Source organism: Anastrepha obliqua, chromosome 3 (genome assembly GCF_027943255.1).
Source record: "Anastrepha obliqua isolate idAnaObli1 chromosome 3, idAnaObli1_1.0, whole genome shotgun sequence".
Lineage (NCBI taxonomy): Eukaryota > Metazoa > Arthropoda > Insecta > Diptera > Tephritidae > Anastrepha > Anastrepha obliqua.
This window is the reverse complement of record NC_072894.1, coordinates 102,438,631-102,510,719: the sequence shown is the minus strand read 5'-3', so window position 1 is coordinate 102,510,719 and position 72,089 is coordinate 102,438,631. Positions and strand designations below refer to the sequence as shown.

Here is a 72,089-nt window from a genome sequence, read left to right as displayed (position 1 = left end):
TGGCCAGCGGCCGCTTACTTCAAACTTTCATCGAGTTTGTTGCTTAAGTCTTTCGTTTTGATTGCATGCCAGCCATTTAGTGAGGTGTAACATAGCAAAGGAAAACATTTTTGCGCTCAAATTGCTCGATGCTTGGCATAACAAATTAAATTAAGCCATAAATTGTCACCTGCCGCTCTACGGCGGCAACTAAAACAACTTAACAACAACAACAACAGCAGCAGCAGCAGCAACAATAATCACAAAACGTTGGTAGACAGCCCACAGACGAACAACTAGCAAAACATTTTTCGAAACATATCTACATACAAATGTCCGTTTTCTGGTGTATTCCTGCTGCTTGCCATCTTCTCACTTAACATGCAACATTCTGTTACATACTGGTGTGCTTGTTGTTGTTGCAATTCACTTGCCATTTGTTGGCTTGCATTTTTATGTGTCTCGCGTATTTAACACCTGATTCAGTTGTAAGTTGCAAATCAGCGGCAACAAAAAACACCTACAGTTGACAGGCGAACGCGCAGAAAGGTAGTGAAAGAGTTGCTAGCCCAAAAAGCGCAACAAAAACAACACTATCAGCAGGACATCCTACAAGTGCGGCGCGCAAAGTGTTGTCGCGTGTCCTTTGCGCATAACTTTAAATGGAAAATTTGTGTCTCAACACGGCAGCGACATTTGCTGTTATGCAGCCGACAAAATGCATGCGCATGTGTATACATACATATGCCTACACACATATTCTCATGCATACATACATACACAAACACTTTGTTTTAACTTTTGGAACTATGTAGCCCGCCAGTCAGCGACGACAGTTGCCGCTTTTGTTGCGCTACATTAAATTCTCCTCGTTTTTGTGACTCTTTTTCGTTGTTGCAGTTGTTGTTTGGGGAATTGAGATTTGTTGCTGCCACTGTTGACACATGTTGCTGCGGACTTTCGGCAGCATTGCTGTTGACATGTAAAAGTGGTTGCATTTATTGCTTCCTCTTCTTGTTTGCATAAGTGGCAAGAATTTGGTCAAAGTATTTTTCGTCTTATCCAGTGAGCTGCAAGAGAAGACCGGCCAACAAGCCAGCAATTGTTAACGCTAGACAGTTTGTTGTTGTTGTAGCAGGCTTGTAGCTTCTTTAAGTTCTGCCGAGATCGGTTTGTCCATCAGTTTTCATCGTCGATGACGTCTCATGGTAGTCACCACAAATGTAGCCTTAGGACGAAGTCGGCGCAGGGGAAAAGCGATGTTGGATAAGTAAGGCCGGGCATATTTTTTGTTACGTAGAATTACCTCTGAATACCTACTTATATATTGAATCAAATACTTTTTTCGGAATGAAGAGGGTAGGTCGTAGTTGTAGCAGCAAAAACATTTCCTGGAATGACAGTTCTCGGCCGGATATACAGTAAATCCGACTGTGTGGGGAAGAAGGTAGAAAATTGTGTTTGCCTTCGTTCTACTACTGAAGGATGGCCCACCTAGGCTCAGTGAGTGCATTGCGGCACATTTACTTAGATTCGTGATGCGATTTTTCGTATCTCTAATAAAAAAGCAGTTGGTAGATGTGATTAATCTTAAAACTGCATATAAGTCCGCTGAACTTAGGTCCGTTCGGCACCCAAAGGAGCCAAAGAAGTAGTGCTGGAAGCAAAGCGGAACAATAACAGAAATAATGTTCGACGTATTCGATTTCTTCCACCTTCCAAATCGCGCGACCTAAGCAATACTCTTTTACGTACCTATTAGGCAGCAATCACTCGACCACTTGAGGGAGAGAGCGCTCAAGAGCGTGAGAGCGCCAAACACTTCTTGACGACTTTAAGCCAAACTAGCAGAACTTTCCTGCTAATCGGTTCTACTGATCATCTTTTGTATGTTCGTGGAAGTCATTTCTAAGCCGGTATTCCCAATAACCTAGCAACACGACCTGACGTTTTATGTATAGCGAGATTCCCTGTTTTGTCTATTTGTCTACTACTCAGTTACCAGATAAGCCCCTCTAAGTGGACTTCGATCCACACTCATTCAGAGCTTGTCTACACTAATCACTGTTCTCGATGAGACTACGCAAAAATCAAATACTTTAGGGGCCATCCAATTATTGACGTCAGGGTACAGAACGAGTACACTTTTTATTCAAATACTAAATTCGAAAATAGTATGATTTTTTTATAAAAAAAAATCTTAACTCTCCAATAACACTAGCTAGTATAGTAGGTTGTTGTTGTTGCAGCAGTTCATAGTTCAGCATCATCGAACTCATCTAACGGTATGCCCAGGAGGTGTGCTGTTTCGACAGGTTGGGTCCAGAGTGATAGGGGTGTTAGGTGAGTGGGTTTGAATGGCCATGCGAATAGGTGGTTAGAATCATGTGCGGGTACCTTTAGATGCCGGACATATATTGAGTATGTCAGGGGCGATTTGGATAAGTAGGAGTTTAATCTGTTACAATATCCAGACCATAATTGAGCCAATGTTACACAGGTCTTACGAGGTAGTTTCTTTTTTTTTTTGTTTTTGGAAGGAGGTTTAGATCGCACCAGTGGTATGTGGGGAATGCTCCCACTAATATTATAACAATCCTCCACCTAGGCTAAATTCCACTCCGGGACCTAAAGATATTTCATCAGAGTGGAGCCACGTTTATCTCTGCTGACACAACACGTACCTGCGTCCAGGTTCCTCTCCTGTAGGCGTATGGAGACTCTACACCTTCGATAATATCCATTTCATCGGAACACGTTTTTGAAGTAAATGGCACATTGGAAATTTTGAGATAGTGTGAAACTTACAAGCTATCGTCTTGTCATCTATCTAATACTGTAAGGAGTGCTTATCTCAAATACCTGCTTGGCTGTTTGTTTGTCTAGCGGAATTCGTTTCCGGTGGTATCCTGCTGCTATTGTCGCCACTGAGTTTTTCTTTTCCAATCAATTTGATGCAGCTTCGTCATGATTGATATCACAGCCACTCTTACTGCGACCGTTTTCACGCTAGATGAACACATGCCCTGCACAAGTCCGATCCCCGTCGACGGGTATTCTAAAATCCTCGCAAGCAAAACCCGATCTCCGCTAAAGCGAATGCCGTGGAAAGCCACATGGTCTGCGCTCTCTTATGAATTGGCGCAGTAGCGGCTGTCCGTAAGTTGGAAGCAATATAGTTATTTTTACAAGGTAGCTAAAGCTCTTCGCATGCACTGGGTGGTGATCGGATTCGGAATTCAGGGATCGAGAATTTTGGAAGGTGGTGCGAGCCTCCCAACGAATATCGTTCAATGACTGTCTATGTACTGTTCGATCCAGTAGTTGCAGGCGTGTTTGGTTCTTGATATCGTCGACATAATCGAAAAGATGCCTCCTGACTCGCCTGTGAGGTGACTCAGACTCTAGCAAATGTCTGCAGGGGTGATTCTTGCGGTAAAACCCAAGCAGAAATGCCTTACTCAGCATTTTATTGTGATCCATTGTGTGGTGTGTTGCAGAGGAAACATCTGGAATCATCCCTGGCCCTCTTAATAGCGGAAGAGTATGCGTAGTAAAGATACTCAGTTTTACCTGTTAATAAATCCTAAAATTGATGTAGACTTAATTTCTACCAGGAGGTTTGGATCTACAGCCCTATTTCCCAGGTAATTTCGTCTACGTCGTGCCACTGCTGGGCAGTCGCATGGAATATCTTCTGCTGTTTCTTGTGCCTCTTTGCAGAGTCTACAGAAATCGTTTTCTATCGCACCTATCTTTTTATCTAATCGATTAGGCCTCGTTGTTCCTGCTCACGCAGAAAAACACTTTTGAAGCTGTTATTTACCCCGCAGAAAGGCTTAGGACCTATGAAGGGAGTACTTGCCCCTTTTTCGCTAGTGTCCGCAATTCCATTTCCTTCGTGCCCTCATGTCGGGATAGGGATTGTTTACTGTCGGAATTGGGGAGTCATCGACTTTTACCGTGAGAGACAGATTGACCTCATTTGCCCAGGTGGAATGGCTGACAGTGTCGAAAGCTTTCTTCAAGTCCAATGCTACTAGGACGGTCCTCTCGCAGAGAGTTTTGGTTGAGCCCTCGGTTTATCTGGGCATTTATGACGAGGAGTGCTGTGATGGTGCTATACACTCTTCGGAAACCATGCTGATGTGAGGCTTGGGACAAGTGTTTCGAGAAGAGTGGGAGTAAGAGGGTTCCAAAGGTCTTCACTACTGAAGAAAAGAGAGTTATCGGCTGATAAGATTCCCCTTGGTTGGCGGGTTTCCCAGGTTTCAGTAGGGGGACTACTCTCCCCGCTTTCCGCTTGTCAGGGATAATGAGAATGGCCAAGAATAGATTGAAGACCCTTGTGAGGAATCCTACTCCCAATGGTCCGAGGTGCTTCAGCATCAGTGTGTTCAGTCCGTCAGGGCCAAAGGTTTATTTTCGTCTCTCTGTTTAGCTTTCGGTATAATGGGAAATCACTCTGTGCACTGTCCTTGCTTTCTATCTATGCTTTCACTACTTAAAACGAATATTTAAAATAACAATTAATACTTTAAAATTAAATTGAACAAAGGAATTAAAAAAAAAATGAACTGTAAATAAACTCGAATGTTTCCAGCAGCTTTAAAAGTAGCATCACAAAGCAACATAGTATGAACGAGTCATTAAGCTGCAGAGTAACTAGTGGGAGGGTATACAAATAAACCGTTCCGTTATTATTCTCTCTTTTTTTCAAACACAAATACTTCAAAAGGCGCTAAAACAAATTTCTGCAACACAAATGGAACATATAAACAATGAAATGGACATAAAAGCATAATTGTAAAAAAATTCATAGTACTACAAAATCTCAAAAAACCGTATCCAATCAATATCTCTCATATTTCGGTTTGTGCATGGCGCTCACAACACCACCACTATTAGCACCCACACCGCCAGCATTGCCACCGCCACCAACGTTTGACGACATATTAGCGCTACTGTTGTTGTTGTTGCCACTGCTATTATAAGATGTACTATTGCTGTTGTTACTGTTATTGCCATTATTGCCTGAGACACTATTATTGTTACTATTATTGCTGCCATTACCAGTGCCACCGCCGCCTACCACTCCTACGCTTCCGCCGCCGCCGCCACCAGCCGTTGTGGACAAAGTATAAACCTCATAGTCGACAACCGTAAAATTGTAATCACCAAAGAGTGTCATGTAAGCGGCGTTTGGACCGTCATATGAATGCGGTAAATTTGAATAGGAATCCATATTCGTATTGGAATTATTGGCGATGAGCAGATCAGCGCCAGCACCAAAAATCGGGCCGCAACTGTTAGATGGGATGAGAGAAAATCAATAAACATAAAACACAATACTTTCTTTGTTCAAGTAAATAATGCAATTTGGCGTCAATCTTTTGATTGTGTACGCCACCACTCACTCTGGGTGATAGCAGATGGCATAAGGCTTCTTGATTATATCAAACTTTACGGGTGGATCACCGCTGTCGGGATTGAGCGCAAAAAGGAAAGCACGCTCAGAATGAATGTAGCCGCCTTTGCGACTTGTTTTTGCCCATGCAACATCCGTGTAGCCACCGCTTAGCTCACCACGCGAACCCTACAATGAGTGGTAGAGATGATTAATTTTTGTATATACATTTTATATTTTCATGTACTTACAATACCAATAACAAAGCAAGGTGCCACACCATCACAATAGCGATGAAAAGCACTCGATGAGTAGCCATGTGTTGATGCGCGATAGACCAAACGCCAAGATTGTTTTGGCATGCCGTACCTAAGAGGAGTATACAGCAATTATAATATACATACATTTTTAATAGATTTCAGTGTTTGCTTAAAAAATCAATTATTCAAATTTTAAGACCTAGTATAATTCTCTTTCTTACCATCCATTTAGCACGCTCTGCAAATGCAACTTATCATTGCGCAACAGCTGGGAGCCTGGAAACATATTGACAGTTAAGCGCGGCTGCAAACGCTTGTCGTCTTCAGTCATGCCCGGTATAGATGGCAACATTTGCCCACCGCTTACACCAGCTCCACTGCCACCTCCTTTATTCGAATGCAATGCTGCATAGCGGTAACGTTCCAATGACAATTCCATAGGCACAGCACCGGTAGGTTCCACTTCCTCTGCGAACACTTGACTATCGATTAACAGCAAACGCACATGGCACATTACACCAGACAAATGTTGACAAACGCGTGCACGTTCTTCTTCAGTCCAATGTGCGGTGGGTTGGGTGACACCAGCTTGATTCTTAGCCCAGGCAAGCACACAACGCCAGACATCCTCCTCTTCGAGGCAAAACTAATAAGAGAAACAAATTATAAAAGCCTTGAAATGCATTAGTGCAATAAATCAATTAGTTTACTCACGTAATCTGACGAGATAAGTTTAACCAATGCATCCTTGGTCAAATTCAGAAAGGCATTGGTCTTAGCACACTCGCTGGCGTTTTCGCCTATGTAAATTATGCACCGCTCCATAAACGAAGCGGCGCATTTGGCACCTGGAAAATAATTTAGCCATTTCATTAGCGAGTGTTTTTATAAAAAAGTGTATATCACTGTCTTTTTTTTGTCATTTGTACAAAAACTTCCTACTATTTCGAAGCCAATGCTGTAACCACAAACTTCCATGAACCCCGCTCTTTAATTAACACTGGTTTATTTGCTTTTTAAAATATTTCACATTTATTTTTCACTTTCATTGGAATTAGAGCGAACTTAAAATTCAATTACAATTCGTTTTTTAAACTAACTTAATTTCTAGTATGATAGAAATACATGCATTTGCTTCGCACCACGCAGCCACCTGAGTTATGATTCGTGCATGATAAAAAATAAACAATTCGTATAGAGTTAAAGTTATTATAGTAATGAATTTGTGTTTTTTTTTCATTAATTCAATGTTTGTTTAAAATGTAGTCGTTCCTCAAGTCGTCTGCGCCTAGAAATCGCGCCATTTCAGTTGCAGTAGCACATAACCTCACTTTTATGTTTTGCTCTTCTACATCGCCCACTTAGTCCTTTGACGGGCTCACGTTCTGTATCAATGTTATGTTATCGCCTTTGAGCATGATGCGTCCTAGATTTTTGCGTGTACGTGTTTTCACCCACACTTCTTCGGCATCGTCCAACACCAAATTCATGTATTCATCGAAGCCAACAATGTGTCCCTCGATGCGCAAAGAAACATTTTCATACAGCCAAACTTGTACCCGCGATCGATTTTGTAGATAACGAAAGATCAGATTGATGGGCTGCACCATCACCTTCTGCACCTTCGTATTGCCTTTAAAAGACATTTTGAAGATGATTTTTATGCACTCTATTTAAATTTTTAACACAAAATTGAAAACGTTCACTGCCGAAACGTTTGCCGGCGTTGGTTGCTTGCAAAATTTTTGACAGCACCACGCATAAATGTCAAATTGGGAAAAAGTGTTGTAGTTCCAATGAGAAGTGAAGAAGCACAATAACAGGGTTGCATGAAAGGCACTTGCGCAACGAAAAACTCGCTAGAAGAGCATACAATTTTCAGTGATTAAAAGTACGTTCACATATGCATTAAATACCAATAAATCCACAAAATTAATCTTTCCTTTCACATATGGCAGATTACCTGCAATATTGCAAACAGCTGTCAATACAGTTGGGAAAGGTTTTCCTTCGTAGAAAATATTTTCGTGGAATATTTCGGTGTTTTTGGTTTGTTTAATTGTTATGAATGATAGCTAATTTAGAAGGAGAAGGAAAAGCTAATTTAATTGCGCAATTGGTTGCTAATAATGTACATTTGGAGTACATGCGTAAATGACGTTTACTGAAGTTTCAAGAAATAATGGCAAAAATTCGTATTCGAAATTCGACATTACATTTTATAATAAGTTATAATAGGGCAAAGCGTTTATGGACATACGCTTTTTTCTGTTATATAAATACATAGTTACTAATACCTAACAGGCGGCCGCCGTAGCCGAATAGGTTGGTGCGTGACTACTATTCGGAATTCACAGAGATAACGTAAAATCTCGGTGAAATACCAAATTAAGAAAAACATTTTTCTAATAGCGGTCGCCTCTCGACAGGCAATGGCAAACCTCCGAGTGCATTTCTGCTATGAAAAAGCTCCTTATAAAAATATCTGCCGTTCGGCGTCGGTTTGAAACTGTAGGTCCCTCCACTTGTGGAACAACATCAAGACGCACACCAAACACCCAAACGGTGTACGCGCCAATTATATATATATATAATATATAATACCTAACAAAAATTGTATTAGAATTATGTCTACAAACCTGTTTTCTTTGATGGATCTATTTTTGAAGTGAAACTTCTAAGGCGTCGATGCACGAGCGAGAGTGGAGAGTAAAATTTCAAGGCCATGCAACGTTATGGGCATTTTCGTTCCGCGAGAGAGAAAAAAAATATAACGTAGAGGAAAAGAAGAGAGAGAGAGCATTACCTTATATATATCTTAGATACATCTTAGGCTATTTTTCCTGAGTTTATCCTTGTAGTTGCTAATTTCTAGCGAGAAATAACACTGCCTACTTTTTGGCGCTTGTTTGTTGGTACAAACTTGTAAGAAATATGTTTTTGGTGCCTACTTTTTGGCGTTATATTTCCTTGGTGCCAACTTTTTTGGCGTTTTTTGTGGTGCCAACTTTTTTGGCGTTTTTTTTGGTGCGTACTTTATGGCGCTTATTTCCGTTCCCTGGCAGGGTTGTATGTCCAAAAGTATGGTAATAATCTAGGATTAATTTATAATCTCAGATTTTGGGAGAGAAAGTTTGTATGGGAAATCTCGCTTTTTAATTACGGATTGGGAGTTAAGCACGAAAAAGTAGATCATCTACTTATATGTGGAACGTATTATAAGGGAAGCTTTAACTGGAATTTTTAATTTAAACTAAAAAAACATGTTTTGATAATTACTATGCGTGCTGGAATATTTGTTTTGGTGCTAATTTTTATGGCAAATGAGCTAGAAAAACTAATTTATTTATTCTGCTGCTTTGTCCAACGAAATTATTTATATGCAATATTTTTGTCACCCTGTGTAAATATTCAAGTGATGTTACACTCCCTAACCTAAAACAGTACCAATAAAATTCACACGGCAGATGACGCTCAGAAGGAGACGAAAGATGTGACATATATAAAATACCTTAGCTATGACTTCAACCAGCCGATATGTTGCCGCGCTAAATTCATTTGAGTATTTTAAAAGTATTAAATTTAAATATCTAAATATAAGCAATCATATATAATTTTTTCATGTATTATTTAATGTTCTGTAATAAAAGATTTTTTATAACTTAAAAATGTATACTTCAACTTTAAGTACAATCAATTCTGCTGCATAGATAAGTTGTGATAAAAATAATTTTTGAGCTGATGGGGGTTGAGTAAAATTGTGGTAGCAGAAAAAAAAGTGTATTCTCAAAAGATTTTATGGTTATTATAACGGCATTATTATATCTTTTTTCCGCTAATGAAAGATTAAGGAAATATCGATGGTCAAAGACACATTTTCTTCTTCATTTTAATAACTGTAATATCTCAAAAATTACTTCACTGCTAACAAAATGAAGTACATCATTGAAAAAGTAGTTGAGGTATTTCTTTTAATGCAATGGTAATAGTAATAGGTGTACGGGTTAGGCTTGAAAAATGTGCCCGATCAACATAAGGTAAATATCATAGACCTTTGATATCTCTTTCAATCTTAATTGATCGAAAAAACTCTTACAAAGTTATCGGTATAAAAACCGCATACAATTTCTTATGGTTGGTTTTTTTTCTAACGAAAAGCTTTGTATTCCTCACTGATATAAAAACCGTTTCGAATGCCTCTAAAAGTTGCCTCCTACAAGTTAAGTATGGTAGAGCACATTAATTGCATAGATTGAAGTGAGAAAAAGAGCGTAACTATACCGTGTGGAAAGTGTAAATGAAATGTACAGTGGAGAGAATATAGAAGATGGCGACACTCGCGAACCGCTATCCTGCTCTCAGTGACCTCAACAGAATCATCTTATTTGCTGACATAGTAATTAAATATTTGTATTAATTTTATTGCTTTACTGGATTTAACTGTTATTGTTTCTCAAGAGCAAATTTCCCCACTTACTACTCAGGTTCAGACTCATTTGGTGTATGAATTGAATCGAAAAACATGAAGATTGAAAGGAAATACTTTCGTTGCGGCTTATTCCTCAAAGCGGCCATATACTACAGGGTGAACGATATGAAGTGTTACCTATTCAAAACACCATAACTTTTTTGTGTGAAATTAGTTTTTATTGATTTCAAAGACAAAATAGTTCAAAAATGATTACAATTGAGGTATTTTGATCCATTCTCAGCGCATCCATACCGGCATATTTTTTAGTTCTCACCTTCCTCTCCAAAATGGACCAGATGGAATAGTCCATCATCGGATTTGCGTCTGGCGAATTCGAAAGCCATTGTGTGGACGAAATGAAGTGTGGAACATGATTTTTTAACCATTCTTGGTTCACACGAGCTTTATGAGACGGTGCCGAGTCCTGTTGGAACGTCCATGGTCTACGACCGAAATGTTTGCGTGTCCACGGCTCTAAAGCAGCTTCTAAAACATTTTCCCGATAATAAGTCGTATTCACTTTGACACCAGGCTCGATAAAAACGATTGGAGAGCGTCCATCAGCGGTCACTGCGGCCCAAACCATTACTTGCGATGGGAAATTGCTTCGAGTGGCCATACGTAGGCTCAAATTCTCGTATGAGCGTTTGGTCAAGTAAACATGATCGTTTTGAGTGTTTATGAACTGCTCAATTGGGCATTTTTTTCATCAGAAAACACAATGTAAGGAAATTCGCCACGTTCGTGCAAGCGCAACAACCCCTTTGCTCTTTCGCACCGAACTTTTTTTTGTTGGGGTGAAAGATCGTGTGTTTTTTGAAACTTGTAAGCCTTGACCTTGAGCTTATTTTTCAATATGCGTCGAATGCTGTTAGGCATTATTTTCAGTTCTTTGGCCATTTTTCTTCCCCTTCGACGTGGATTTCGTTCAAGTCGAGCTTTCACTTTCCGAACCATTTCTGGCGTTGTTGCGGTTTTTTTTTTGGTCCACCTCCATAGCTTTTGCAATACTACCAGTATCATTGTAACGTTTTATAGTGCGATATACACACATTTTGTTCACTTCGAGGTGACTGAGCTCACGAACAATGGCTGGTTGCGATTCCAGCCAAATATAACGCAATCACACTATTACGTTTGAATTCCATCACAGAAAAAAAAAAATTCAACAAAACTGAGACGCAAGTGCTTTTGATGGCTTATAAACAATAATTTAACTGTCATTAGAACAATTTTGACGTTGATGTCAAGAGCTGTTTTACAGATACAAGCAGTATTCATATCGTTCACCCTGTACTAAAAACAAAGCTTCATATGTGCCTCTCCAAGGAGTCGTATGCACGTATGAGGTCAGTCAGAGTCATATATGACCGATACTCAGACTCATTTGGTTTATCAATTGAAGCTAATATAAGTGGACTTCATTAAGAGGGATCCTCAATGACTTTCCATATTCTTGTTCATACGTACATATTTCTATACCTACTTAAATATTTGAATCGCACCATCACCTTTTTCGTTTTACATAAGAACAAGTGAAGCTAAAGATTCATTGTCATACCTGCTTTCTCGTGTATTTCCATGACAGATGTGAGAAACGTGCACGCATTGTCCACTGATAGAGTTGAGATCACATGATCCTCACAGGCCGCACGCAGCTCCTCAACACCCATGTCTTGCGCTAGAGTCATCATTTCGAAAACACGCGAATCTTGCAGCATAATCTGAAAGCAAAAACGGCACAGCGCAAGTTGAAAGAGAAATCTGCTGATACGAGTAGTTGAAGTTGCCACAACAGAGTCAAATGCTTTATTAATAACAGCAAAACATTCATTTTTGCATCGATTGCATTGTAGCTCTTGCCTTTATTTAGATGCCAATAAAAAAATATTTCATTACCTTCGCTGTGTAGACGTAAACGATGAATTGGCGAAAGACATCCGGATTTATGTGCGGCAGTCGTACCGGTGTGGGTGTACCTGGCGCTGCAGGCGACACTGAGCAGCCGGGGATGCGACAGATTTCACCACGCTTTGCCATCTTAAAGCTCTTGCAGCTGTAATGGGAAAAAACAACAACAATTTAATGCAGCAATAATTTAATACAGGCATTCAAAAGACCATAAATCGATTTCGCGATTTTCTCATAAATTTATTGCAAGCGTAATTATAATATTTGTCAATTTTGCGACACCACGCCGAGTGCCACTTTCGCATGTAAAAACATTTGTAATTATTTACACATAAGCAAGTTTTAAATGAAGCGGCAAGCGAGTGCATATTAAAATATTGTAATAACAAAAGGGGGAAAGAACTAAATGTAAAATAATGTATAATAAAAATTTTTTTTTTTTAAATTAATTACACTAGTTTGCAATGATTTTGAGCTGTGACATTTAACTAATATTTCTAGTATAAAATGTGGCGCCGAAAACGAATATGAAGTCAGATATTATAAATGGCCATGTGGGGAACTTGTAACCCCTACGGAGCGCGTCCCCAGGTGGCGGATAGGGTATCCCTCTTTGATATTGCCAGGTGGGTAGAGGGAAATGAAATACTTCTCGCGAACCAACAAGTCCACCAGACAAAGTCGCTAAAAAATTAAAACTCGTATTACTACCTGCAGCGCACGGGTTGAAAGTAGACTTCATACGATTCCTAATCAGTCGTTAGGCTAGCTGGTGGCGACACCAGTAAATTGGTGCGCCCTTTGGGGTAATGCGGCTATCAGTAGGACCGATAGCCCCTTTTCAGTACGGTCATGTCTCTGCTGGTTTTTTAGTTGCCGATAGACGGGCGTGGGAGAAGAAACTCCCTGGGGTGGATTTTGCCTCCGCATCTCATTTTCAAGGCCCAGTTTTTAGAGCGAGGGGCGGAGTCAAAATCACTACACCTTAAAAAAAGAACAAAAAAAAATCCCTAAACTCGCGGTGGAACAGCTATGCCGGTGAGCTTGCTTGACGGGGTAGAGTCAAGCTTAATAGCGAACTCCGTACAAGATCTGGCGAACCTACGGTTTGAATTAGCCTTCCCATGGGGTGACCAAACGGCAATGTTAAATTCAAAAACAAATTATATGGATAGTTTTGAAAAAAAAAAAACCGGACTGCACACCATCAAATGTGCATATTTTAGCCACTACTGGCGAACAACAATCACTGGCTGAGGAGGCAGTTGGTCTCATCTCCAGTAAGAAAATGGGCATCGACTTGCGGGGAGGAGCACTTGGACCCTCTACCGAAGAGCTGGAGGAGATAGACACTCTGTTTAGGCAGGAGTGGGCCGGTATGTCCATCTCCTCGGAACAGGAGAGAACTCTCCTAGCAACTGGTTCAGAAAAAAATGTGGATAAAACTAAAAAGACTCATGGAAACAGGGTGAACTGTCCGGAGCTGGACGCAGGAGACTAAAAGCCTTAGTCGTCGAGGGCATACCGCTAAAAACAGCCCACTTCATGGCGATGAGGCCGTCGAATGCACCTGCCACCGAACAGACAACCTCTAAAAGATCCCGTTCTGATGGCTCCACACCCACATCGAGTTCTAGGCCAACGAAGCGATTTGTACCAGCTGGCAACGAAAACGTTGGCGACTCGTCCACAGTGCCCGCAACCTCTCCGTCGGCTTGCAACTTGATGGAAGGAGTGGAGATCTCGGCCAAGGGCAATCCTGGTCCTGGAGAGCAGGCTACACAGTGCACTGCCACGGAAGTTCTTTGCTTAGTGCCTACTCTGGCAGGGGCAGTCAAAAAATTTGGGATCATACCGCATCATTTCCCGGAGGGCATTTGGTGCACGGAGGAAACAACATAGGTACAGAGATGCATCCTCGATAGGATGTATGAAAATCGGAAAGTGCAGGAACCACGAGACCTAATCGAGTACTGGAGAGCCCAATCGGGATTGCGGCAATCGAAAAGACTCATAGATCCCGAACGGATAAAGGCAGAAGCAATCGTTAACCTAAGCTGAAAGGACATACAACTGTACACTGAACTACTAACAGGGCATTCTAAACTTAATCATCACATGAAAAAGAGAGGTGCGATAGAAAACCATTCCTGTAGACTCTGTAAAGAGGAACAAGAAACAGAGGAACACGTCCTATGCGACCGCCCAGCGGTGGCACGACGTAGACAAAATTATCTGGGAAATAGAGCTATAGATCCAAACCTCCTGTTAAACAAGTTATAAACGCTTAAGCAGAAATGCAGAAATTAAATGTTTATGATTTATTTACCATGTTTTTTAGCTACATCGGTATCGATAATTATGATTTGACAGGTGAGTATGGCAAACTGACATTTCTGTTCAGTGAGTTTGGGTAATTCGTGATGAATCGTTTAACGCCAGAACAACGTTTTCAAATTGTGGAAATTTACTTCGAAAAAAAAATTTTGATCTCGAATGAGGATAAAGCTACTATTATGGTGAAAGATGAGCGCTATTGAGTTTTTGTTTCCAAAAATTAATCAGCTGAATAACGAGGACATTTGGCTCCCACAAGACGGCGGAGCTTGTCATACAGCGAACTCAACAATCGAGTTATTGCAATATTCGAGCCTCCATGGACACCATAGGGCCAGATTTGCTATAAAAGGTATTAAAAAAGAGCACTGATCGAATGGACCATGCAACTCGTAGCAGCGGCGGAGATATGTCGGTGTCGAATTAAAAAAAAAATTAGAAAAATCCATGAAGTTATCAACCAGATTATTAGAATTATCTATTTTGTATTGTCATTTTAAGTTCTCAAGCTCTTAAAAAAACACCCGATATATACATATATATATAGTTTAAAGTTAAATTAAAATTTCCATATCAAGTTCAATCATCAATTTTTTCTGACTTTTATTATTTATTTGTATATTTCTGAAGTAAGAATCCATCATCATAAAGTTTTCATAATTTGTTTAAACTAAGACTTAATACAAAAAATAAGAAATATCGATCCTCCCTAATACTCAGAGTTGCATGTGTTTGCAATGTAAAGGGTGTTTTTTTTAGAGGTTAGGTTTTCAAGTTGGCACTACTTTTTTCGTAGATGGTCTTTTTGACAGCTGTCACTTGATTTATGCTCAGTTTGGTTTGCCATTTCATAATGAATAGACTTACACCTGAACAACGTTTGCAAATCGTGCAAATTTATTACGAAAATAATGGTTCGGTTCGCGCGACGCATCGAAGAAAATTTTGTTCAGCGATGAAGCTCACTTTTGGTTGAATGGGTATGTCAATAAGCAAAATTGTCGCATTTGGAGTGAACATAATCCACAAGGCATTGCTGAGACGCCGTTACATCCTCAAAAAGTCACTGTTTGGTGTGCTCTATGGGCAGAGGGAATCATTGGTCCATATTTCTTTAAAAATGAAGCCGGCCATAATGTTACAGTCAATGGAGAGCGCTATAGAGCCATGATTAATGACTTTATCGTGCCTGAATTGGACGATGTTGATGTGGACGACCTTTGGTTCCAACAAGACGGCGCTACATGCCATACAGCCAACGCAACAATCGATTTATTGAAGGAAACTTTTGGTGAGCGCATTATCTCGCGCCGTGCACCTGTGGCGTGGCCTCCAGGATCGTGCGATATAACACCGCTGGACTATTTCTTGTGGGGCTATGTGAAGTCGCTTGTCTACGCAGATAAGCCCGAGACGATTGACGTCTTGGAAGAGAATATTCGGCGCGTTATTGCTGACATACGGCCCCAATTGCTGCAAAAAGTGGTCGAAAATTGGGCCTCTCGGCTGGAATTTATTCGAGCCAGCCGCGGCGGCCACTTGCCCGAAATCATTTTTAAAACATAATGGCAAACCCTTATCTTTATAATAAAGCTAAATTCTTGGCCATAACATTAAATTATATACGTTTTATTTCATCTTGAAAACCTAACCTCTAAAAAAAACACCCTTTACATCCGTTGGAAAATACTTAAGCACGTTGCGTTGGCAACCACATACATGCATCTTTTAGCGAGTACGGTGCCGTTTTTTTTTACGAGGTGTAAAAGCAATCGAAAGCCTTAGTCAATGTGAGACTTTAACGCCACTAAAACACCTCAAGTTTGACGGTTCATCCTACAGGTATACCGATTTGATAATTAAGTGCGGAGGTCCGCGTGAGCAATAAGCTCAATCGTCAGTTACAATGGTCTGCTATTCGTCTTGCTGCATTTTATTCATGATGGAAAGAATAATGAGATGGCGCCCATCGTGATACCGTTACTTTGCTCTCAGCGAATTTGGCAATGAGTTACGTGGTTTTAGCACCAGTATGGCCAGACTACCATTTTCGTAACTTGTTTTAGCATTTTTTTTTGTTATTTAGTCTCGGAGTTTTAGTTCTTTCTTCATGACATTTTTCTAGCCTGTTGTAATTAAAAGTAATGTTTATAATTTTGTAAAATATACATTTTTTTTAAAATTAGGTCAATAATTCACTCAATTTTATTTAGCTTTACTATTTTAACATCTGGTCGCATTGCCCGCAATTGCTTTTGTTGTTGGTGTTCTTCTGCTTTCAGCAGTCAAACCTCTCTCTCACTACTGCAGCGTTGCCTAACTTTGGATATAAAAACGCACTCAAATGCCAACTTAAAGAAAATAAAATACCAAATTTTTATTGAATTACTTAAAGAACTTTGTATGCGTGACAAATTATCTTGAAAATGTGCGTCAAACAAATGTGTTATGGATATTTACAATTTAATTTATCAGTTTTTTGTTGAAAGAAACTCTTTTGTTAAGGGAACGACTTATTTGCTATATTTCAGGTTATGTAACAGGATAAGGTACTTTTTTGTAAAAATGTCATTATGGTTTCTTTAGTATTTTCTGGTATTTTTTTGCTTATTTTTACTATGAATACACCTCTTGATGCCCTATGTCCCACTAAGGATTGAAGTCCGGAAGAACCGAATATATCTCTATGGTTTTAATTCGCATTCAGTAAATTCGCTGTTTAATATGTGTAAAAAGGTTTTCTATTATCTTGTATTAACTCAAAAGGAGCAAAAAATGAAATTTGCACTTTCAAAATATCAAACTTTATAAGAACCGGCAAATTTGCATTAGCACTAAAATCTTCTCAGAGTGACCTTTTTTAACTTTCATTTGTTTAATAATACAGTTTTTTTATAACTTACAGTTTCGCTACCTTTGAATTAAAAAAAAAGAAACAAACACGAAACTTAAAAATGTTCACATTTTGGGTATAAAAAAGCACTAAATTTATTGCGAAGAGCAAATGGTTGGCAACACTGGCCAACTCGGCAAACGTGACGTCACACACTCTCTGATGGGCGCAATCTTGTTTCTATCATTATTGCATTTTATCAATACGGCAGTTGTTCTGCGTTCTTCTAACATCATCCCTTCGCCTCCAATCAATGTTGCGCAGTTCCAGAATAATTCGTGTTGCAAAGGCTTGCACCGCCCTTTGCTCTTCATCCGACTGAAGCATTTATAGGACTAGTGGTGTGGGTGTTACAAACACACAAGTTTTGTTTGCTAGGTCGTCGCGTTCTTTATCGAACCTACTGCAGTAAAGGCCATATGTTCGGCAGTCTCCTCTTCGTCCAAGCATTCTGGGCAATAAAAACTAGTAGTCAAGTTAAGGCGATGCAGATGTCTCCGTATTTTCGACAGATCTACTCGTTAATCCGTGGGATCAACCTATGGGACCACCGGCCTTTTGATGACTGGTCCCTTTAATTATTTACTTTTTTTAAGACGCTATGCAGCAGTAACAAAGCAAAAAGGATTTTCAACAAAATATTAATGCATATTTTTTCCCTTCGCTTGCTTTTTTTATGATTTTAATATTATTTTGTTTCGTTCTTAAGTATTTTTCTCGAAGAATTTTCGATTTATATCAACTTTTGTAAACGAAGTAAAAAAATTTATGTTTTTCTTACGTAAAAAAACTGCTACAGTTTGAAAACATTTTAAATATATTTAATATTTTATAAAATAAAACCTAATATGCAAAACATTTAAGTGATTTTATTCAAAAAAGTCTTAAATGGAGGGAATTGGGAATCGTTCTTAAGTATTTTTCAGCGGCTGTATCTATACCAAAAGTATAGAAACTAGCTTGGACAGAGCTTCCTTGCGGGCTCTCCTTCAGTGACCCCCGAATTCTTTGCCTTCAGTGACCCCCAATAGAATTGTCTGCTTAAAATTCTGTGGAACAATTTAACCCTCTAACTGCCTTGCTTAATGAACTTTCATTATACTTGTTTTGAGCAAGTGTCAAAAATGCGTATTCAGGTATAAGGTAGAGGTTTAAATTGTATTGTACTACAAAAAAATCCGTTTGCGAACAGAAATTATATTTTTAGTCATTTTAAAAGTAAAATTTTCACTAAACTATTTGCATTTTCGCTTAAGATTATAAAATCTTAAACCTCTCTTTTGAAGAAACTATGACCTTCTAGACCAGCACTGTCATCGGCAACCATGATTTTCGAGATATTCTTTTTCATTCTTATTCGAGCTTGGAGCGGTTGAAAGCTAAGTCGCGATACAAAGTAGCGGTCAAGATCTGCGACCGACTTGGTGGCATGGCCAATCTGACGCAAACGGAAGCGGAAAGACTGGCATGGGCTAGGGAGGAAGTAGAAAAGGACCGCGCTTATTTTGCAACACGTGCTGGATGTGCCGTATCGAACTCAAAATTCGTCAACAAGGTAGAGCAGCAAATGGCCGTAAAGAGGCAGCGATCTACAGAAAGCGAAGGGAAGATGTACAACACAAAGAGAAAGTGTAAAGGCGACGCTGTAAAGCCAATCGCGAAGCACTCAATCAGAGTAGGTGAAAAGCCATGAACATCTAAAGTAGCGGCGGCAGTCAGTGAGGTGAGCCAAGAAGCAATTGACCGTGGCGCAGTAACCCGTTGGGACAGATAACACAGGAGCAATGGAAGGTAGTTGAGATAAAACTACTGGAGGCTCTGTTCGCAAAAATTGACGCTGATCCGAGCGCAACAATGCGTACATTTGATGGAGCCGGTTGGTTCAGCGGGGTCAAGATAATAAAATGTAAAGACGATCCCACGCTCATATGGGTTAAGGAAGCGGTGAAAAATTTTCAAGGCCTATGGGTAGGGGCATCTCTTGAAATCGGGAATCGGAGTTGTATACCAACGATACGGACAGCTAAGGTGCTGATACCGCGCACGGTAAATCCTGAGTATGTCTGAATACTCCTGCAACGACAAAATACGGATGTTGCTACCGATGATTGGAAGGTGACTAAATCAGCAAATGTAGATGGATGCCAAAACTACATCATCCAAATTAAGAAAACAGCGGATAACATCTTATATGCAAGGTTAGGGAAAATGGCGTGGGGTGTTAGTAGCATGTAGAATCAAAACACGCTGGAAAGTGGGGAGTTGGAGAAGGATCTCGACATAGAAGACATCGTCGAAACCGCTCTTAATCTACAATAAGTGAAGGAGGGTGAGCTGGAGCAGGTATGCAACCCCTGGAAAGGAACCGAAACCTGATGGTCCTTCAAATAAATCTTCACAAAAGTACGGAAGCCTCAGTTGAGCTCCTACAGAATCTAGAAGAGGCCAACTACGATGTGGCTCTGGTCCAGAAACCATGGATTCGTTCGGGAAATCTGGAGTCTGGACTATACTCACTAAACTAATATACTATACATTAGGGCGGTTCGATTTAAAAATTGCTCATTTCTCTGAAAATCATATTATAGGGATCAAAATAAGAAACTTTGCCGAAGGAACCATACCTCTAAAGCGAATTCTGATGTCCCCCAATTTGGGTCGAACGAAAAATCCCACTTTGACCCATTTAGAGTGCTCCAATCGAGTCCAAATGTATGACTGACCCCCACTAACTTTGGACGGCGATCCACCCATGCCAGTGGCACACCCCCTGGAACTTCCCTGGGGGGTTCCCCATACAATCATTTCCAAATATCACCATTTTTGGCCTTTACATGAGAAAAGAAACTAAAAAGTTCGACCCAAATTGGGGGACATCAGAATTCGTTTTAGAGGTATGGTTCCTTCGGCAAAGTTTCTTATTTTGATCCTTAGAATGTGATTTTCACAGAGCAATGGGCGATTTTTTTGCCTCCCCACAAATCGACCCGGCCTACTATACATACTTCCCTATCGCTACAAACACGGTAAGAGCAGTGATACTCGTTATACTAATCTCTCCACAGATGACCTGACAGTAGTGACAATCTAGGACTGCAAGAATGAAACATTACTTCTTGGGTCCTGCTAAATGTCACACGAAAAGGATACGCCGCCAGACGAGCTTCACAGACTGGTCAAGGAAGCCGAGTGAAGGAAGCTAGCGCTTGTCGTAGGCTCCGATGGAAACTCACATTATACCATCTGGGGCAGCTCTGACATAAACGATAGAGGTGAGTCCCTATTCAATTTTATTTTACAAAGTAGCCTAGAAGTAGCAAACCGTGGTGAGGAACCACCATATATTGGGCCTACCTCGAGAAATGTTCTAAAGACCAATAGGTCTATGTGATGGCCAGATCAACCTAACCCAACCTATTCGAGTTTGTTCGTGTTGCATAACCAATGTTGAATAGTGTAATTGCCAATCAGCAAAGAAAACAAGCATAAATGCAAATGAGTAAAACATTCACCGCATTGCCTAAAGGCAACAACAAAAATTACGCAAAAATTGAAATTTATAAATGGTATACAACAACAACAATACATTAGTTGGCGAATAATTAAACAATTACATCACGCATTGGAGTTATAGCAAAAAAACAACAACAACAAAACGAAAAAACCACAAGCATGCAACAGATCGTATTACAGCATTTTGCAACGGAAGCCGCAGATGCACAAGCGCATACGTATTTAACACATCACCCACCCCTCGCAACCGGCTTCCGTTGCACCACCGTAAAACGCCTACTTACCGCGCCATCAACAAAATGCGATGGGCATAGATCCGCTCCTCTTCGCGTCCACAAATGAATACCAAATCGGCGCTCTCCTGATCCTCGGACAGACGTTGCAAGTCGGTGATGAGTTGTGGCAGGCCAGCCATGGCGGCCTGATCGAAATGCAGTGGTGTGGGGCAAGGTGGGGGAACACGTGTGCCCATTGTAGTAACACCGCACTGAGTGACAAACTGAGAGCGAGTCTTCTCAGTTTGTTGTTTCTGTTGTTGCTGTTTCTGCTGTCGGTTGATTGTTGTTGTTAATTTATGCCAGTTAATTAATGTTGCAACCAAGTAGCGACGTGCCTTGTCCGCTTATATACTCGACAACGACACACTCACTGGTCTGGCTGTTTTAACAGCTTTTTGTTTTTGTTTTGTTTTTCTCTCTGCGCGTTAGTCGCTTAAGTCTTTCGTTTGTGTTTCTGGTTTACTTTGTTATTTCTTTTTGTTTTGGTTTTCTGGTGCGTTTTTTTGCCTGATGGCTTGTCAACAGCGACGGCCGCCAATCATTTGTTGTACGATCGCGTTTGTCACTTGAGTCTTTTTCATGCAACTATGCAGTTGAAAGCACGTGCTGCGTATAATTGTTGTTGGTAGTGTTGTTAGTGTTTTTATTTTGTATTGCACTTCGCTTTTAATTGAATGCACTTTTTCTATTATATTTCTTCTGCATTAGCAATTTACTGGACGACTTGATATCCAGCAGGATCAATTAAATTCCTAAGGCGACAAATAATTTTTTATGCACTCAAAACTTTTTTAATTTGTGACTATATTTTGAGATAATTATGTTTTTTTAGTTTAAACCCTTTCGAATTAGGCAGCTAACCAATTTCAATGAAAATAAATTTAATTATTTTTTTTTGTATTAATTTACTGATGTAAAGCAAGCTAATCTTATTTTGTGATTCGGCTTAAAAAAAATATTTCGCAATTATTTTTTTAATTCATAAAATACTCACTTTAATTTATTTATATTAAATTTACACATTTATATATGCATGCCTGTATGTGAGTTCATCCAAATTTAGTACCCTTAGTAATATTTTCCTCTTCAAGGACGAATCACCTGTTAGGATGCTCTCGACCAAACATTTCGCGCATCACTGCAGCTCTTACAGGTCATTGGAAGATAGGGGATCATGCAGCCAAACTCAACCTCCCCTTCAATCCCATCTGCAGAAGCTGTCAAGCGGAAGGGGTGAAGGAAAGTCTTTTCCACTACTTATGTGAATGTCCAGGGCTAGCTGGGACAGGACTTCGTTCCTTTGGTAAGCCTTTCTTACAGCAAATTAATGAGATCTCTAACATCGAGATAAAGAATTTGCTGCTATACTTGGACCTCACAAAATGGATCTTACTTAGAAGGAACAAAAAAAAAAGACATCATCACACGAGGACGGTGGCAGTAAAACGGTGCTGGTCGCTAATTAGGATTATTTCAGTAGAAATACTCAACCACTTCAACAACAACAACACTTCGGTCGCCGTAGCCGAATGGCTTGGTGTTATTGCCATATTCGGGTAGAATAAGTTTTTTTCTAATGGCGGTTGCCCCTCGGCAGGCAATGGAAAACCTCTGAGGTAACGACTCGTCGCTCGAAGTCGGTACTTTCTAAAAATTATTGTGTTACGCTGTAATGATAAAAAGATGGCATATATCAGATGGCAATGCCACGCGTTTCACGTAGTACGCAGACTTCGAAGCTATACAGAATCTTTTTTTCTTCATTCAACTTCCTTCTTCAGAAGATATTTTCAAAAATGACAATAAGGAAATGTGCGTAGATAAAAGTTTTCTGGCACACTTTATATTATTACCAGACTTGTATGCGTTTGTAGCGACAGCAAAGCTGCGCTCATGGCTTTAGACAGCCCCCCAACCACTTCAAGGGTAGTTGAGTACTGTAAATCTAGGTTAAACTATGTCCGCAGACGTAATATTTTGATGTTAACATGGGTCCCGGGACACGTTGGAATCGCGGGTAACGTGATCTCTGATCCTTTTGCCAGAATGGGCTCTGAGGCCACCTTCCGTCTGCCACTCCCTTCTGCTGCCATCAAAGCCATGATTAGCAAACGGGTTACTCTAACCCAAGCGAGCTTGGCGCGCTGAGAGAGGCTACAGATGGACAAGACTGATGTTACGTGTCATGTCCGACCGACTGTCGTAGTTCCTCCTATCACTAAGCAGAAGGGACTGTAGGAGGCTGGTTGGACTGACGACGGCCACTTTCTATGGGCAAATCACATGGAAAAGGTAGGCACTCTGCCCAGCTTGTGGAGAGAAGGATGAGACGGCGAACCACTTTCAGTGCGTCTGCCCAGCCTTCGCTCAAATCAGGTTTTTGGCACTGGGCCCTTGGAACCACAAGATCTACTCAGATTTCTTCGGAGGTCGAGTAAATTTAAAGAAAATCAAAAAGGGAACCCGAGTGCAGTACAATGGACTTAATTGTGTCTGAGTGCTGTACTTGCAAGTCTGTCCCAATAAACAAAAAAAATATATTATTACTCAAAGCATTTTATTTTATTTAGTTGTAATTTTTTTCTATTCATTTTATTTCGGTTTATTTATTTAATTTTTCCTTAACTAATATAACTTTCTGTCTTATTTTATTTTATTTATGTTTTGTGATTTATTTTCCATTTCATTCATTTTATTTTGCTGAATTTAATATCTTTTCGTTAAATGTTTTTTTCTTCTTATTTTAGCCCATTTTATTTATGATTTATTATTTCATATAATATTAATTTTTATTTTTTTTTATTTCATCTCATTATGTAATTATGTAAAATAGTAAACAAATATTTTCAATTTAACTAATTTTTGTTGCTGCATTTTGTTAAATTTCTTTTTAATTAACTAATTTCTTATTTAACTTATTAACTTATTTTATTTCACATTATTTTTGTTTTATTTTATTCCTTAAAAATTGAAATTAATTTTGTTTCTTTTCTATTTTATTTTAATTTGGTTAATTTGCATCATTTTCGCTTAACTAATTTAAATTTTACTTTATTTTATTTATGTTTTGTGATTTATTTTATATTTCATTTATTTTATTTTGCTTAATTTGCTTAATTTAATCTCCTTTCGTTAAATATTATTTTTATTTAAATTGTTTTTCTTAACTTATTCTTATTTTAGCCTCATAAATAAATATTTCATTTAAAATTAATTTTGTTTTGCTTTATTTCATTTGATTTCGTCCCATTATTTTATATATATTTTTTTAGTAGTAAACATATTTTTAATTTAATTGATTTGTTTTTGATTAGTGCATTTTAATTTCATTCAATTATTTTGTTACATTCTTCATATTATATTATTAAATTGACTATTTTCTTTTTTGGTGTTATTTTATTTTAAATTTTTTTTTTTTCTTTCATTCCATAAAATTTTAAATTAATTTTACTCCATTTCCATTTTATTTTATTCCATAAAAAATTAAATTAACTTTCCTGCATTTTTATATTTCCTAAAAATTTAAACTATTTTTGTTTCATTTTTATTTCGTTTTATTCAATAAAACCTTAAATTAATTTTCTTTAATTTTGGTTTTTTATTATACTCCCTAAAAATCTAAATTAATTTTTCCTCATTTTTATTTTTAATTTTATTCTAACAAAATTTAAATTAATTTTGTTTAATTTTTATTTTTTATTTCATTCCCTAAAAATTTAAATAAATTTTCCTTATTTTTATTTATTATTTTAATCTCTAAAAATCTGAATTAATTTTTCTTCAATTTTATTTTTTATTTTATTCCAATAAATTTTAAATTAATTTTGCTTAATTTTTATTTATTATTGTAATCCCTAAAAATCTACATTAATTTTTCTTCAATTTTATTTTTTATTTTACTCCAAAAAAAATTTAAGTTGATTTTGCTACATTTTTATTTTTTATTTTATTCTAAAAAAATTAAGTTAATTTGCTTCTTCTTCTTCTAAATTGACGCGATAATCGCTTACGCGATTTTGGCCGAGCTCAACAAAGCGCGCCAGTCGTTTGTTTCTCGTGCTAACCGGTGCCAATTGGACACACCAAGTGAAGCCAAGTCCTTCTCCACCTGATCTTTCCAACGCAGAGGAGGCCGCCCTCTTCCTCTGCTACCACCAGCTGGTACCGCATCGAATACTTTCAAAGCCGAAGCGTTTGTATCCATTCGGACGACATGACCCAGCCAACGAAGCCGCTGGATCTTTATTCGTCGTAAAGCTCATACAGCTCATCGTTAATTTGTTTCATTTTTATTTTATTTTATTCCCTAAAAATTTAAGTTAATTGGGTTTCATTTTTATTTTATTTTATTCCATAAAAATTCAAATTATTTTTAATTTTTTATTTTATTCCCTAGAAATGTAAATTAATTTTGTTTCTTTTTTAATTTATTTTACTCCTTACAAATTGAAATTAATTTTGCTTCATTTTATTTTGCCCTAAAAAAATTAATTAATTTTTCATCATTTTTATTTTATTCCATAAAAGTTTAAATTAAATTTGTATTTTTGTATTTATTTTATTCCCTAAAAATCTCAATTAATTTTTCTTAATTTTTATTTTTTATTTTACTCCAGAAAAGATTTAAATTCTTTTTTATTTTATTTCACCATAATTATAATAATTAATTTTATTTTTCGTCTATGATTTTATATTTTTCAAATTTTTGTTTTTGAAAACTTTTTTTGTTTTGATGCCTGTAAATATGTATTCATGTACCTACATATCCACAAACATACTTTGATTGTGTGCTCTAACATACATTCATGCGGACATACATAGTTATTTTCATATACTTTATATATATTTCCATGTAATTTCTTTTCCGCTCCAATCGTCTGCTATTTTCTATTTTCCATTCTCTAATTCTGCTATTTTACCTCAACATCGGAAAATTGTAAACAAAACCCCTCTATCGTCACTTCAGTCTTTAAATTGCGATCAAAGCGTGTGCGCATGCGTGCGCGCACTTTTCAAAAACCAGTTTTTCAATGATTTCGGCATTTTATTACACTCAAAGTGAAGCTCAACCTTACACAAAGAAGAAAATATCAAACGGGCAGCCAATCATGCGGTCTGCTACCACAAAATTTAATACCAAAAAAAAGTGCCGAAAAGTATTTATAATTACGAATTGTAAATCAAATAATCATCATTCACCACTGAAAGCCACACTTTTCCACAATTTCATAGCAAAATCTTTCACTTTTCACAAATTCCTTCAGCACACATGAAGGCAAATTGTTTTTGTCTGCGCTGCCACACACCGCAACACAAAGTACATTTGGTACTCCGTTTAGCCCTTTATGTATCTCAGTATTTTGGCTTTTTCGCGCTTCGCCATTCACTCCGTCTTAACGCGTTCACGTTGCGCTCACTCTCGCGAATCCGCTGCGACTGAGTATCTTTGCCTTCATTTCGGCGGCCCAATGCGCTAATTGTGGTTCGTTCTGTCTGCTGATCGCACCGCCAACACCGTCTCAATTTCGTCTTTAGGTGTCTCTCAAGTCTTGCCGCCGGTCCATGCACAGGTAGCGAAAAAATCGTAACGTGCACTCACTGCAGACTTATTTTATTTGGTTTTTGTATCTGCTTTATTATTTGTACTCATTGCTGGTAAGATTTTAGTTAGTTGGTTTTTGTTGTTTATTTGGTGATTATTTTTTTTTTACCTGTATGATCGGCAGAGTGTTGAGATCAATTGAAATTGTTGTGGAAAATATAGTATACTTTTAGGCGTGATCAAGGAATGGTAGTACGCAACAAGATCAGCGCAGTGAATAGTGAATAGAATTTTGCGGTTAATGCCATTCTCTGGTAGATATATTTTTTTGCATAATCATAATGCGGCGACGTTTGGAAGCTCCAAATTGTCAGAGGTAACTAAATCGGCACACTTGTGGGCCTTATAGATCGAGTTATTGTTTATTACAGTGAAAATTGCGTGCAAAATCAGTTCAGGAAAGACAAGTATTTAGAGAACATTGAAACAGAAATTTGTTGCTGTTTTGGCAACCGACCTCGACGAGCGGCGCACACTGGGGATTTTGCGGGAAAAAGTCAAATTTGCAACATACCACCTACGCAATGTTTAATGGTATTTCTAAATTCCAGAATAGAACCAACAATAAAATCAAAAAGAATTACTAAACTCCGACTTACAGTTTTTTTTTATAGATATGTCAAAAGTATAATTTTTTTATAGTATTGAACTGACCAAGAAAAAACTTCAAAGCCCAAGGTGGTTTTTTTTTCTTTTTCCTTGAGCCGACTTCCAATTTTTTATTTTTCATTTAGGGTACGATATTTTTATATATTTTAGCCGAAAGAACAAAGGCTGTGAAGCATTTGATTATCTATTTATAATTAATTTTACGAAAAATCATATTCCTTCATATTCTTGGATCTGCAAGTTGAGCTACATTTACCTACGGTTAGAAACTAGTATCAACGTGTTTCTTAATAGCGTCTCTTTCAGTTTTAATCAATTGCAGGTGCCACCAGGCGCCACTGATTATTTTTTGGCAATGATAATAACTAAACGCTTTCTAGTGTGTGCATAATGATAACGAAACACTTTTAATTTTGTTTTGACATTTTGAGGGTAATTCAGAATTATGAACTTACATGTATCCTGTGCGTAAATATTTGCTGGCTTATATTAATAAAAAAAAAAAAAAAATTAAAATTTATGAATTTAAAAAAAAATTTTTTTTTTTTAATTTTTTTTAAAATAGTTTTTAGACATGCTCTTTTCATACACAAATATATACAACTTCGTTAGTAGTAAAAATGTAAGTATTTTTTGGGATGTATACTTTTTTCCGCATCTCTGTACAAAAATCCCCAGTGTGCGGCGCTTATGCCTGGCTATCGTTCGAATGATGTCAGTGTTAATATCTGTTGAGTATAAAAAATTCAGTTATTTTGAAATTGAAATGTTTTGAATTTCTGATTGTAAATGCGTTTAAATTTTGCATTTGGCAACGCGTTGAAATTTTGTTAAAATTATTAAGAAATTTAGGGCTAAAAAAATGTTTAATTTTTTTAATCCTCAAATTAGTTTTTTATTTATTTTATTCCTTAAATGCTGATGACTTTTTGTCTGTTAAGTCAAATTTTATTTTATTGAACTAAACATTTTATTTGTACCTCGCAAAACCCCTGCGTGCAAATAAGAAAATATTCGCACTGATTAGATTTGCTCGCAATTTAACGAATTTTCGCACATCACAGCACACCTTCACCCGCATATGTATGTATGTGTGAGTGTAAAAACATATATACCACCTCAATCACACAACTGCCTATGCGCCTGCATATCTGACTATTACCCCTACCACCCTAGTGCCCGTTGCGTCGTGTGTCGACAAATATTTATTTAGCCAAATATGAGTTGTTGTGCGTGGAGTGGTGACGTTGCGCTCGCTAAAAAGGAAAGTGCAAAGCTGCAAGCGACGAAGAAACGATAAAAATCAATTTAAATTCACTTTGCTGCTGATAATTTAAAGTGATTTTTGAAGGGGAATCTCACTGCAGCAACGCACTAGAAAATGAGATAAAGTTGACGTTGATTGTGGCGCCATTTTGATTTGTGTAATTTCGATGGTGTTTCTGTGCGTGTGGTTGTGTAAACGCTACACTAACTGCCTACAAATTGCTGATGGTGTCCTTTCTCATTAAGCTTATAAAACTTTGCTGGAACAGCACAGCCTTTACTTTGCTCCTGCCACGTCTTCCTCAACACCAACTCACTTGTGGCCTAACCTACTCAACGGCCTAAGCAAATACGAGTAATAGCTCAACACAAAGATCGCCATTCTCCCACGGCATTTTAGTCTTTAGAAAATATAAAACATTTCCTAAGCAAATATGACACAAAGTGAAGCAGAAGTAGAACTGTTAACTAAACGCCCGAACATCGTCTGTTGGCTGTTGGCTTTCAACGCCACATTTACTGTCGAGTTGAGTCGCCCTTAGCATCGACGCAAACGTTTTCTTACATCTACTGATAAAACACCAAAGAAAGTGTTGAGCGCAAATGAGTGCTAAGCCAAGCGTTCCGCCTACCCCTGAGTACTCCACCCGCGTCGTAGGAATAGTTTGAACGCTGAACATTAAATGTAAACTGAATGGCAAAGGAAAATGACTGAAAAAAAGGAATAAATCGTTGGCAAGCAAGTAATTTCGCTTGGCTGCCTGGCAAACTGGCGGCTGGTGGTGGGGTAGAGAAAATCATTTACTGTATAAAATGAGGTGACGCGCAGAGATTTTTATTTATGTTGTTGCTGATGGAATAGTTGTATGTTTCACTCGGTGTTTAATGAAAGTCGGCAAAGGTAAATACAACAACAGCGGTGGCTTAGTGACAGCAGCGATATTGTTGTTGAAAGGTAGCCATTAAAATTATGACTTCATACGAAGTAGGTTAGACAGCAGCAACAACAAGAACAAAAGTCTAAAAAAATAGTAACTGCAAGTGCAACTACCAGCATTTAATGCGTGGCTCTAACTATCGTCTAGATGTGTATGTGTGTATATGCATGTAGTCAATTTACGTAACTACAGTGGCAAGCCTAACTGAGTGCATTATACTTTTTTTTAAACATTTACAATGTTTTTTGAGTTAAAATTTTTTTGTAATTTTTTTGTTTTTACTTAAAATTTTTTTATTATTTAAAAAATTATGATTTTTTTTTACACTTACAATGTTTTTTTGTTTTTATTTAAAAAAAATGTTCTTATTTAAAAAATGATAATTTTTTTTAACATTTGCAAAGTTTTTTATATTAAGTTAAAATTTGTTTATAATTTTTTGGTTTTATTTAAAAAAATTTTCCTATTTAATAAATGATGATTTTTTTAAATTTACATTGTTTTTTGAGTTAACATGTTCTTGTAATATTTTTATTTTTATTTAAAATTTTTTTTTTATTTAAAAAATGATGAGTTTGTTTATAATTTACAATGTTTTTTGAGTTAACATGTTTTTGTAATTTTTTGTTTTTATTAAGAAAAAAATTATGGTTTTTTTAACATTTACAATGTTTTTTGAGTTAAAATTTTTTTTATTTAAAATATGTTGATTTTTTTTGACACTTACAATGTTTTTTGAGTTAAAATTTTTTTGTAATTTTTTTATTTTTATTTAAATTTTTTTATTTAAAAAATGATGTTTTTTAACATTTGCATCGTTTCTTGAGTTAAAATTTTTTTGTAATTTTTTTTGTAATTTTTTTTGTAATTTTTTTTGTAATTTTTTTTTTGTATTAAAAAATGATGATTTTTTTTAACATATACAATGTTTTCTGAGTTATTTTTTTATATTATTTATTATATTATTTATTATATAATTTTTTTATTTATTAAATGGAGTTAAAAAAAAACAAAAAAAAAAAAGAGTAATTCTTTTATCAAAGCGCACATAATCTCGCTGAGATAATCAGAGCCCAATAACTCCAGTGCTACCCAACGGCAACATCAGTGACTCGTTCACCACCAATGCAGGCGTAAGGCAAGGTTGTCCTCTGTCGCCCCTTCTCTCCGCCATCGTCCTAGAGGACGTTATGAGCCAATTTAGTTTGCAAAAAAAGGGATTGTATGGCGCCTCACCAGACATCTCGAGGACCTGGACTTCGCCGCTGGCATCCGCCTCCTCTCTCACAAACTCACTGACATGCAAGCGAAAGCGGGCAGACTAGTCGCGCCGGCACGCACTGTCGGACTGGAGGTCAACATCGCCAAGATGAAGGCTGTGGAGTCAACCACAATAAAGCAAGACATATGGGTAAGTGACGGATGCTCGGTGGAATTTATCGAAATCTTCGGCTACCTCGGCTGCACTACCACGACAGCGGAGCAGATGAAGATGTCAACTGCAGGCTAAAGAAAGCAAGGGCGACTTTCGGGCGAATGCATACAGTTTGGGCGAGTTCGCAAATCTCCAGGTGGTCTAAATAGCGAATATTCAGCTCATGTGTGAAGTCAGTATTTTTGTACGGAAGTGAAACATGGCTGGTCTCTAACACCATCACACAGATACTACAATCTTTCGTCGACAAATGCCTTCACATCATCTGGAGAATATTCTGGCCGAACACCATCAGCAACGACGCGCTGTGGAGATCAACGAAAGAGGAGCCCACACATTGAAAAAACCACCAGATAGCTCCACGAGAATGGCACTGGACTGGAAACTATAGGGCACCAGAGGTCGCGGTCGGCCAAATATTACTTGGAGGAGGTCGATGTTGCGCGAGCTAGTAGAGGCGTAAATTACATGGGATGGCGCACAAACATCAGCCCAGAACCGTGTACGATGGCAGAGTCTTCTCAAGGCCCTATGCTCCCGAGCGGAATGAATAATGATGTAAAAAAGATCAAAGCCTTATAACTTTTAAACTTTATATAAAATTTAGAAAAATTGAAAAAATTCTCATCTAAATTTAAAATTTTTTAATCTGATAAAAAAAAACAGAAAAACTTCGAGTATGCAGTTTTATGGACAATTAAATTTTAGTTCAATAAAGTTTTTAATAATTTTTTTGGTAAAAGCTCCGGATGTTTTTTTACTTCACAGGCGCAAATTTATAAAAACTTAAGTTGATATTTTTATTATTTTTTTGTGTAAATGGGCTTGCGGATTTTCTTAAACAAAAGCTTAGTCTTTAAAGTGCAAAAAGGTGTAAGAAAAAAATATTCAAAATCCAAGTACATTTTTGGCCGCTCAAAACTTGCACTTATTTTATATTACTAAAATTTCATGAGCCATGTTAATGCGCACTCAAAAATTTTATACAGATTCATATTAAAACGCTGAAAATTGAGGTGGAAAGTTGTGGAATTTTTTTTAATTTTGCATATATACATTTTCAAAGTTTATTTTACATTCCTTACCAAAGACACAAAAAACTAATATGAAATTTACGAATTTTTGAATGTTCAATTTAATTGTTTTGGTTAAAAAAAATTTAAAAAATTTAAAAAAAGTTAGAAATTGTATTGTTTTGATTAAAACAAAATTAAAAAAAATGAAAAGAAATTTTAAAAATTGTGAAGTTCAATTTATATTGCTTTAGTTAAAAAACAAAAAATTAAAAAAAAAAAAAATTGAATGTTCAATTTAATTGTTTTGGTATAAAAAAAAAATTAGAAAATTAAAAAAAATGTTGAAAGTTCAATTTATATTGTTTTGATTAAAAAAAAATTTTAGAAACTTTGAACGTTCAATTTAATTGATTTAGTAAAAAAAATTTAGAACATTTAAAAAAAGTTCAATTTATATTGCTTTGGTTAAAAAAAATAGAAAATTAAAAAAGAAAATTTAAAAGTCTGAAAACTCTATTTATATTGTTTTGATTAAAAAGAAATTAAAAAAAAATTTTAAAAACTTTAAAGTTCAATTTTTATGATTTTAGTTAAAAAAGAAAAAATAAAAAAAAAGTAAAAAAGTCTTAAAATATTGGTTCAAAATAAATAAAACAAATTATATTTTTTTGCAAGATCAATTTATACTGTTTTGGTTGAAAAAAGCCATATGCGCTCTGTTATGCTCGCCACTGTACATACATACAAACGTACATACCTACTTTATACATCTGAACTAAACATCGCCTCTTCCTTTTTTTCCAAACATCCAACATGTTTAGCACCTTTGCTTTTTGTTTTTTCTGTTTTGCTGTTGGCAAATAAAAAATATGAACTCTCCCACAAAAGCAAAACGTTGTTGACAGTCATTGAATCAAGATGAAAGTGCAATTGGTTTTTTCACTATTTACCAGTTATATTTTTCGCTTTCTTTTCCTTGTCACTTTTCATTTTCATGTCGCTGGCTTACACACATAATCAACACTGACACAAGCAAAGCTGTTAAGCGCGTTTAGTGATGTTGCGATGTCCTTAGAAATGTGTGTGTGTGAGAATGTGTGGTTGTGAAGTTACAAATACATACATAGGTACAAGCAACTTTTTTATATATCAATCATAAATGTATGAACGTAACTGGGAATGAGCTTTTTTCAAAGCCCAATGCAAAGTATTTGGTGGGAGTTTTAAAACTAAACAAATCATTAATTTTGTGTCACAAGCCAAGCGAGTGAGTTTTTTTTAATTTCAAATAGGCAGTTCTTCTTAGAAAACTGATTGCAACAAAAAATATTATCAAACTAGGTTTTTGAAGAGAGATGAATTGATAACTTCTTCAACACTTTTTCTAATTCTTCTTCTTCTACCTCACCATGGTCCCTTATTTAAGGTCAGCCCTCCTTGTACGTAATCTCTAGGTTACACAGTTCAGGATTGTCCCTTCGTTGACATACATATCATTTTTATTGGTATTTAGCCGGGATTTGAAAGGTCTGCCACGTCCAATTGATAGAAGTGGCTGAGTTACCAATTTCTTGATGCATGCCGAGATATTTGAAGTTCTCAGCTGTTGCTACCACTTCGGTACCAATATAAAATTTTGGAATTTAGTCACTATACTTAAATGCGAAGGGGACGTTCATTTTGTAAAGCATCCGTATTCTCAGATAACATCATGAAAATTAGGGGCCTGAGAGCCGAGCCCTGAAAACCTTTAAAAAAACACTATCTGGAGTTTAAAATTTTGTATAAATACTGGAGATGCACTGAGATTTATCTGGATCACGGATTAATACATTATAAGGAGGTCGGCTGCGATTTTCAACGCTGATATTGAACCGACGAACCATTGATACGAAAGAAAATCCACAATCTTTGAGCGAGGTTAGGTTAGGCTCCACTTGGAAAAAATTTAAAATTTGTCCGTTGTGATACCAAACAGGGGGATTAGATTAGATTCGATTAGATTTGTGGCGTATTGGAAAAGTTCAAGCACTCAGTCACGAGACCATTGTACTACACCCGGATAGATTTCAGTAGAAAGAATAGAGAGATAGGAAAGATAAAATGATGGTGGTAAGACATAAAAATTAGTTTGCGGTCACTCTTCCACAAATCTCTTGGATTCATTGATGAATCTTAAGAGATCCGGAAGAGAAAGAGTATGAACTTTATCTATACCCATATACCGCAACCCAATATCCTAAGTCTGATTCTGGAAAACGCCGGACAGCTACAGAGAAAATGCTCTGCAGTGTCATCATCCTTAAGACAGGATAGACATATCGGGCTGTTGACGACCCCCCAGAGCAGCCATATGCTGACCACAGGCGTCGCAAACAGGGAGAGGGGAGGGGAAAAGGAGAGGGAAAGGAACCAGATAGGTGAAAGAAGAGGAAGAAGGAGCTCGGGATTAGAGGATAACGAGCAACAGTGGTGATTTACGTTTGTATTAATAACTTCAAGCTACTGATGAATTTCACTAGATGTGTGATATTTAAACCCATAATATCCGTAAGTGAGACCCCAGATGTCTAAACCTTTGCCCAACGAGAGCAGTGCAGCTGCAGTTTCTGCAGAAAGAACTTGAAGCAATCCGAAGCCTCACCGCATGGACACCTAACGGACAAAGTTCGGTAAGAATACCTACCAAATTTGAGAGCTGCGGCTTTTTTAGTCTTAGAAGTTCCTTCGATTGCCCCCAATCTACTCGTGGCCAGAAATATCTCGCGACTTTGCGCTAGCCCAGCGCTCGTTGAGTTGGCGCGAGGCTCATCTTTCTAGGAGCAGCCACAGGTTCTTAAGGGAAACCCAAACCTTTCTTTTGCGATGAAACCGTCTCCAGGGTCACGCAGCGAAGCCCCATAACCTTGCAAATTTTCTTCCACAGTTCAATTTCATGAGACACTTCAGTTATCAAAAAAAGGTAACTGGCCTCAAATGGCAAGAAAAATACGCTTCAGTTCTTTCAAAAAAAAAAAAAAAAAACAAAGTGAAGATTCAGAGCAAGTTCAGAGTTCAGTCCAGTCATCAGAGCAGAGTAAGCTTGCTTAGTGGTAGCCATTGAAAGAAAATTATGCGTTCTGGAATGAAAAGGAAACCATAAGAACTTTTTATGCCTTAGGTGCTAGTTTAAGATAGAACGTTGATCTCTGAGCATATAAATGACGAATAAAGTTAAATAAATATTTGGAAAGCGCGGGTATATCTTCAACAGTTTTCCACGATATTGACACTGAACTCTGTTACATCTCACCACGAGACAAGATCCATGGTGCCAATAAACGCTGGAAGGGACCTTAAAACACAAAGTGACTTTGGACTTTTTCACTACCAGAATATGGGAAGCATTCGGGCCGCAATTTAGTTAAGAATATGCAAGAGTAACCCCTCTTAATTTTTCTCCAAATTCTGCCCAATATAAGACCTTATACGAATCTGCCCCCATTTTTCCAGCGGGCCGCACTCACACCACTTACAAGAAAAGCTGTTTGGTGTAAGCATCCATACGCATATGCATATCTAAATCTCATGCCTCATTTCCGCACTTTGTAATACTTGCGGTTAATGAAATGTCAACGTCCACATATCAACGATTGTGCAACTACGATATTGTCAAATTTGACGCAATGATGGATGACTGGGTGATTCTGCCTACTAAACACTTGCAATATTGGTTATCGCTATTTGAGGGTTGCATGTAATGAAATACTACAAAGAAATAATAATCCGCGAAGTAGTTGATGAACATTTTGAAAACCTGCGTACAGTGAACTTTAGATATTTGGCACAAAGCAAATACAGCAAATTTTTTTTAAAGCAGATGGAATGTGGAAATAGCTTACATTTCTTTGTTGTTAATCTAAGAAGAAGCAATTCAGTGCGCAGTTAATATGTCTTCATGCACTGAGTCAGAGTTTTTAGTTTAATAATTTCTGGTGGTGAGATTTGGACAAGGTAAAGAATGAAAAGAAACAGGTTAGAACAGGCAGTGTTGCCAACATCAAATCTCATATTTCGATTGCCAATAAATATCTTTCATACTCATTTTTTTTTACATATCATTCAAATAGTTTGGGAAAAATGAATTTCGTACGCTCATTGAACACAATTTTTTGTTTAGAAAAACCATTGAAAATCAAATCAAATGTAAGCTAGGAAAGGAAGTAAATATTATGGAAATTCTTTACCATCGATTGAAGTCATACATGATTGCTTGAATTTTAGCGCGGTCATACCAGCCCAATTCACGTCGAGTGTTCTTGTCACGCAATTGAGATTATCACACCAGAAATCGAGGATAAAATCCTTGATCGTATATTAAACGATCAGCGAGTGAAAATGAACGAAATTGATTGGCACAGGGGTATGTGAATTCTATAAATATTTGGAATATCATAAAAGTTTTAGCGATATAAAACCTACATCCAATATCGTTTCTGTTTCTGTTTAGTAACTATACCACTTTAGAGTTGTCTAATCTCCCATCGGGCGCGTCCTTGGTGGTGGATAGGGAAGCCCTGACATCATAATAGTCGCCTTCCCAGCTGGGTTAGGTTCCAACACTCGTGTGATGACTCATTGTTTGCATAGAATCAGGGTGCCGTCCGCGAACTGTCTAGGGAGGAGTCCCGAACAAAAACCGAGAAGCTAATGGAAAACGATGGATTAATTACTCCAGGTGGAACCCACACAAGTGGCAATCCACCCGTTTCGGCGGCAGTGGCATGGATTCTGGAGGGCTCTACCGTTACCCAAGTATCTTAGCTCTATGAGCGAGAGCGCATCCTGGAGGAGACGGGGGTTGCTATCGTCGGAGACGAAAAAACGTTTCCCGATTTCGGAAGCCGAAAGAAGCCGGGAAATCGAACAGTGTGGCAAGAAGGGAAAGGAGAAAGCGGCGGGCAAGGCTCTGTCGGCCCTTCTGCGTCTGTGTCTTCCAAAAGACCTCGATCGGCGGAAGTCACACCAACAGAAGCCAACGGGTCCTCGGTGGACACTGGCGCTCCCAAACTGTCTCGCTCTAGGCGTAAGCGGAGGAAGACGGTGACTGAAAGCAGCACACCTCCCTGCCCTGAGGCTGATGCTGATATCCGCGTCACGACCTCTCAAGATACGAGCGTAATATCGGCGGCTATCAATGTGGCGGGCGATGGTTCTGCTGAGCTGCGGTCTAACAGCCGCCTGGACAACGAGTACAACCCAGCTGTCTGCCCAGCGAAAATTTCGTCGGTGAAGGAAATTGAAACATTTATAAATATCTGAATTATGGTAAAAGACTCTACTTTTTGAGTTTCAAAGCTTCACAGGCACCTATTAAGTTTTACGCCAACACCAAGTTTCTAGTTGCAGCTTTTTTTGTAATTTTTTTCAATTTTGCCTTTTTCTGGTGCCTTCAACATAGTGCCTTCTGCGGGAACTTTTGAACAATCTTTCATAGCTGGAATCCAAAGTCAAATTCTGGCGAAAACTCATCACTTCTGATTAGGCTCATTTTCATCTTGAGTGCAGTGATGCCAAAAGGAATTGTAGTCTTGGGGTCGCGTGAAATTTTTGAGAAGCCATGTGGAGGCCGTAGCAGAATGGGTTGGTGCGTGACCACCATTCGGAAGTGCCTTGATTCGAATCCCATTTTTATCTAAAAGGGAGGCAATGGCAAACTTTCGAGTGTATTTTTGCCCTTCGAGTGTATTTCTGCCATGAAAAAGTTCCTCAGAAACAACCATCTACCGTTCGGAGTCGGGTTAAAACTGTAGGTTCCTCCCATTGTGGAACAACATTAACCTTCCGATGTTCATATGGGTCTGGCCAGACCCATTCGATCTTTAAATGTATGTAGATCTTTTATTTTTAATATCTGAGGCTTCTTAGTCCATGACTTCCTAAAATGTAGTGTGCTAAACACAATGAAGTAGCAAAATTAAGATTTTTGCTATATTTGTTGTAAAAATAATAACTTTAAACTAATTTCGTTAATTAAGCTCACATGGGTCTGTGCAGACCCATATAAGCTTCTCATGTAAATTGGTTAACCGTTAGGTGTAAACAACTAAACTGTTAGCGGAGGCAGCGACAGAGATAATTTTTTAGTTGACATTTGACAATTAAAGTGAATACGTGTTTTTTAATTAGTGGGAAGTATTTTTTTTTAATAAAATGGAACAAGTAAATATGGATGAAGTTGATGTGATGACGCATTTACTTCGTAAGCTAAGTGCAGCAAATGTGAGTCCGGAAGAACGTCAGCGACTTCAGGCACAAATTGAAGAAATTATGGGACAGGAGTCCGATCCATTTGAAACAAGTGGCGACGTGGAAGATGATGAATATTTTCCAGATGAAGATGACTTCGGTGAAGCATCAGATATAGAACAGGAAATCGAGTTAGAGGCTGTTCTGGATGCAAACCATGATGATATTGAGAATTTGTATAGAGAACCTACGCCCTTCAGGCTTCAACCACAATGGAATCATGCAGCACATCTATTACCCAGGGCCTTATATACAGGTCGAAAGATGGTAAGATGTGGAATTCAAATCCTCCACCACCTGGAAGGCCTCGTTGTCACAATGTTACAACTTTTACTCGTAAAGGGCCACTACGAGGAGCGTCACCGAGTCATAAAGCTCTTTTCAAGCTATTGCTGTCTCCTGTGACCTGGATTTGTGACTCTGTTTCAAACTACCCTTTGAAAGGTATAATTTATACCGGAAAACCACCAGGTGGCCAGCGAGAAACGAATTAAGGTGAACGGGTCGTCATGAAATTGATGGAAAATTATATGGAAAGCGGTAGGACTGTTTATGCTGACAATTTTTTTTCAACATACAACTTGGCAGAAATGTTGATGGATCGTAGACTGGCTTTCGTCGGTACCGTAAGAAAAAATAAGACCTTCATTCCGCATGAATTGCTTAACCCGAAGCGTGATGTTAAAAGCACTTTATTTTGTTATCACAATAATAATATCGCTCTGTGCTCGTATATGGCAAAGCCGAAAAAGCCAGTAATTATGTTATCCACTGCCCATTACCGTCAAAGCACCGATCCATTGAAAGGATTCAAGCCAGATCAAATTTTGGACTACAATAAATTTAAAGCGGGGGTAGATACAATGGATCAAATGTTGACTGGCTATTCATGCAAACGCTCGATAAACCGTTGGCCACTGGCAATGTTTTATAATATGCTTGATATTGCCGGTTTGGCCTTTTCATCATCTATGACGAGCTGAATCCGGCAAAGCAGAGTGATAAGAGGCGCTCATTTATCATAGAATTGGCACGGCAGCTAGTTATCCCACATATGACGAAACGGGCGACTAACCCATTAGTAGGAGGTTTGCTCATATAAGACAATCATCTTTTCAATATCAAGGTGAGTATGAATTATATACACACCTACATATATCTCCGCGTATAAAGATATGTGTATGCATGTATTCATATTTACTAATTTAAAATAAATAATTTCGCTACTTATAGGTACCGAAATCTTGTCCATCGACATCAGATGCAGCACAGCAACAATCATATGCTCAAGTTGCTTCAGCAGGGTCATCGTGCTGCTTCTTCTTCGAAAAAGCGACGTAAAACTCGTTATAACTGCAGCAAATGTAATCGTCCCATATGTCTTAATGAACATTCCATGCAAGTATATAGTTGTAAACCCAATTGCTCTTCGTAATTAATACTAATCCGTTCAAATAAATAAATAAAATTATTTTTAAAACCGTATTTCTTACATTATTTGTATGGGTCTGGCCAGACCCTTATGATGCACTTACCGCATCATAAGGCACCGAACATCGGAGGGTTAAGACGCACACAATGAAATTAAATTTTTACATTTTTCCATAAACATATTTTTTTTTATTTAAAAATCTGATGCAAAAATATAATCACTTTCCAATTTCAAATTTCCGCTGAAATATTCTTTAAAAAATATTAAGAATTATGTAGGTAAGCCAGATCGGGGTGAAATAATATCCAAAACTTGCATTATTTGGATTCCTTTTATAAAATTTCCAAACATTTCTATGCAGATCTTTGAAGTCCGAACTCTTCTATCATCTGAAATGATTTTTGATGTTGAAAAAAATATTTTTAAAAACTAATTTCAAATTCGGTTTTCGGTTTTTTCAAATCTGAAATCTTAAAATCGCAAATCGTGCCTTCAAAATTTCAATTAAAAAAAAACTTCCTCTGATAAAATTTCCAAACATTTTTATAAAGTCTACATAAGTCTTCTATCATCTGTGATGATTTTTTGTAAAAAATATTTTTAAAGACTAATTTAAAAACAATTTTGCATGGTTTTTTTTTTTTCAAATCTTAAATCTTAAAATCTTATATCTTGTCTTCAAAACTTCAAATAAGTGATCAACGCTTTTCACCTCCTTCTCGTGCCTGTGGCTGCAACAGAAATCGTAGGAGGATAATCGCATATGCTTCTCTGGTAAAGGGTGGTTAAATTTCAAGGGCCGATGTTGAATGCGAAGCACACCTAAGCAACAATTGAAGAGCTAAAGGATGAGATAATTCGGCACATTAACGGCAGAGAACCTCAATTATGCTTCAGCGTCATCGGAAACTTGGACCATCGGATGGAGGTGTGCCGCCGAGGCCGCGGCGGCTATTTGGCCGATATTTTGTTCCATACGTAATTGAGCCATACCAATATTATCATAATAAAGAGAAATGACAATAATTTTCAAAAAAAATTGTATTTTATTCAAAATCAATACCGACCACTGAAACTTAACCACCCTTCATTAACATTTTTTGAAAAAAAGTTTTTTTTTCGAACTTTTACAGTTATCTGTCCCCTTAAATAAAAGATTAAAAATAAGATACTGGGAGACAGAAACTGAAATTTATCAAGCATAGATGACATTTTTTGTCTAATTTCTAACTTTGATTTTAAACGAAAAAAAATGTACAACCATCGTCTTCGAAATCTGATTAACTTATCTAAGGCAAGCCTTTTTTTGTGCCTCACACATTTACATAACCATCGTGAGAGGCTTTAATAATCCATATACTCACTCGTGTGTAGATATATTTGTGTGTAACTAAATTTTCCCTCAGCATTAGATTCGTGTGCAAATGTCAAATGCACAACGTCAAATTGTGGTTGCTCTGAATTGGTGATGATTTTCGCATAAATTTTCGTCATTTCAATTTCATGCCAGCGCACACAACCCTTGCGTTGGGCATCAAAGTGTGTAGCTTTGGCGCAACAGGGTGGCATATTTATTTAGAAGCTACACCATGCATACAAGTGCACCTGATCATTGTATGTGCGTGTGAGAGATTCATCTACATATTTCTCATGCGCCTGTCTTCTTGATTTTTGCCAGTTCTTACCTCATTTTCAGCCGTTTCCGCTTCTGCAAATTTAGTTCAAATGTATGCATGAATATGCTCAAATACATCCATGCGGTCACACATGCATACATACCTACATACACACATACTCACATGTATATACTCTCATATGGCGCCGTGCATATATGGCATGAGTAGATATTCGGAAAACAAACTTTCCGCACGCTTCACTGGTCACTGCATCAATTTCCGCCTGTCACTTTGACGGCCACAAGCGCCTCTGCATGCCGCAGCAGCATCAATCCAACACTATAAGTGCTAAAAATCAAAATAACAATAACACAACAACAATAATGCGCAACAACAACCAGCGGCAGTTTAATAACTGCAAACAAAAATTCAAAAGCCACAGGCAAAGGCAAACAACAAATAAGGCGCAAAGTAAATAGTAAACATTGAGGCATGACATTTAATCAGTTTTGGGTATTAAAAAATGACAGTTGAGTAGCATAAATGGGAAATTTTGGAAATGACAAAAATCAGATATTCTCATTTAGAAATTTATTTCATTCACTTGCCCTTAAAGCGAAGGAAAATTTTCAAAAGCAGAGGAGAGTTTATGTGATATGCAGTGAAGCCTCCCTTGAGGAGACGCTCACCGTCAGTCAAGTTTTGTACGCCAAAAAGACGTAATCGCTCAAGAGAAGGTGATTTGTTTCGATACCTAGTATTTGAAATCTCTGTCTAGTAGAAGCGTCGGTTAGGTCAAAGTTTAAGGGAACTTCTAAGAATAAAAAAGCCGCAGCTCTCGAATTTTGTAGGTATTCTTACCGAACTTTGCCCATTAGATGTCCATGCGGTGAGGCTTGGAATTGCTTCAAGTCCTTTCTGTAGAAGCTGTGTGGAGAACGAGGTGTAGTCATCAGCACCTTCTTCTCAGCTGCCCTTGTCGGGGAAAGGTTTGAACATCTGCGGATATTGCGGGTTTAAATATCACACACCTGGTGGAATTCATAAGTAGCTGGAAGCGATTAAAACAAACGTAAATCGCTATTGTTGGTCGGCATCCTCTAATCCAAAGCTCCTTCTTCCTTTTCTTCCACCTATATGGTTCCTTCCCTTCTACTTTTCCCCTCCCCTCTCTCTATATGGTATCAAAACGGACAAATTTTGAATATTTGTCTACGTGGGCTCCCCGCAAGGGCAGCCATTTATCCTAATTTAACCCAACTTGAAGTCGAACGCAATCTTAAGATCCAGCCCAGTTCAATTCAATGATAATGACCTCAGCACAAGAAAGATTGCAAAACAAAAACTGGTTTCATACCTTTGCAATTCCATATTTCACTTTTGTATGCGCAATTTCGGTCCAGATTGAAACCGGAACACCAAATGCCTACCATCGCTATGGCTTCAGGTGGCTATTGATATTAGTAACAAGAAGTTTTGCGTACGTTTATCAAATACCAGTTAAATGCGAAATCAACCATTAAAGGCGTAATATAACTCGCTGTGGGCGGTAAATTTTGGCTACGAAGTATAAAGAGGCATGCAAAATGAACATTAACACACTTTTGGGAACGCAAAAACGTACCCGGAAGTGCCAGCTTCTGCATGAAAAGCCTTAATAAATGGAGGCGTGGAAAACACTTGGGAAGTGTTAAATTTGCGGTGGTTGAAATTTGTATAACAGCTCAGTATACATATCCTTTATTCGTCACCCTGCCAGAAATGCCCAGCGGCGTGCGATCTGCGTCGCATTGCATAAAAAATTTAAATTAACATTTTTGTACTTGATTCAATACCTTTTCCCATAAAAGGGCGTGAAAATCTTATATTCACTTGCATTTGCGTGTGGGGCAGAGGGGTTAAATACACACTTAAGGGTGCGACGACAGGTCACTTATATTATATGTAGACCGATGGACGGACAAACAGATCGATCAAAAACTGCCAAACTTCAACTCTGTGGTGGCTGCGAGCAATGATTATGATGGATTGTGTGATGAGTGCGTAGCTATGTATGTGTGTGTGTATGTATGTGTGCCTGTCTGCAGGTTGATGCGTGCAAAAATTACTTTCAAAACGGCTTGAGGGTTGGTTATTCCATTCAATATTCTATTCGTAGGCAAGCTTTTTTGCATTTTTATGGAGGTGGAGTTAAGCGCTGTCATGGGTGTGTGTGTGTCTACGCATTTCATGTGTTTAATGTTAAAAAGGCAGTTGAACCCTGTGGAACTGTCAAATATTTACCCGTCAAAATGTGTCGCATTGCAACTGACATACCATACTCTTTGGCTTTTATTAAAAGTGTTGCCGAAAAATTATGCAAATTATCATTTGTTCCATTTTTTTGTTGATTTCTATCAAAATTAGTTTTTGCTGTTCAGTGAATTGTTATGCCTGTAATTCATAGATGCTGGGTTGTGATATATTCTCCATATAACCGCCAAGTTATGATCTCCAATTATATTTGAGTGTGTTGTTGTAATGTAAATGGTTGTATAATACAAAGATTTTGGCGGCTGATTGCTGACTTTGACAGCGTGTAACACACGTGTTGCTTGATGAGATGCAGTGAAATGTCAAATTGCAAAGAGTTTCGAATATTTTTTTTATAACAAAATTATTGATACAGTAACATCTCGATTCATGTAAGCAAATAAAGTATGTACCTTCAAAGTCACGAGAGAGAGTTGAAAATTTTCAAAAAACACACACAGAAACAAATACTTCAAGATAGTTTCTGATTTTTTTTTGCTTTATAGCAAAATATTGTTACAGTAAGTCCTCGATTCATGTAATAGTACCTACGTTGTATCGTCCATTGAGTTGTTGCTTTGATAGAGAGTGGAAAAATTAAAAAAACACCAAAAATATATCTCAAGTAGTTTATAAAGTTAGCAAAAACTGAATGAGCTCAAATGGCTACAATTTTGTTTAAGTTTTTTTGTTTCTAATATAATTTTTTACTCTAAATTTATTGCCATCTGTGTTTTTTTTTAACAACAAGCAATTTTTATAATATCTCAATCTAAACAAAGGGGACTATTTCAGTTAAAGTCATATATCTCAGTAAATGTTTCTGGGATTCCTTTGAAATTTTAGCACAGCATGAAGGAAGTATTTTCCTTTAGAAGGAAGTACAAAAGCAAAATTCGACATTTGAAAAATAAATCCACAAAACTCATTTAAAGTTTTCTGAAATTTAATAAAAAAAATGCGTGTAGCGTAGTACACATAACAGAAGTGAAACTTTCAAGGCAGACAAAGAAAGAGGGAGAGACCCGAAAACGAATGAGAGACAGAGAGAGAAAGAATATATATCGAAAAAACTTCACAACATTTGCAGAGAATACAAATAGACAAAATTTACAAAAAACGGAGAAGGGTCGACCGGTGTAGGTAAATGCCGGACACAAAACGTGGCAACAACGCGCACTACTCCGCGTGTTTATCACCCGCCCAAACGCAGCGATTGCAGGACCGCAGCAACGGCACAAATTAACGCAAGGCAATACCAATTATAATACGCACAAGCACTAGCCAGGAAACGGAAATAAGCGCCAAAAAGTAGGCACAAAAAAACGCCAAAAAAATTGGGACCACAAAAAGCCCCAAACAGTAGGCACCAAGGAAATATAACGCCAAAAAGTAGGCACCAAAAATATATTTCCTACATGTTTGCACCAACAAACAAGCGCCAAAAAGTAAGCAGTGTTATTTCTCACTAGAAATTAGCAACCACAAGGATAAACTCACGAAAAATAGTCTAAGGTGTATTTAAGATATATATAAGGTATAACTCTCTCTCTCTCCTTTTCCTCTGCGTTACATCTTTTTTCTCTCTCGTGGAACGAAAATACCCAAAACGTTGCATGTCCTTGAAATTTTTCTCTCCATTCTCGCCCGTCTATCTACGCCTAAGAAGTTTTACTTCAATAAATATCCAAATACTAGGAGAAGGACAATTACTAAGTAAAATTTAATTAAAGAAATAAATTTGCAAATATCCGCCAGAGGGGTTTTTAGACGGTCGTAACTCCAGAAAGAAGTATTATTTCTATATAGAGTTTTGAAAATGCATATATTTCTACTTAGTTTTACAAACAATATATTGAAAAAGTAAAAAAAAATTATTTTCCGAATAGTCTCAACCTATTTGCCACTAAAGCACATGGTTTTTCTATGCAACTGGACTACCACTACGACTATACTGCAATGGTGGCTCCACTGCTCTGCATTAGATTTGATTTTCGTCCTTTAAAAAAGGTTCCAAAGAGTAAGATTAATTCTTCATGTTTTTATTTTCTAAAAATAACATATAAAATACCCAAATTTCAATAAAAAGTTCCATTGACGCATTCTCAAATTCGTTGACCATCCCAGCGCTTAAAATATCGCTTTTCAAACTTTTCAAATAAATGCCAAATTTCGTCTATATCTTTTCAATGTTTGAGCCCTAAGTGACTACCTTTTTATTGCGATGTTATATTTCTATTTTTAACAAACTTTTGTGTGAACAAAAATCGAATGAAGCAATTCGCATATGCATATAAAAAAAGTAAAGTTAAAAAAGGGTTTTACAGCATCGCTAGTGACTCCCCCAACGCAGCTGTTATCCAGCTGTGAATGCGTAAATAATGACACTCTGTGGCTAACAGACACACAAACTTTTATTTTACCCCCAACGTAAGTGAACACACAACATACAACACTATTTTCACTATATCCATTCCCTCACTATTTAAAATATAAAGGAAAAAAAGAAACAAAAAAAATCTCTTGAACTGTACCAAAGCACTAACAGCGAGACTCGCACACAAACACCTTCAATGCGCTAGCACAGAATGTTTGTTTGAAGATGACTTGTATGCTTGTATTTAGTTCGAATACAGTTATAGTATTTAGTTGGCAAAGTCACACAGTGCCGGGTGGCTCAGTAGGCACATATATGTGGGTCTTTTTGTTTCACTTCCTCCCTTTTTTGTTGCCCACATTTGTGCTGTGTTGATGGCACTGATCTGATGGCCGGCGCGTTTTGTCATTGTCTGCTGTTGGTGGCTGTCAGCGACACTTTTTTGACACTTGCACCCATCGACACACACTTTTAGCGGAACAATGTCAGTTACCACCCCCCCCCACTACCTTCGCCCTTCGGTAGATTGAACTATGTTCACACACACACACACATACATATGAAATAGGTTGGAGGGTGTTTGTGCTGCGATTGCCATCATTTCACGTTGGGGACAGTTGGGTGAACGGGTGTTTGTCGGTATGGAGTTTAATGAAATTTAATTACTTTTTCATTGCGCGCCAGTAGTTGAAGTAAGAGAAAGCTGGATCGTTGCAGAAGGCTAAATGAACACCCAATGAGACTATTGAATTGTAATAAACTACCAGTGGATGTGGTGAAATGCACACAAAGTGTCCTAGTGAACTAAGCGTGGAACTAGTGAAAGTAGTGTCCAATGCCTAGTCGTTCTTTGTATGATTCTGTAAGTAATACTGACCTGTTGATAATTGTGAATATCCGGGAAAATGAAACCAGGAGTTCGTTGTCCGCTGGTGTATGCTAGCAGTCACCGTAGCCGTATGGATTGATGCGTGACTACCATTCGGAACATTCGACAAAGGTTCGAATCTTCGTGCATGAATCACCAAATGGTAGAAAAAGTTATTTCTAATAGCCGTCACCTCTGGGCAGGTAATGGCAAACCTCCGAGAGTATTTCAGCCATGAAAAAACTCCTCATATAAAATATCTGCCGTTTGGGGTCGGCTCAAAACTGTAGCTCCCTCCATTTGTCGAAAAAGTATCAAGTTGCGCACAGTACAAATCGGAGAAGGAGCTCAGCTAAACCCCAAATATAGGGTGTAAGCGCCAATTACAACAACAACAGTATGGTACAATAATATGGATGAAGATAGATGATATAAGAGGTGTTATAAGAGGTGTTATTTTGATATTCAAAGAAAAATGCTATTTTTTATTCTAATATAAATGATCGGATGTTTATTTCATTATAAAAAGGAAGCTATGCCGCTAATAGTGGAAAATAACATCAGGCAAATGACCACGCTAACAGGACAATATCCTTTTCATGAAATTTTCCATAACCGATTTGCAAAGTGGTTGCCCTCTGTCCTCGATAGCCTCACGAATTCCATCTTTGAGGTCTTGAATCGACCCTGGGCTGTTGGCGTAGACCTTCTCTTTCACGTGGCCCCAAAGAAAAAAGTCAAAAGGCGTTAAATCACAAGATCTCTGTGGCCAATTGTGATCACCTCTTCGAGAGATAACACGGTCCGGAGACTTTTCCCATAAAAGATCAATGGTTTCGTTGCTTGTGTGGCACGTAGCGCCGTCTTGTTGAAAATAAACGTTCTTCAGATCAATACCATCAAATTCCGGCCATAAAAAATCGTTAATCATCTCTCAATCCATTCACTGTTATTGGAAAACCCTATACATAGAACACAAGCTTTTTCTATGTTAGAAGGAGTTTAACCATCTCAGTGAGGTTGTCTCGGTATATTATATTACATTTTTTATATTGGCAATGAATTGTGAAGTTGTAAAGCAAGAATGAAGTAGCTACGAGTTTTGGTTCTCACGCAGCACTTTTTCTCTCTCTCTCTCTTTCTGTTTCTTGAAACTGTTTTGGGAACATTTCTTCGAGAAAACAAAATATTTACATATGCAGGTCCGTGAATTTCCACAAAGCCTGCTTTCGGTTGGATATAGGTAGGTAGGTTGGTAAGTAGGTAGAGACAAGTGAGAGTCGGTCTCAAAGCCAACTCACTTACACCGTTGCCGATCGATTGTGATACCACAACGGCAGTTTACCTGCTACTCCTCGTTAAACTATTTTGTTTTAAGTGCAAACCCATTAATCTGGCTGACACTTATGTATATCTCTAAGGTCATCACCATCACTCAAGAACGATGAGCCGAAGTATCTAAACCTAGTGGCATGCCATCCGGGACAGTGACAGAGAAGATGTCTGAAGTGCTTTTATTCCTCCTCATTCTTGCAGCTTCTACAATAGTCGAAATGAGGTACATTCAAACTTTGTGCATGTCGACCTAGGAGACACTGGTGTGTGATTAAAGCAGCTAAAATACTATAGATACGTTTTTCCGTGACCTATTAAGTAGAGCCTTTGAGTGCCTGATGTCCATTTTTGGCTAAATTCTTTTTATGGCTTTACCTGCCAGACTATTAACCCATCTCGTGTTGGCTGTAGTGGCAATACTACTGCTACTTGTACCACCCAGTTTGTAGGTTGAAAAGAGTACACCTATACTCTCAATACTAAGAGGTAGGCGAGTGGTGTCATCGGGGACGATACAAGGGTTGTTGTTGTTGTTGTTGTTGTAGCAGCAGTTGCGAGTTCTTTAAATATCGCTTCGGAATGGGTTAACGATTATCGGAATGGCGCTTCATAGACCAGCCAAAATTCAAAAACCATAATAAGTCGATTGGAAAGCAAGAATTTGTTGACTATTTTCGATTGCCCGTCAAGTGGCCCACTCTGAACTCCTTTCGTCAGACCAAATCGGAAATAAGGATTAGTATGTGAGCGCATTGAAGACTTTGAAGTAGGATTTTTGTAGGTTATTTTTTGATATTTCGAAAGTATAGACTTTTAAGAACATACTGCCAAATTTTTGGAGGGATTTTCCCAGTATTTTCGAGTCTACAGCCGTTTTAGTAGGTAGAGTCAGATTCGTCACGCGGCGGTATCAATGGGAAATATCCCATCTCAAAACTACTATTTTCGGTCTGGTATTGTCAAAAAACATAAAAAAAACGATTCAACCGAATCGTCTGAAATTTAAATATGTTGATCAAACACAACTGAAAAACAAACCGCGCCATTTCAAAAAATTTACAGTCATACTGATTAATAATTTTTTTGGTTTTTGTGTTTTAGATAAATAGAAGAGCCAAAATGGACAACAACGCCCAGGTCCAATTTTTCGGGAGGGTCAACTTAAGCGCCATTTTCTAAATTAAAAAGTGAAGTAAAAGAAGTTAAATAAAATAAGATTATTAAAATTAAAAAAATGTTTCCTTTTTTCATTTTGGTATGTAAAAAAAGTTAAAAAAAGTCTAAAAAATTTAAATATTGTTTTTCATTTTTTTTATTGTAAAAAAAATTCCTGAAAATACCCTAATTTTCGAGCTCTAGTCCAAGGGGTGCCCTTAAGTTACTACTTCGCAGAATGCGCAAAAGAATTTAGAGGCGATTCATCATTTTTCTAGCCTATGGTCAAGAAATGATTTTAATAGGGCAGCCTCCACCTTACAGACCGTCTTCTCCACTGCCTATTCATACTGAGTGAGGACCCAGACTTTGTCTCCAACAATTCAGAGTGCTTCATGATAAAATATTCTCTTTCCCTACAGGGCCTACTCGTAGTAGAACACATAAACATACATACATTTGTATACCGGCTAGGTTCATAAGCGTTTGCATTTGGCGTGAATCAAAGCAGCAGCAACAATGCATTTGACGCACAATAGCCGGGCACTTAAGTCGTGAACGAAAAATGAAATCAACCGCAGAGCGCATGTAGGAGGGCAACGTCACTACCCAAGTGCGCCATACTTGCTCTGCTTTCTTTTTATTTTTGTCATTTTTGTTTGCAAATTTTCGAGAACAATTGCGAAATGATTGAAATTCGTTTAAATTTGCATTTTACGCGTATTGATGACAATAATGCCAACCAAAGGCAACAACACAAACTACAGTGTCGAAAAAATTAATGAAAGCAAAAACCTGAATATATGCAGATGCGCTCAAACATAGATTCTCATACTACAAGCACATCATGCATGCATGTGTATGTGTTTGTATCAACAGCATCAGCATCAGCGTTCGTATGCAAATTGCAAATTGACAAGCGACATGGCTGGGATGAGTAAGTAGCAGCTGCCAGGGTAGACGATAGAAAAAAAGTGTAAATGAACAAAACGCTGCTGCTGTTGCTGCTGTTGGCACTACAGCAATGGTGTGTAGTTAATGACAGCAAAAGCGACAACATGTCAAAGACAACACCGCCGTCCGTACAAAAAGCTTGAGCCACAGCTTCGACATGTCATGCATTGACACTTTTATTGTCAACGCTTGTCACAATGCGTAGCTGCGATTTAATAAATGCTTGCTTATTTTTTTTGCTCTTCATTTCTTTTTATTGCAATCCTTTTGCACTCATATTTTTTTAGATGCATCCATTCAGCTCTGCTTGCATACATATGTAGGTGCGTATCTGTGTGCGACTATGCGCTTGTCAGTTGCACTATTCACTATTTCATTTGAGGGATTTTCCGATTTCTGCAATCAGACATTTTATTCCAATCATTATTTTGCAATTGCGAAAATCACCATTGAACTAAAGCAGCAAAGCGTTGCCACCAATTTGCAATCTGTGCGGGCCAATTGAAATGAATTTTTGATTTTCACACCACCAAATGCCAAGCGTTGCATTTGGCATTAATGGCATTATGAATTTAATTTATGCATTGAATTGAGGAGTAATGTGCATTGGATATTGGCTGTTGATGCTGCTATAGATTAAGCAAGTATATGTACCTATGTATGTGTGCGCATACTTTTTTATGGTAAAAATAATTTCACCACACACCAAATATAACAATTCACACGCAAAAATCCCATTAGCACTGACTGTGAAATAATATGTGGCCGCAAAAAATTTCCCATTTTCATATTTTCGTACTCCACACATTGCCTTTAGCCATTGGTGATCCCAGCTTTTGCTGCCGGCTTACTTTTTCAACTAGCTGTCAGCCGCACGCTTATTAAATGTTGCCACTTGTCTTTTGTAAGCCACCAAAGCAGCAAGAAACATGTATGAAATCCTTCTTCCGACCAAATCTCCACTTTAACCCGCTCCCTTCGTTCATGTGTGAAATATTAAAATTCAATTAAAATGGCGTTAATTTCAATACAAACGGCACCCACGCCAATGCTATAAATAACAATACTGCCAATAAATGCAACTGCAACAGACACAGCTACAGCAGTAAAAAAAACAACAACAGCAACATTAACAATAAGAACACTAACAATTGGTGATGACTGTATTGGTTGGTGGCAAACAATCTCTGGCCAGGATGCTGTAGCTGTCATAATTGTCAACATGTAACTGTCAGTGCATTCGGCATTTTCGAATGTCAAGTTTGTCTACTCATATGCACTTGCATACATACTTATACACACATATATGTATATCATATTGTCATGGCATGAAGGCACATATGCATGTATATTCATAGTATTTATTTTCGAATGCAAAAAGTATGCACGCATATGTAAAGTAAATTAATATCTATGCAACAGTAATGCGAAATGAAGAATACGATAAATTATTATTGTAACCCAGCAGTGCGAATAGCACTCTAGCCGCATTTCAAGAAACATTGAAAAATAAGTACACCTATATAATATAAGTAGTCCAAGCTGTTTATTAGCTTAACAAGGTAGTTTTTTGACATTATTGATACTCTCCACAAATTGGAGACTTTTTATTTGCATTTGTTTTGGCTTAATTGTTTATAAAAATGGTCACTAATGTTAAGTTTAGTATACAAATAGTGTGAGTCAGTGTTTTTACATGTGGAGACTTTATATTTTTTCCTTATTTCCAAAATTAATAAAAATAAATATATGCTCGTCAGAAAGGAATATGAGAATACAGTATCTAATAATTCTCCAAAAGTGGAGACTTTTCTAAAACAACATACTAAACTTGTTTTTATTTTAATTATTTTTATATACGCTTATACATTCCACCAATGCCACTTTCGGCGGTTTTTACTGATGCTGGGATTAATGTTCGTAGTGTACATATATATCATACATGAATTTTCCTGTAAATCGTTAGTTATAGTATTATATTGTAATTAAAATCACATTTAATGCTGTTTTAAAATAATAAATCACCAAATAAATATTATATTTATATCGATGATGCTATCTATACAACAGTAAGATTTCAAATAAAGCATTATTTCTATTCTTATGACATTTTGCCACACACTGGTTTCTTCTCTCCCTCCATAAGTAACTTTCAAACAGAAATTTTGATAATAAAATATTTATAAAGACTTTGCGATTTTTACTCTTAAATTTTCCAAGAAATATATAGCGGAGCCCAGGTTTCAATGTACATGCAAACGATATATGAGTACTTAAAGGTACATGAGGTGTGTTGTGAAGTCTCCAAAAAGTGAAGAGTTTTGTATGCACACAAAACTGTAAGTTTTGTGTATTAAATCCCAAATTGCATAAAGAGTTTAAAAACAGATGAAAGAAGATTTGCCTGTACTCAAAATACACTTGCTAAATCCTCTTCTTCTTCCTTGCTTTTATCCCATTTTACTTGGGGTCAGCTGTCCTAGTACCTAATATCCAGATTTTTTGATCCTGACTTCTCTCAATGTTTAAGTTCGCACGTCTCATATCACTTTCTATCACTTTCTTTCATGTTCATGTCTGTTGTGGCCGACCTGGCTTCCTCGGCGCCGTGAGGATGTTTAACAGTTGCTAAATGCAAGGAATTTTAAAACCATTATTTTTGTAGTAAACTCAATTTGTAAAGTCAAATTGAAAATAACTACAGTTTTTGTTATCCTTAACAGTGGATATTATGAAAGTTTGGGGGTAGCGTCGTACGGGCTCTTTAATAGCTTCTACTTCCTAACTTAGCCTCTCGATGTTCACTGGGTGAAGTAAGAATATTTATTATTAATCTTTCCACACATGAGTGTTTGTTTGAAAAACAAAAGAAAATATGAGTTTGTCCGCATGTTCATATGTAAATGTCACCTATCACTTCACAAGTTCGCTCTTCCCAATGCCTTGCCGTTCGTCATATTTCCCTTTGCCATTCTCCCTTTGTCGCCCACTCTTTCTTCCAATTCATTCACCATAAAATGTAAATTTAACACTCACATCGCTAGCGCTGCGACAGCTGTGATAATGGTTAATTAAAATGTTGTGCAGTTGTAGTGGGCGTGCCAGTTGGGGGAGTGCGTGTGTAGGTCGAAAGGACAATGCTTCAAACTGATATGCAGTTCAAAGTGTGAACGAATGTGAAGGTGTGGTCGTTAACGCAGAGTTATGCATAAGTGTGAATGTGTTCGTAAACACATATTCATATTACAATGTATGTATAGGTACGGATGCGCTTTCATATGTGTCTGATGAGTTAAGTGAGAAAGCGCAATCAATGCTAGCCTGGCTGCCGGTGTGTCTGGCGGCTTGGCTATCGGCTGGCAGCAGCTGCTGTCGTTGCATACAAATTTTTTCTGCAACATTCAGCGTTATGTTGCCACAAATAGCATAAGAAAAAAGTAGCCAAGCGGCCCTCACAGTATAGCGATGTGTGTATGTTGATATAAAATAAAAAAGAAATCATTGTAATTTATGGATTTATGCGTACAGCGGTGCGGCGGAAAATTCTATTAATTATACATTTTCCGATTTTCGATGCAGTGACGTTATACTGCGGTCAATATTGGCAATACGCGTATCGCTGTAGTAAATTTTGCATGGATGTGTATTTGATGATATAATTTAAAATTAATATAGTTAGACCGTGGCGTGTGCTTTATTGGCTTATGATTGAATTTAATTGCTAGTATTGAGTCGCAATTTAAGTGTGTGTGCGTAATCAATCCAGGAAAGATATTTTAATGGTACAGTTTGGAGAAAAAAGGGGGGAAAAGCGACTCAAAAACTACGAAATTTATTTTTAATGCTTTTAAAAATTAGGGTGCTTGTATTTATTACTAAGAAAACTTAATGAAAACTACCCAAACTAATTATTTGCATACTCTCCAAAAGTGCATGCTTCGATGTCATGGGATGATAAAAAAACCTAATTTGTTAGTACTGACGTTTAACTCTCCAATAGTGGATATGTTCCAGTTTCAGCGAACATTTTGTGTTAAAAAAAGAAGGTTTTCTTAGCGAAAGCAATCATAGCTTAATTTTTAATATTCCCATACTCTCCAAAAATGGAGACTTTTTATATATTTTAAAATTTACTTATCTGGTGCTTTGGAATGATGAAAAAACCCAATTCGTAAGTACTGGTGTTTAACTCTCCAATAGTGGTTATGTTTCAGTTTCTGTGAAATGTTCTGTTAAAAAACATAAGTTTATAGCAAAATAAATCATAACTTAATTTGTTTAAAGCAAATTTCAAAATAATGAATTTCCGTTCAATAAATTCGAAGTTAATTTCTCTTCTTATTGGATTTTTTTTTATAAATAGTTGAAAAATTTTGTGAGCGTTTAGGGAAGAAATGTAATAATATTATTTGTTTTACAACTGTATTTTGAAGAATGGTCGGAATTAGAAAAAAAACAGTTTATATCGACTACAGAGCACACCGCGGGTATGTCATGCACATACAGACTTGGTTGCGGCGCCATTATTTCGCGTAACTGCATAAATGCACGTAAGCTAATTAAAACGAATAGTTGTTGAGAGATTTATGACAGCCGTATTTTAATACTTATCACTAAATATGCACTGGAAGATTAAACCAATGTTTTTCAGAGCGTTTATTTATAAAATGAAGTTTTTTTTAATAAATTAACTAATCTTAATATATGAAATTTTTTGATAATCACATGCCAAATATGAGCTGAGCACTAACAGAACAAAAACACAACAAAAAAAAAACGTGTGGTGTAAATTTTTGTATTGATATTTTGAGAAGGCAAGCTCCTTAGTGCTTTTAAAATATTTTTCGTAAGCAGTTAAAAAGATTTGCTAAGAATAATTTTATGGTAAAATGACTACATTTTTGAACATAACGTTAGTTCATGCTACACTCACTTCCTTTAGTTTATATTCTGCTGTGTTGTAAACAGTCTACACTTTTGGAGAGTTATAAAAACACATTATTTATATACAAGACTGACATTCTGATGTCTGACATTCTAAAACATTGAATAAGTTCAGTTTGTGAAAAGTCTCCACTTTTGGAGAGTTCGCAAATATTCTTAAATTATCAATGCTAGCCCACTTTTAGTTAAAATAATTTTATTTAGTGCTGTTTGGTAGCAAATATGAGTTTATTCGAAATGTAGAGAGTATTACTAATCACTTTCTTAGCATTGCTGTCGCTTTTTCAATGCAAAAACTATTTACAGACGATTTAGTCATCATAGTAGTTTTCATTACCTCCAAATGAAGTTTTTTCCTAAGAATTACAGAGTTCTTAAAATAACATTCTAAGTGTTCCACAAGCTTCAAATTAAAATTATTTCAATAGACAAAGCATTCACTGTCGAGTGCAGGTTTTATTTGGTTTACAGGCAGTATATAAAATTGCACCTTCATCATTTATGCAAAAGGATGTTTAATTTTCATCCATAATCAATCAAACGGGTTTGATATAACTGTTAACATTTTGCAATCTGCGCTATTTTTTAACAGCCCGTTCAGAAATTTACTTATCAGCACACCTATTTTTTTGTTCTTTTAATACAATCACAAAGATATTTAAACTTTAGGTACACAACTAATTTAAAAACTTTATATTCACAACCTTATCAATACGCATTCGATCTACATTTAGCACGCCTTCAACCCCTCCCCCACACATGCTGCATAGGCCATCAAATGAGGTATTGTATTCTGTTCGTAGACGCCGGTAAATAGATGGGCCCAAGGACCTGAAGCGAACACAGCAACATCCTCCCCACCATGGCTTGCACTCTCCAAAGGTACTGTAGAGGGATAGGTGTCGCTGTCCACTTTTTCAGGATGGCGCCGTTTATACTTTGCAGTATTGTAATAGTCTTCGAAACCGGGACCATTTGCATAGCTCAATGCTAAGTAAGACCTATCATCGGTGGCTAAGTTTGGCGTGACGTCGAAAATATTGCTACCACGGTCCTGGAAACAAAGAAAGTCATTTCAAAAGGTGTTTTAAATGTTACATTGCTACTTTATCAGATATCGTAAGGTGTCGTGTGGTTGCTGTTACAACAGCTACCTTGTTCCATACTACCACATATCGCGATGAAAAAATTCTCTTTGATTCAGACACAATTTTTATAACCACACAATTAATTTTCCTTTCTCGTTTTCGATAACCCACCTGATAGCCTGAAATGCTGAATGTATGCGAATGATCCGCCGTCACGACAATCAGTGTATCGTCCTCCGATGTCATTTCACGTGCTGCTTCAATAGCTTTCGACAGCTCTACGGTCTCGTCCAAAGCGTATTCCGCCATATTGTAGTGATGCGCTGTGTCAATACGCCCGCCTTCCACAAACAGGAAAAATCCATTATCGTCTTTTTGTAACATTTCGATAGCGCGCACAGTCATTTCCTTCAAAGACGGCTGCGTTTCTTCTGCCTCTAAATTGTAATCCAAATGCGTTCTGTGGAAAAGGCCCAACAGCCGATCGTGTGATTTCACATCCAAATTCTGCAACTCTTCAAGTGTCTCCACGTAAGCATTACGTGCGGACTGCTGTTGATATTCCTCAATCAAATTGCGCCCATCCTTTCTTTTACCCTTTGTATACAGCGTAGAGTCGATGAATTCACGTTTGCCACCGCCAAGTATCACCTTCAATTGTTTGCCCACCACGCCTTTCATAAGCTGCAGCGCGATATCTTGCAGCAGTGACTCCTCACCACAATCAGCCGCTAATTCTGCATCATTCTCCCATTCGCGATCCGCTACGTGCGCATATACACCAGCCGGCGAGGCGTGTGTTACGCGTGTTGTGGTCACGAGACCAGCTGATTTGCCCGCGTCCAAAGCCCATTTCGCTATAGAGTGCACGTGGTTCGTAGTATTGACCATACCTTCGCAATCGCTGCGTTCTACGTGTCCATTAACACCGATCGTGCCATGATTAGCTTTCACTCCACACAAGTAGGCGGTGGAAGTGCAAGCCGAATCGGGCACCATCGTATTGACCGAATAAGTTTTCGAAAATCCGGTATATGGAAATTTCTCAAATGAGAGTTTCTGCTCCTCGCCGCCGAGCAGCTGACGCGCTGCCGTAAAGGTGGTTAGCCCCATGCCATCGCCCAGAAAAAGTATAATATTCTTGGCTTTGCCCGTATTACGTTTAGCATTTGCTTGTTTGCTTACGAACTCTTTACCCTGCTCCAGCCAATACTCAATTTTACGCTCACTGTTGCCTTGTGCCCGATTTGACATCGAGCCGGGGCGTAAATCTGGATGCATTGCTGCATCTATGCAATCGTCATCATCAACTCCAAGACCACAAGCGTAGGTGGGCAAGGCCTCAGTGGTATAGACCGTCAACATGGCCAGTAGCAGCAAAGCGGCGACGAACCAATGCTTGTGTAACTTCTGTGTCTGAGGCGACATTTTACTAACGACTGTTGTTGAGAGCGTAGATGCGGTCTTTTATAGCGACTGGCATACGCATAGTGGGCACAGAGTCTATACAATCAGCGCATGGAGTTCGTTGAAGCGTTGCTCTTTGGGTTTGACGGCCCCGCTTGGGACAACAGTATGTAAGTTACTGGCGCGCAATTAGACTTGATTAGATTATTAATGCACGGGGAAACCTGTAGAACTTGCACGTGAATCATGGTCGTCGGTGAAAGTGGCACTTTGTGGTACTCTACAACCAGTTGTGCATAGCCTAGGACAGCTCTTACTGACAATAACACCCGCCAACGCTGTATTTCTTCAATTGTTGCCCATTAATAAATCTTTCACTAACCGCAGCGCCCATTAACGACTTTAAAGGCACGAAGCATTTCGATTTTGATTTTATTTAGCCAGCGTAGCTCATGTGAAATACCCTTAAAACCTACAAATATTGAAATGTTATTGATACTCATCGTCACATTTATTTATTCTCTTTAGCTGTTTAGACTTGTAGCTTCTTTGGTTTTTTTTTACACTCTAAATTTGAATAAAAACTTTGTGCTTTGAAAAAAACTCAACAGTGATATTCGATAGGTCGCGACGTTCGCTTCACTTCAGTGTGTTCAGTGTGAGTTCAATGATGAGCAGCTTTTGGCGTTTGGCGTTGGGCCTTTTGGCGTACTTTATTGTAGCAACAGTTGCAGATGAATGTAAGTGTAAACAAACCAGCAGCGGCATAAATAGTATCACGAACAGACGCCGAATTATTCGTTGCCAAAATAAGGTACGAGTAATAGCGGAGCGGTTGTGAGCGAATGAAAGTGAAAGGTGCCAGTAGGTCTCCAATGCGTTCCGATAAACGCGCGAGGGTTGAATGTTTTTTTTTATGGCGTATCTAATTTAAGTAGAAAAATCAGAGATAAACAACAAATGCTAATTAAAATTCTTCTAATTCCATATAATGATATTATTGTTGGCTAATACCATAGCTGCTTGACCGAATTGCGCGGGAACGAAAAGTAATAGCAATAAAAAAGACACATTTACGTAGCAAAGAAGACAAATTACTTGCACATTTTTTTCGAGAAATTACGGGTTTTTATTTTTTGATTGCAGGATCTGGAGTAGTAAACAAAATCATATATAATCTTTATACTCTTACCCGTTGCCGAATGGCTTGGTGCGTGACTACCATTCGGGAGTTCGGGTTCGCATCTCCGTACATGAAACAGCAAAATGTCTGCGGGCAGTGGCAAACCTCTGAGTGTATTTTTGCCACGAAAAAGTTCCTCATAAAAGCCATTTGGCTTTCGTAGGCGGCTTAAAACTACAGGTCCCTTAACTTGTGGAACAAAGAGGAGAAGGTGATCGGCCAAACACCTAACAGAATTGTACGCGTCAATTATTTATTTGTTCTTTGTTACGTAGTAGAGGAGGAAATAAAACTCAATAAAATAGGACAAATACTAAAATTTATTAAGGTGGTTGAGCTCAAGAAATACTTTGAAATCGCACCTCGCTAAGTCCCTCATAATATATCAGGTCAGCCCATAAGTTCGTGCGTATTTTACCCATAATTTCACTTTTGTACGATTTTTGCATACAAAAAATTATTCGCGGAATATAACGGAACTATTTATATTTTCTTTGATATATTGAGCATTCAACAAGTGATTTTAATTGCGAATAAAAGCACGTGTTGTTAAAAAATAAAATGGAATCTTCGAACGCGTATAAGAGGCATATTTTGTATTTTTTTATAAAAGTGGTGAAAATGCAACAATTGCTGCTGCAGAAATAAACACTGTTCACGGAGAGGATACCGTAAGTGTAAGGACTGCGCAAAAGTGGCTTTCAAAATTCCGAAGTGGTAACTGCGACGTGGAGGATGCCCCGCGCGCTGGTCGTCCTGAAGTCTTTAACTCCGACGCCTTGCTCGAACTCGTGGAAGCTGAGCCCAATTTGACAGTCGATATGACAGCTCAGAGGTTAAATTCATCGCATGGAACAGTTCACAGGCTCCTGGTTCAGTTGAGAAAGGTTTCAAAGCGTGGAAAATGGGTTCCGCATAGAGTTGCCGTCGCCAACCTTCAGCAGAGAGTGAATGTGTGTTCTCAGCTGCTGCAACGGCTTGAAAATGAAAGTTTTTTGAACCGTATCGTTACTGGTGATGACAAATGGGTCCTTTACAATAATCCTGTTCGGAAACGCCAATGGTTAGATCAAGATGAAACATCAGAACCGACCCCAGAGATGGTCTTCTCCCCAAGAAGATTATCCTGTCTGTGGTGGGATATGACCGGTATTGTTTATTATGAACTTCTGGAACCAAATCAGACAATAACTGCTGATTATTATTCCCATCACCTATCAAATCTGAATGAGGCGCTTAACAAAAATCAGCCATCTTTAGTGAATAGGCGCAAAGTTTTGTTTCACCAAGACAAAACAAGACCTCATACCGCAAGGCAAACATTAGGCAAGCTGAAAGGGATCGGATGGGAGCTAATGCCACATCCACCATACTCTCGGGATATTGCACCTTGTGATTATCACCTTTTCCGTGGACTTCAATCCCATGTGAGTAACAAGAACTACACCTCAAAAGAATCTATAAAAAGGGATATCGAAACGTATTTTGGCTCCAAGGACAAACAATTTTTTTAGGCAGGGAATTAAAAATTTGCCTAAACGTTGGGATGGCATTGTAAATAATGAAGGAAAATATATTATTGATTAATAAATACTTTAAAGATCTTTTTTATTAATTTTAAAATCACCTTTAAAAAACGCACGAACTCATGGACTGGCCTGATAAGTAATAATAATATTATTGCCTTTGGAAATACATATATAGCGGCCTTTTTAAATCAAATTTTGTGAAAACTGTGCACTTTCGCATAAAAGGTTAAATTTTTGGAAAATATAATAATATAAGCACACATTTTCAAAAGAATTCATTATCTGTATATCGACTTGGTGCAAAATTAGTCATTCAATTTTGTTTTTGAATAACTTTTTAACTTAATAAAAAATAATAATTTTGATTGGTGGAAAAGTCCAGTAAATCAAAACTACTTAATAGTTTGGGGTAAACCTTTTTTCTATTTTTCGACATAGTCTCCTTGTAGGCTTGTGCACTTTGCCCAACGAGTGTTAGTTTACTGATATATATATATATATATATAATTGGCGCGTACACCATTTTTGGATGCTTGGCCGAGCTCCTCCTCCTATTTGTGGTGTGCGTCTTGATGTTGTTCCACAAATGGAGGGACCTACAGTTTCAAGCCGACTCCGAACGGCAGATATTTTTATGAGGAGCTTTTTCATGGCAGAAATACACTCGGAGGCTTGCCATTGCCTGCCGAGGGGCGACCGCTATTAGAAAAATGTTTTTCTTAATTTTGGTGTTTCACTGAGATTCGAGCCTACGTTCTCTCTGTGAACTTCGAATGGTAGTCACGCAGCAACTCATTCGGCTACGGCGGCCGTTTACTGATTGCTTCCGAATAATACGAGTTATTCAAGTTTGAAAAATAGCCGTTGGTTTCTGGAACCATCTCCTCGTTTGAATAAAATCTTTTTGCCGCCAGCCATTTCTTCAAATTGGGGAACAATGATTAGTTCGAGCGATCCGTCGACCGTTTTCGCAAAAAGTTGGCGCCTAAGGTCAATAATTCTATTTGGAATGCTAGGTAGCCCTGATTCAGCAAAAATGGTGTTGATAGGTGAGGTTGGAAATGCGCTGAAACTTCGTCGTATTGCGCAATGGTATGGTGCATTTCAAGATTTTGAGCAGTTTCCGTATACAGGGTTTGATTGAAAATTAATGAGCCTTCCCGCGCGGAGCGTCTGTCAAGCGATCAACCGAATCGGCTGGTGGGGGGAAATGATCGTTGGACCTTCCCCTTCCACTAGAAACCAGTCCCAGTTCGCTGACAATAGCGGTGTCAGTCAACATCGCTCCGCGCGTGAAAGCTGTTTTAAAAGTGTGTTAGGATTTTGCAGTGGCGAACATGCAGCGATCGTTGGAGTAACGTTACTCGATCAAATTTTGCGTAAAGCTAAACAAAACGAGTACCGAAACCATTGGGCCAGATAAAACGGTGCCACAAGTCGTTCAAGGAAGGCCGGGAGGACGTCGAAGACGAACAGCGATCTGGAAGACCTTCGACGACGCAAACAGAGGAAGATGTGAGCGCACACCGCCTTTCTCTGCACCTCTGCATTGGCCAAGATGGGGATTACGGTGCTTCCCCACCCTCCCTCCAGCCCAGACCTGTCCCCTCCGGACTTCTTCTTGTTCCCGCGCCTGAAAAGAAAGCTGAAGGGGAGGCGTTTCGACTCCATCGAGGCGATCCAAAAAACTGTGACAGCCGAATTGAACGCGATTCCGGCGGATGAGTTTAAAAAATGTTTCCTGCATTGGAAGGACCGCTACCAGCGGTGTATTGACGCTCAGGGGTCCTATTTTGCAGAATATTAGTTGTATACTCGTAAGCCAAAAGGTTTAATAAAACTGCTTAAGAAAAATAAGGTTCATTACTTTTCAATCAAACCCTGTATGTAGATAATTTTCGAAAGAAGCAGAGCTCTGACAACATTGATGAGTGAGCAGAAGTTGTACTTAGAGTCAAAGATTAAACCTAGTATTTTTAACTTCACATTTAATGTTAGTGCGGTTATGTGTTAGAGTTATCCCAGTGCATTTGTGTTTCCTACAAATATGAAGGATATGGGGTTTTTCTAAAGAAAGTGAGGCACCAAGCTCCAGCGACCATGTATCAATGTCGACAAGAATATTTGAAAATAGAGATTGCGCTAAAGGAACGTCGGAAACTTTCGAGTACGTTAAAACATCATCTGCATAAATCTCTAGCTCAATTCCTTTATATTTTTCTATTATTCGACTGATATTATCAAAGGCGATAATAAACAAAACGGCGGAGAGAGGTAAGTCTTGCGGAAGTATAGTGGAAGTGTTGGTGAAAGAAAGCCGTTTACGTTGACTTTGAGTTTACGATTTGTGAGAAAGTTTGTAATGAAACGTGGCACTTTCCATTTTATAAGTTGCCAAAATATAATATGAGCCCCAACTCTATCGAAAGCTTTGAGAAAATTAAGGGATAACATAAATATTTAGCTCCTGGGCGATGCTATGACTACTAACATGTCGGTCAACTGCGCTTATTTCTGTGATTTTATCGACATTTTCTTTAGCATCAAAAATTGAAGGGAATAGACGAAATCAAAAATTCACACAATTAGCTGTTAAAGTATCTGCACCATAGACACAGCTTCAGCGGGCTGGCTTGCTTTTTCGCCTATGTTAAAGAAAAACTGTAAAATGTACCGAATTTTCTCTTGGTTGATTTCCGTTGTTAACAGCCTGTAACGCACAACTGAATGGAACAAACAAAAAACAGTACAAGCATTTCTTTAATGTGAAATGTCACCTTGACAACGCACATAAACCTTAAATTGTTTGATCGATGCTTTACGAGGTATCGATCACTACAGCCATCTACCAAGCAAAATAATGGATTTCTTTTTCCGCAAGCTAATATTTGTAAACCTCTTGAGTCTATTAACCAGCTCTGAGGCTATAGTTAACATGCAGAATATTTTACAGACGTTAATTTTTCATTAAATAATAGTCGAATTAGTCCAGAAATGTGATTTCTTACAGACGCTAAGGTTTGGAAAATTACTCCACGGTATCCTTAAATATACTGAGGTAGGGAGCAGATACACAAGCAATAAAACAAACAACCCAACGAAGAAAATGATTTCCGTAAGCATTGAATATGAATCTGAGACCACATAAAAAAATGTAAATGGCTTGAAATTTATAAATCAGGGATTTTTTCAACTCGAATTTGATCTTTCTATTTTGTGAATGCAGTGGCAGCATGTAATAAGTTTTGAAAAATTGTGGGCCACCAGTGCTTTTGATATGTAATTTACATCAAACAGTAAGTTGTTGGTATTGTAAAGAGGTATTGGCAATCTTGTGAGGATTTTTCTCGCTTCAGCTATGCAAATTTTCCTTATAAGAAGCAGATAGGTAGGTAGGTAGGTGAAATGGTTGAAGTGCCAGTCGGACACTCCTCAAGGAGCACTGAAGCGTCGTTTTGATACCAAGCAGATAAAGTCCTCAAATTGTTTCGAAAGCTCTATTATTAACTTTGTGCCCAAAAATGTGTCAAAGCAGCTAAAAACCTGTATAGCAGCGATGCATCACCAAGTGGCCAAATTATTCTCACGGTGCCAAACGTGACCGCAATCAGGCTCCCAAAAACTACTACTGGATATACAATAGCAACTCTTAGTTGCAAGTAGCTATTATATCATACAACAAATAAATGCATGAATTACTTAAATTTCTTGCAACAACACCATTCAACGCACGTTTTCAGTCTTTAATATAAAATTTAAATCTAATAGTCAAATTAAGCAATAAATATTCAGTCATAAATCAAATCAGTTTTATACTTTGCAGAGTCACATTTTTATTGATCTTAATAACTACCGATTCGCAACATTAATTGCTCGGCTTATCGGCAAATTTAATCACACAGAATTTGTACTAATAAACATTTCGCATGGAATAGCAAAAATAAAGCTACACGTGATAAAGTACGGTAAACGTGAATATAAATAACAGGTGACTTAAAGAATATACCATAAATAGATGGTGAAAACAAAAAGTCATCAGAGAGCAATAAAATTGACTGATAGGGGTCTATGGCAGACTTTAAACTGCTGATCGCTTAATAGTTGATTATAGCAATATTTTCTGCCAAAAAAGTAGGGCGAAGGCGATAATACATTATTTTTTTTATTTTACTTATTTATTACTGGTATTATTAACCGATTTACCCTGCAACGATAAAGAATTTTGTCTTGCGCTTTTTCGATAATCGACTTCAAGTCACGATGCGGCTACCTTTTTATTTATTCTATCAACCGAAGGCGGGAACCTCGAAGTATTAATTTTAATTTGTACGCTGATATTTTTTGCGTCCTTCGCCAGGAATTCGTACAGAATGATAGCCTTTTGAGTTGTTGGTTTATTAAATTGTAAAATTCATGGTTTTTTAATCGTTTTTTGTTTTAACAAATTTGTCCTCTCAAATACCGAATGACACCCGAGTAATATTCATTATTCGCTGGGCTGCCACTTGCGGCCTCCGAGTCAACTCTGACAAAACGGAGCTGGTGCTATTTACCAGAAAATATAAACCCCACCCTTTCGACTTTCCAAATTAAACAACCACGTTCTCCCGCTCTCATCGGAAGTTAGGTATCTTGGAGTGATACTTGACTCCAAACTCCATTGGAAGCTACACATTGAAAATCGAGTAAAGAAGGCCAGTATCGCCTTCTACTCCTGCAAATCTTTGTGCGGAAAAAATGGAGACTCAAGTCACAGATCGTGGTGTGGCTGTACAACGCAGTGGTTTTGCCAATTTTAACGTATGGATGCCTGGTTTGGTGGGAAGCTCTTCGGAAGGGCTATCATTAAGCTGGAGAGGGTGCAAAGGACTGCATGCATTGGCATCATCAGAGCATGTAAAACTTGCCCCACTACTGCCCTGAATGTCCTTTTGCACTTACCATCGACTCCGTCATATCCATCGCACCTCTAAGTGCAATTACGTGAGATTGCTCTCTGGAGGCAAACTCTCAAGGGACATGGTAGCATTTTCGGGCAGTTAACACCGTATTCGAACAGATCTCTCTATCCGCAAGCTAGAGTTTGAGGGTCGTGCTAGTGCAATCTTTCCAAAGAGGCAGGATTGGATCGAGGGGAAAATCTGCACCGAAGCTTGCACCTCTGTATTCACTGATAGTTCCAAGATGGAAACGGGAGTCGGAGCAAGGGTTTTCTCTAAATCAGCCAATTTATCTCTTTTTTTTCAGTCTTTGCGATCCTCTAGGCATGCAAAATCTTAGGGAACGCGAGAGCGAAGGAGATATTAACATTTTCTCCGATAGTCAAGCCGCGATTAAGGCTCTGACGACGTCATGGTGCAGAACGAAATTAGTAAACTCCTGTAAAGAGGAAATGAAATCTCTTGAGTATGCAGGTAACATTTCTCTGAACTGGGTTTCAGGGCATAGGAACATACAGGGAAATGAAAGTGCTGATGAGCTTGCCAAAAAGGGAACTGAATTGGCCTCAGAGACCTCCTACGCGGTCATCGATTTCCCTCTTCTTTCTCAAGCAAAGCGCAAAAAAGATGGAGCTCCATTTGTTTATGTGCTCTTTCGAAAACCTTTAGGCCCCAATACGATATACGAAGGATTTAGAAAGTCCTTTGAACTCCTCGGCATTCAATTTCCAAACTCATAGCTGTGTTTACCGGTCATTGGACGATCGGCATCCACGCGGAAAAGCTAGGCTTACAATTTAACCCCCATTGCAGAAGCTGTGGGGACCTTTCAGAGAAGGAGGCTGTTGAGCATTTTCTCTGTAAATGTTCTGGATTGGCAGCTAGACGATTGAGGTAACTGGGCGCTCTTTTTTTCAACAGCCTGCGGCAGTGCGCGAACCTAAATCCAATCAATCTCCTCCATTATATCAACAGCTCTGACTGGCTATAGATATCTACCTGTTGGAGGTCTTTTAATGGTATCAAAACGGCGCTTTAGTGCTACTTGAAGAGCGCCAGACCGGCACTTCAATCATTTCACCTACCTACCGGCTGATCTTTTTGGTGGTAATTTGGCAAACCCTTTAGGCAGACGTTTTAAAAATTATCAATTCCAAGGACTTTTTTGACAGAATGTAGATCAAATTTCAAAGAGTTAAGTACTGAATAATCAATAAAAATTGCGAAGAGATTACAGCAGATACTGCAGGCAAGTGCAACTCAATGTTTTTCGCTGACGTAAATATTAATTTCCTGCACTGTGGCGGGTTGCAAAGTGCACATTAGGAAGGCGCAAAAAAAGTTTTTTTTTGTTTTTAACCCCTAATTTCTTCTACGGTCAAAAATCTTCATTTTTTTATTTTTTTTTCTTATTCATTCCTTAACGGCCAAAATACTTGGTCTCGTTCATAGTTTTTTTTTTTTTGTTTTTTATTTTTTTATCTTTTTTTTAATATTAACTCGAGTCGCCAACGCTTTGAAAATCACTGTTGAATTCATTTGGCAAAACTCATTTTTCGTAAATTTGGTATAAAATATTTCCACATCGATGTTTTTAGTATTCTCTTTGATTTTCCTTCACGAAAGCCCCTAAAGTCAATACTTTGAACATTTTCCTTGAGTTCCTTTTTTTCGAGCCATTTTAGTTATTTTTCTTCTTCGGGGGATGTTCAAGTTTCCTCTGGGTAGCTTCGGGAGTGAGCATCGCAGGATAGTTGGTTGTGCGCTGGATTTGGGACCCGCCACTTAAAAATCTTCCCCAATGAAAATATGTACAAAGCCTCGGATGAGAACTTCCTATGCTGATGACGGCCATTCTAGTCCGTATGGATATAATTTTCATCTTAACATTTAGCGCCGAAACGACCTTCGAGTTACATAGAGACACTATCTAATTCGAGTTCTCTTTCTTTCCTATTGCAGATCATCCCAGAGCGACTTTTTCACGCTTAAAATCATCAAAAATAAGCTCTTCCGAACAATCGACCGAGTATTGGGTGAATAAAGCCCAAAGCATACTCGCCGATAAACTGAAGCAGACTTCAAACCTCAATATAAATCGTGCCAAAAACATTATACTCTTCCTCGGTGATGGCATGTCGGTGCACACAATTACCGCCACGCGCGCTCTCCTTGGCGATAGCTCCGCACAAGTATCTTTCGAACGATTCCCCTACACTGGCCTCTCGAAAACTTACGCAGTCGATAAGCGCGTACCGGACTCCGCTTCTACGTCGACAGCTTATCTAAGCGGTGTGAAAGGTAACTATGGCACGATTGGTGTTAATGCCGACGTACTGAAATACGATTGCGAATCGGCAACCGATGCGAGCACACACACGGAGAGCATAGCAAAGTGGGCACAAGATGCGGGCAAGTGGGCGGGCTTAGTGACAACGGCGCGTGTAACACATGCTTCGCCGGCCGGTGTTTATGCGCATACCGCTCAGCGCTCGTGGGAATACGATGCTGCGATCGAGAAAGATGGTTGTGATGCGACCAAGAATGTGGACATCGCACGTCAACTCGTCGAATGGCCAGTGGGTAAGGGTTTGCGTGTGGTTATGGGTGGTGGACGACGTAATTTCATTGATGAGAATGAATACGATGAGGAGGAGACGGAGGGTAGGCGTACAGATGGACGTAATCTCATCGAAGAGTGGTTAGCGGATAAGGAAAATCAAAACGCAAGCGCGCAATATGTGTGGAATAAGGAAGGTTTAGAGAATGTGGATCTTAATAATACGGAATACTTGCTGGGTCTATTCAGTTCATCGCACTGCCCCTACCATGGTGACTTGGAGCGCAAAGACTTGGTCGACAGCGTGCCATCGTTGAGTGAAATGACAAAAGCGGCTATCGAGCTGTTGAGTCAAAATGAAGAGGGCTATTTTCTGTTTGTGGAGGGTGCCAGAATTGACATGGCTCATCATAACACATACGCGCATCGCTCACTTGAGGATACGGCAGAGTTTGCACGCGCTGTTGAAATAGCACAAGATTTGACCGACTCGCAGGATACCCTGATCGTAGTGACTTCAGATCATTCGCATACCATGACAATAGGGGGATTTCCGGTAAGTAAGCATGTCATTGACTCTTTGGAACTCTCAAAATGTTTCACTTTTTTCCTCTCATTTTTTCTTCAGACACGCGGATCCAACATTTTCGGACTGTCTCCTGAGAAAGCTGATGATGACTTACCTTATACCATACTTTCCTACGCCAATGGTCCTGGCTTCTCGAAAACATACTCCTCCAAATATGGACGCAAGGATTTGAGTGATGCTGATTTGGATAAGCCGAAATACAAGTACATGGCGACTGTGCCCTTGGACTCCGAGACTCATGGCGGTGACGACGTAGCCGTATTTGCCTTGGGACCCTACGCGCACTACTTCTCTGGCAATTATGAGCAGTCTAACATTCCCGCTTTGATGGCGTACGCAGCTGATATTGGTCCCTTCAAGCAATCGGCTATGACTAAGGCGAAGCTCACAAAAAAGTGGAAGAAGAGAGTTCACAAAGACTAGACTATTAAGATTATTCGGTGAATTCGATCAAATTTCGTAAAACTGTTCAGTGTAAATAAATTTTTGTGTATGTAAGTGTGAAACTGAACTGCACACGAAGTTGTTTTTTATTTTTATTTTTTTATTGCACTCCATCTAAACACTCAAGTGGCAAATGTGTGAGTGGATTTGTTGGTTTTATGCACAAGTATTTGTATACGATTATTTACCTGTGCTTGAGGCATGCAACTTGTGCGGCTACCGCACGATCTGATCCTAAGTAAATACATCGAATTTAATAAAGTTTCAAGTGTTTTCGTTAGTTTGGCCATTGTTGGCGGGGTGAACTTTTTCTCTCTACAGGAGTATTTACATAATCTCACCCGCCAAGGTGTGAGCCCATAAGCGTTTGGGGAGGGGGCTATGAACTTGAAAGGACACTACAATAAACCACAATACCCAAGGCAAGCCATAGGTGTCAAAGTTGCAAGAGCATCGGTGGCAAAAAGAAGAGTCCTTGACGGCAAAGTTGAAGTTCTGTGAAACTCTCCCACTAACCGAAACTATTGTTGGCGGTAGCAATACGGGTACATACACACACATGAGGCTTACGGTGTGTGTATGCGTTTGATGCACTGTCAATATTTGCAGGAAAACTATATGATTGAATACTTTCGTATGCATGTGCATGCCTGTGGGTGTGTGTGTGTGCTTACTTATTTATTTTAGTGCCATCAAAGTGCAAAGTAAATGAAAATGTAATCTTTGACTTGCAGCTGGAAGTGTCTGGCAGTTCAGATGCTGCACAGGTATAAATAAATATATTATATGTACTAGCATATATACACATACATACATACATACGTGTGTATGTGCATTCTAAGTATGGGATGACTCTCAGCTATTGAATTCCTTAACTGTTGCCTTTTGCTCATCCAATAGACTTGTGCTTGTGGTCTAAATTGTAGGTGTGCTGGATAAACAATGCGGTAAATGTGTTGAGTTGATGAATTTCGAAAATTCGAAGTTTTTTATTCAATTTTGAAGACGAAGATTGGATGTGTTATTAAAATCAGTGCACTTCAAAAAGTGATTAAGTGATAAAATGTAAGCATAAATGGACATTTTTTTTACTTGGAAGAATTGCAGAAACTTTATGCTAAACAATTTTATTAGACTGCTGCTACTTTTAAGTTAGACTGAAGTGGCTGTCGGTGGTCATTGCGGTATCACATTTTCGCTCACTGGTCTCTTTCAAGGCTCGTCGTATTTATGTTGATGAATTTCAATATCCAAGACAAATTGGGGGAAACAAATTTTTAGGTAAATTGCTCGCAAAAAAAAAACAAAAAAAAAAAAAAAATTATGTAACAAAATTAAGGGTGGCGAGGGGTAAAAAAATAGTCGATTTTTGGGATTTTTTTTTGTAAGTAAGAATGAGAATTCGAGGATCGGACAAAAAGCAATTTATTATATATGTATTAAACTAAGCTGATGTAAATTTTTATTACAAAATATTGAAAATTGACAAATTTATGTAAATAAACGTAACGAGCTGAAAAAAATTACGTCATCTGGTGGCAGCGATACAGCAATGAATAATCATCTGAAATAAAAAAAAACAAATATTTTATTAATCTACACAATAGTGGCTATCGTTGTACGTAGCCGTGTTTTTTTTTTTGACAAAATGGTGGTGATTTGAATTTCGATGTGTGTTTTTCACCATTTTTTTGGTTTTCAACAGGCTTAAAAAAATAGTTATTTTCAAAATTTGGAAAATCAGCTACGTACAATGATAGCCAATACGATAACAAAAATTTTGAAAAAAAGAAAATTAAAATCGGTACATTAGTCTTCGAGAAATCGTTGCCACCGTATCAAAAAACGTCGTTTCGAGAAAAACGCGTTTGAAATAAAGCATCGTATCGTACGCGCTATGGGGCCGAACCGACGGGAGCTCACTTAAGTGCACATAGAACCGGGAATAAAGCGAATTTCGCTTTAGAATTTTTACCACATTTTCTTGAGTAGTTATACTAACAATTCATGCAAAAAAAAAAAAAATCGATTGTTTTGCATTTTCACAGTGGCGTTCCCTCTTAAAAAAAAATTAGGAAACCAGTTTTTTTAGCAGAATTTTGTTTTAATATATTTTTTCCTGCAACACTTTGTTGGCCAAAAGTAAATAAATAAATATAACCAAATTTTCTTAAAACAAAAAAAAATTTTGCTGAAAAAAATGAAAAAAAACTTTTTAAACATTGTTTTAGGAAAATTTTGTTTTAAAATAATTTTTCTTGTATAAACACTTTGCTGGCAAAAAAGTAAACAAATAAATATAACCCAATTTTCTTAAAACAAAAAAAAATTCTGAAAAAAATTAAGAAAACAACTTTTTAAATATTTCTTTAAGGAAAATAAGAAAATGTATAAATATAACCATATTTTCTTAAAACAAACAAACGTTTGAAAAAAATTTCTAAAAAAATTAAGAAAAAAACTTTTTAAATATTTCTTTTAGGAAAATTTCGTTTTAAAATAGTTTTTGTACCATAAACATTATGTTGGTCAAAAGTGAATAAATAAATGCATCAAAATGTTCTTAAAAAAATTTAGAAAAAACTTGTTAAACATTTTTTTTAGGAAAATTTTGTTGGCAAAAAGTAAATAAATAATTAAATATAACAAAATGTTCTAAAAAAAATATAGAAAAAACGTTTTAAATATTTTTTTTTTAGGAAAATTTTATTATAAAATAAAAATAGGTTTTGTTGCATAAAAATTTTACATACATAATAAAGACTTTATTTGTCGAAATAACAATAAATAAAAAAATTAAAACTACCACGTATTCACCATTATTTCTTGATTAGCACCGTGCAGCAGCCAAATATTTACAAGAATAGGGTCTAGCAACTATAAAGGAGGAAGAGCTATATAATATTGCATCACTTGCCATTTTTTCCCGTCAAATTCGCCATTTTTTACAATGGGCTAGTTGTATTGCACTCACCTCGATTCATCTCTTTTTCAGTTAGTACTAATCTTAAAAAGACTGTTGTTAAAATTTCATGATATTCTATTCGTTAGTTATTGTGCTAAGAGTGAACTTCGAATTGCTCCCACGTTCACCAGATTTGGCTCCCAGCGACTAGTCGCTGTTCGCAGATCTAAAAAAATGCTCGCCGGAGAGAAATTTCGCTCGAATGAAG

General features: G+C 37.8%; 4 protein-coding genes across 5 annotated transcripts; 1 reads left to right on the top strand and 3 right to left on the bottom strand.

Annotated features, from left to right (window-relative positions):
* Nucleotides 1-4,653: 4,653 nt before the first annotated feature.
* LOC129242501 (uncharacterized) lies at nt 4,654-21,432 on the bottom strand. The gene is made up of 8 exons (XM_054879171.1): nt 21,056-21,432; nt 12,017-12,173; nt 11,679-11,841; nt 6,361-6,494; nt 5,868-6,292; nt 5,638-5,755; nt 5,397-5,575; nt 4,654-5,285 (listed from the first exon to the last, which is right to left on the bottom strand). Exons 1-8 carry the CDS (start codon nt 21,241-21,243, stop codon nt 4,832-4,834), a joined length of 1,818 nt encoding a protein of 605 aa, XP_054735146.1. The 5' UTR covers nt 21,244-21,432; the 3' UTR covers nt 4,654-4,831.
* Nucleotides 6,651-7,409, bottom strand: LOC129242502 (probable small nuclear ribonucleoprotein E). Its single transcript, XM_054879172.1, has one exon. It carries the CDS (start codon nt 7,290-7,292, stop codon nt 7,008-7,010), a length of 285 nt encoding a protein of 94 aa, XP_054735147.1. The 5' UTR covers nt 7,293-7,409; the 3' UTR covers nt 6,651-7,007.
* Nucleotides 21,433-36,282: 14,850 nt separating the features above from the next.
* LOC129241013 (membrane-bound alkaline phosphatase) lies at nt 36,283-68,971 on the top strand. 2 transcript variants are annotated; one of them, XM_054877133.1, is made up of 3 exons: nt 36,283-36,317; nt 67,286-68,439; nt 68,512-68,971. In XM_054877133.1, the coding sequence occupies exons 1-3, from the start codon at nt 36,293-36,295 to the stop codon at nt 68,893-68,895; spliced, it is 1,563 nt and encodes a 520-aa protein (XP_054733108.1). In that variant the 5' UTR covers nt 36,283-36,292; the 3' UTR covers nt 68,896-68,971. The 2 variants fall into 2 exon arrangements, with proteins under 2 accessions (XP_054733108.1, XP_054733106.1); XM_054877131.1 differs by lacking the exon at nt 36,283-36,317 and adding an exon at nt 58,310-58,411.
* LOC129241014 (membrane-bound alkaline phosphatase-like) lies at nt 55,851-57,692 on the bottom strand. The gene is made up of 2 exons (XM_054877134.1): nt 56,436-57,692; nt 55,851-56,230 (listed from the first exon to the last, which is right to left on the bottom strand). Exons 1-2 carry the CDS (start codon nt 57,690-57,692, stop codon nt 55,907-55,909), a joined length of 1,581 nt encoding a protein of 526 aa, XP_054733109.1. The 3' UTR covers nt 55,851-55,906.
* Nucleotides 68,972-72,089: the final 3,118 nt, after the last annotated feature.

Coding starts and splice junctions, on each gene's coding strand:
- LOC129242502 (XM_054879172.1), bottom strand. CDS start 7,292: ATGTCTTTTAAAGGCAATACGAAGGTGCAGAAGGTGATGGTGCAGCCC.
- LOC129242501 (XM_054879171.1), bottom strand. CDS start 21,243: ATGGGCACACGTGTTCCCCCACCTTGCCCCACACCACTGCATTTCGAT. Junction 6,293..6,360: donor AACTTATCTCGTCAGATTAC/GTGAGTAAACTA, acceptor TTCTCTTATTAG/TTTTGCCTCGAAGAGGAGGA. Junction 5,576..5,637: donor CTTGCTTTGTTATTGGTATT/GTAAGTACATGA, acceptor CACTCATTGTAG/GGTTCGCGTGGTGAGCTAAG.
- LOC129241014 (XM_054877134.1), bottom strand. CDS start 57,692: ATGTCGCCTCAGACACAGAAGTTACACAAGCATTGGTTCGTCGCCGCT. Junction 56,231..56,435: donor TCAGCATTTCAGGCTATCAG/GTGGGTTATCGA, acceptor CTTTGTTTCCAG/GACCGTGGTAGCAATATTTT.
- LOC129241013 (XM_054877131.1), top strand. CDS start 58,339: ATGATGAGCAGCTTTTGGCGTTTGGCGTTGGGCCTTTTGGCGTACTTT. Junction 58,412..67,285: donor AGCAACAGTTGCAGATGAAT/GTAAGTGTAAAC, acceptor TTCCTATTGCAG/ATCATCCCAGAGCGACTTTT. Junction 68,440..68,511: donor TGACAATAGGGGGATTTCCG/GTAAGTAAGCAT, acceptor TTTTTTCTTCAG/ACACGCGGATCCAACATTTT.